General features: G+C 36.6%; 4 protein-coding genes across 5 annotated transcripts in view; 1 reads left to right on the forward strand and 3 right to left on the reverse strand.

Annotated features, from left to right (window-relative positions):
* nim1kb (NIM1 serine/threonine protein kinase) overlaps window positions 1-7,644 on the reverse strand; it is a 9,858-nt gene extending 2,214 nt beyond the window's left edge. Inside the window, 4 exon segments of the mRNA XM_053477997.1 lie at window positions 337-399; window positions 401-606; window positions 1,129-1,394; window positions 7,418-7,644. Of these exon segments, the coding sequence (XP_053333972.1) occupies window positions 337-399; window positions 401-606; window positions 1,129-1,394; window positions 7,418-7,425 (543 nt within the window). The 5' untranslated portion in view covers window positions 7,426-7,644.
* A 19,456-nt stretch (window positions 7,645-27,100) lies between these two features.
* On the reverse strand, window positions 27,101-44,571 carry LOC128507424 (coiled-coil domain-containing protein 152-like). Of its 2 annotated transcripts, XR_008355821.1 has the most exons (9): window positions 44,474-44,571; window positions 44,202-44,307; window positions 33,561-33,629; window positions 33,397-33,461; window positions 32,361-32,463; window positions 30,561-30,688; window positions 28,482-28,577; window positions 27,965-28,054; window positions 27,351-27,422 (listed from the first exon to the last, which is right to left on the reverse strand). XR_008355821.1 is itself a non-coding variant. In XM_053478322.1 (8 exons), exons 1-8 carry the CDS (start codon window positions 44,531-44,533, stop codon window positions 27,297-27,299), a joined length of 753 nt encoding a protein of 250 aa, XP_053334297.1. In that variant the 5' UTR covers window positions 44,534-44,571; the 3' UTR covers window positions 27,101-27,296. The 2 variants fall into 2 exon arrangements, 1 of the variants encoding a protein (XP_053334297.1); XM_053478322.1 differs by lacking the exon at window positions 27,965-28,054 and having other exon boundaries at window positions 27,101-27,422.
* A 1,656-nt stretch (window positions 44,572-46,227) lies between these two features.
* Window positions 46,228-57,956, reverse strand: ghrb (growth hormone receptor b). The gene is made up of 9 exons (XM_053478321.1): window positions 57,632-57,956; window positions 53,126-53,218; window positions 49,994-50,126; window positions 49,548-49,720; window positions 48,610-48,794; window positions 47,943-48,084; window positions 47,756-47,846; window positions 47,550-47,619; window positions 46,228-47,325 (listed from the first exon to the last, which is right to left on the reverse strand). The coding sequence occupies exons 2-9, from the start codon at window positions 53,205-53,207 to the stop codon at window positions 46,504-46,506; spliced, it is 1,698 nt and encodes a 565-aa protein (XP_053334296.1). The 5' UTR covers window positions 53,208-53,218; window positions 57,632-57,956; the 3' UTR covers window positions 46,228-46,503.
* A 7,614-nt stretch (window positions 57,957-65,570) lies between these two features.
* Window positions 65,571-72,089, forward strand: part of c7b (complement component 7b) — a 19,718-nt gene continuing 13,199 nt past the window's right edge. Inside the window, exons 1-6 of the mRNA XM_053478084.1 lie at window positions 65,571-65,613; window positions 68,764-68,828; window positions 69,565-69,640; window positions 69,739-69,880; window positions 70,657-70,801; window positions 71,170-71,308. Coding sequence (XP_053334059.1) covers window positions 65,608-65,613; window positions 68,764-68,828; window positions 69,565-69,640; window positions 69,739-69,880; window positions 70,657-70,801; window positions 71,170-71,308 — 573 coding nt within the window. The 5' untranslated portion in view covers window positions 65,571-65,607. The remainder of the gene's footprint in view (window positions 65,614-68,763; window positions 68,829-69,564; window positions 69,641-69,738; window positions 69,881-70,656; window positions 70,802-71,169; window positions 71,309-72,089) is intronic.

The following is a 72,089-nucleotide window of genomic DNA, read 5'->3' on the forward strand; positions in this document are numbered from 1 at the left end:
ATTTTGTGGAATCAACTAATTAAGATTGTTTTTTAGAGCAAAGAGAATCCCTGCCCTTTATTAATATAGTGTTCCTAATTAAGTGTGTGGTGTATGACTATGTGTCATAGAGTAAAATAAGAATCATTGGTACCAGTTGTTTGGGTTGGAACAAAATTTAGTTAGTCTAATTACAATGTATAACTTTTTGGAAACGTGGCTTCAGAGCCAAACTTAAAAAGCAAACCTCAGACTCTAAACATTTCTTTGCGAGTAAGGTTAGTCATGCATTCTAGTTGTTGATAATAAAATAGCAATAGTACAATTAAATGAATGTTTTAATGCTGCTGAACTGACCATGTACTTTACTGCAGACAGGATTTGGGCAAACACAAGTTTGCTTTCTAGATCGGAAATTTTTTCCTTGAGAGCTGATCCTGGCATGCAGATCTCCTCCTCCAGCATACTCAAGCACCAGGTATAATCGACTCGGTACCTCCATCACCTCATATAGCCGAAGTATGTTTGGATGAAACAAGCTTTCCATTATAGAGATCTCTCTAAAAAGCATCCTCTGGGTCTGAAGGTCCAGTCGCATCTTATCCAAGACTTTGATAGCCACTTTGTCTGAAGAGCAAACATAGTGATATTGTTGTTAGCACATTTAACATGAGATTTATGATTGATAAAAAAAAAATGTAGTCACCTGACCTAGAGATGCCAACATTGAAATCAAGTAAAACTTTGCAAGCAGGGAAAAAAAAATCAGAATTTACCACCAAAAGAGTTTTTTTCATCATGTGTGCCAAATAGCAGAAAGAAAAAAAAAAAGGAAGGCAAAATCTGATAGCAGCTCCTTCATTTTTTAACATTAAAAGAACCAAGAGTTCACCTTTCCTGCTGATATCACAAGATCAACTTGATTTACATACTGTACAGTGTGCTTTCTCCTTGAATGAATCGCCTTTGCCACTGGGTGCATATTATTTGCAATTTATCTGACCAGAGCTTTGAGTGAAAAAGCATAACAGCGTAGTTTCAGGTGTCTACTGTGTCATCATAGCAAAAGGAAAAACATAACTCCTACAGTTAAACAAGAGATGTTGGCATCTCATATTTTATAAGTTATAAGTTATGAATCTTACCTACCCTTGGTAAGGGCATGGAAGGCCAGTTTGACTTTGGAGAAGTTTCCACACCCAATGTCACCACAGACTTTATAGAATCCCACCCTTTTTCCCACATTCAACTCTTTGATGGTTTTCTCGTTATGACACATATCCAGCATTAGTTTCTGCAGAGGTGTGAGGCGCCTGGATGAATCCTCTTCTTCCGCATTATCTGGATCATAGCTCGAGCTGTCTGTCAGGCTGTACAGGCTGTGCAATGGCTCTTGTGCAGCTGTGATTTTTGCTCTAAATGACAAAATTTGAGTATAATCTTATGTTAAAACAACATTCAGTGAGTGGACCATATCAAGCCTAGGGTGAATGCCAATATGCTACAGTATGCTTTTCTCAGCACATAATTTTTTCAACACTGACAAAAAAACATAAACAAGAACAGGTGCAAGGTTTCATTTCAGATACATAAAAAAAGCAAAGCGGGCCCCATATTAAGAATATGATATGGCATAATGCATTGCATGGCAATAGGGCATATTAAGTTATATTTAATAGTATGTGATCACTGGTCAAGCAAAAAATACAAAGCATTAAAAATACATGTTTAAAATCTATTCTTTTAAAATTTGATACTGTGAGGGTAGACCGCTAGAGGGCAATGTTTTGTGTTTGTAGTTTTTGTTTGTAGACAAAGTTTCCCAGAAGGCACCTCGGTTAGTAGTTTGTTTAATTATAGTTGACCTTTTGGTTTCTGGAGCTTTAAGTTAAGTTTATATTTCTCTTAAGTTAGTTTGTCTCTTGTAACCTCTTTGCATGTGTAGTTCTTAGTCTGTATAAATACTAATCAGTGCACTACTAACCTGCTTAGATCTTAGTCTGTCTAGTCTCCTCGTCTGTTTAGGTACTAACCTGCTTAGCCACTAACCTTTAGAGTTCTTAGTCTGTTTCATACCTAGTCTGCTGTGTACCTAGTCTGTTCATCCCTTGGGTCTCTGGCTACTAGCCTGTTTAGCTACTAGCTAGCTTAGCAGCTAATGTGCGTAACAACTAGTAGGCCTAGCCAAGTCTGTCTTGTGCGTTAGCCCCTTGCATGTATTGTCCCTTGTGTTTAGTCCGCTAGGCCGTTTAGTGTGTCTTTGTATGTTTAAGTGTTTTTTGAGTTCTGGGGTCCGTTCTTCGTACGTCGCTTGACACATCCGAGATGAACTGACACATCTAAGATGAGATCATCGTGCTAATTACGATCTGGCTAAGTCGGTTCTTCGAGCACACCTGTTGTTGATGATTAGTATAGCTGTATTGAGTTGTCTAGGATTATTGCGGGTTCGTGCGTTGGTTTAAAAGGCGATATGCATCGACAATAGAAACACTGATCACAAGCCCTCTGATTGGTTGATGAAATGGAAAAAGAGCGGCTAATTTTTTTTTGTAACGTATCATAACGTGTTATGCGCTGAAATGCCCCACTGCCATGGATTGCCCCCCTACGTAATCGCTATCAAATATTATATTAGAACATAAATTCATAAGTTTATGGTTTTCAAATTACAAATTACATGAGACAATAAAATAAAATAAGCAATATGAAAATAAATATGTTGTACATGAAAAAAATAGAAATATTATGTATACTTTTATATTGTTTATTTTATAATAAAATTAGTTTCGTCCAATTTATCATTATAAAATATTTATTTTTAATATATAATATTATATATAGCATATTTTTATGACAAACCCCTGAAAAATAAATGTGTTACAAAATAAACATTATACACGAATTTGTATTAATGGTCTTGACGGCTGTCTCGTGCCTAGGGTTTATTATAATAGTAATATCATTTTTGATAACAATAAACCTATGAACTTATGTTCATATATAATATTTGATAGCGATTATGTGTGTGTGTGTGTGTGTGTTGTCCATGGCAGGGGGCATATACTTTTCTTTTTCCACGTGAGTCAGTCGTGCTCTTTAACCAATCAGATGTGACCTCGCCATTTCAACCAATCATAACCCGCCAGGAGCGCAGGCTAAATCCTGTTTACATGAAATAAACCTGCTCCCGAGCAGGTTCAAGCTTACGGATATGTTGCTATGACAACAAATGCTAGAAGCGCATCGAAGAACGAAACAATCCATAATCAGGACAAATCCACAACAATCAAATCCAGCTAACTGAGTTAGCGACGTACGAAGAACGGACCCCTGGGGTCCGTTCTTCGTACGTCGCTTGACACATCCGAGATGAACTGACACATCTAAGATGAGATCATCGTGCTAATTACGATCCGGCTAATTCGGTTCTTCGAGCTCACCTGTTGTTGATGATTAGTATGGCTGGATTGAGTTGTCTAGGATTATTGCGCGCTCGTGCGTTGGTTTAAAAGGCGATATGCATCGACAGTAGAAACACTGATCACAAGCCCTCTGATTGGCTGAGAAATGGAAAAAGAGCGGCTCAAATTTTTTTATAACACGTGTTATGCGCTGAAATGCCCCCCTGCCATGGATTGCCCCCCCCCCCACATAATCGCTATCAAATATTATATTAGAACATAAATTCATAGGTTAATGCTTTACAAATTACAAATTACATGAGACAATAAAATAAAATAAGCAGTATGAAAATAAATATGTCGTACATGAAAAAATAGAAATATTATGTATACTTTTATATTGTTTATTTTATAATAAAATTAGTTTCGTCCAATTTATCATTATAAAATGTTTATTTTTTATATATATAAATATTTATTCGCATATTTTTATGACAAGCCCCTGAAAAATAAATGTTACAAAATAAACATTATACAAGAATTTGTATTAATGGTCTCGACGGCTGTCTCGTGCCTAGGGTTTATTATAATAGTAATATCATATTTGATAATACTAAACCTATGAATTCATGTTCATATATAATATTTGATAGCGATTATGTGTGTGTGTGTGATTGAGAGTCCATGGCAGGGGGCATATACTTTTCTTTTTCCACGTGAGTCAGTCGTGCTCTTTAACCAATCAGATGTGACCTCGCCATTTCAACCAATCATACCCCGCCAGGAGCGCAGGCTAAATCCTGTTTACATGAAATAAACCTGCTCCCGAGCAGGTTCAAGCTTACGGATATGTTGCTATGACAACAAATGCGAGAAGCGCATCGAAGAACGAAACAATCCAAGATCAGGACAAATCCACAACAATCAAATCCAGCTAACTGAGTTAGCGACGTACGAAGAACGGACCCCTGTTTATAGCCAACTTTGTTTGTTTATTAAAAGACTTTGTTTCACCATCATCCCCCTCTGCGTCTATGCCTAAACACCATGCCCACAGTCCAATAACTAACAGTAACATGACAGATACACACATTACCCACTGAAGTACCAAAGTACTTTATCTTCTGCATATATTAAATATAATCAGATGTATCTAGTTTTTCTTTTAATAATATTTAAATAAACCAAATAAGGTTCATACTCTAGCTCAATTCAAGCTTTTCCTATGAACCTTGATATTGTGTGTGTGTGTATATATATATATATATACACTGCGTGTATATATTATGTGCCAACAGAACAAGAAATTTTAAGCCTAGAATTACAAATAAATAAAAAATAGGTTTTATAACTTTAGATTTTGTTTTTGTCTTAAATTTTATTAATATTTTCTTAAATTTAGGAGAAATACTACTTACCATTGACTATATTTAATGTATTATCAGTTAATATGCTTTTTTTGCAGCAAATAAAGTAGAAAACATAAATTAGAAATAATTAGTTTTGTTTCTTCACTCTGCATTAAACATAAACTACAGTCACCTTAAGGATTATTACTGCGCTAATTTTCTCCATTTGTTCTGTACTTTTTTTACCCATCCCGAGGCATCTAGAGTAGACAAAGGCCAACCCTGCAAGGATCCTGAGGCATCCAGAGAAGGACCAGCTCCTGGACTTCATGTTAATTTAAAGAATTTCTGTTATATTGTACTTTCAGTGTTGAGTCTGGTTCCTCTCAAGGTTTCTTCCTATTGCCATCTCAGGGAGTTTTTCCTTGCCACTGTCGCCGTCACCCTTGGCTTGCTCATCAGAGACATTTCATTCATTCATCTCATTATTATCTAGACACATTTTTCTTACACACACAATTTATTATTATTATTATTATTATTATTATTTCTTTTTTTTTTTTTTTTTTTTTTTTTTTTTTAATGAATTTCTTTCATTTTTGTAAAGCTGCTTTAAGACAATGACCATTGTTAAAAGCGCTATATAAACAAAATTTAATTGAAAAAATTTAATTGAATTGAATATTAGGAACACCATACTAATACAGTGTTTGACCCCCTTTCGCCTTCAGAATTGCCTTAATTCTACGTGGCATTGATTCAACAAGGTGCTAAAAGCATTCTTTAGAAATGTTGGCCCATATTGATAAAATAGCATCTTGCAGTTGATGGAGATTTGTGGGATGCACATCCAGGGCATGAAGCTCCCGTTCCACCGCATCCCAAAGATGCTCTATTGGGTTGAGATCTGGTGACTGTGGGGGCCGTTTTAGTACAGTGAACTCATTGTCATGTTCAAGAAACCAATTTGAAATGACTTGAGCTTTGTGACATGGTGCATTATCCTGCTGAAAGTAGCCATCAAAGGATGGGTACATGGTGGTCATAAAGGGATGGACATGGTCAGAAAGCCCATGGCATTTAAACGATGCCCAATTGGCACTAAGGGGCCTAAAGTGTGCCAAGAAAACATCCCCCACACCATTATACCACCAGCCACAGTCACAGTGGTAACAAGGCATGATGGATCCATGTTCTCATACTGTTTTCGCCAAATTCTGACTCTACCAATTTGAATTTCTCAACAGAAATCGAGACTCATCAGACCAGACAACATTTTTCCAGTCTTCAACTGTCCAATTTTGGTGAGCTTGTGCAAATTGTAGCCTCTTTTTCCTATTTGTAGTGGAGATGAGTGGTACCCGGTGGGGTCTTCTGCTGTTGTAGCCCATCCGCCTCAAGGTTGTGCGTTTTGTGGCTTCACAAATGCTTTGCTGCATATCTCGGTTGTAATGAGTGGTTATTTCAGTCAAAGGTGCTCTTCTATCAGCTTGAAGCAGTCGGCCCATTCTACTCTGACCTCGAGCATCAACAAGGCATTTTTCGCCCACAGGACTGCCGCATACTGGATGTTTTTCCCTTTTCACACCATTCTTTGTAAACCCTAGAAATGGTTGTGCGTGAAAATCCCAGTAACTGAGCAGATTGTGAAATACTCAAACCGGCCCGTCTGGCACCAACAACCATGCCACGCTCATTCGGTTTGGAGTTCAGGAGATTGTCTTGACTAGGACCACACCCCTAAATGCATTGAATTAGATAATTGCATTAATGAGAAATTGAACAGTTTGTTCCTAATAATCCTTTAGGTGAGTGTATATCCAAAATATGTAAATATTGTAAAATGGGCTATTTTCTAATTATTATTATTATGTTTTGCCATCATACCAGTTATAGTAAGTGATGTACTGGTTTATATTCACTTTGTTGACTGGCATCAGTCTATCAGTACATAAGAGGACATTCACCAATGCCACTGATGTTTATATGTTTATGCAGTTTTGTAGCTGTTGCTACAGTACCTGCCATAACATATGCACGTCTACAGGGTGTGTAAAAAGTTTATAGGCAATATAGCTATAGACCATTGGTGACCTTTTCAGGCAGGATGGTGCACCACCTTATTTTGCTTGTGTAATTTTAATTTGAGTGCATGGATAGAGCAGCATTTTCCAGATGTGGAACAATATGGACCTCATGAATGGCCTCCAAGAAGTTTAGATCTCTATGTGATTTTTCACATGAAAAACGAAAAAGATAAAGTGTACAGGACAAAGCCTCGAACACTGGAGGTTCTCAGCAATATATCAGGCAACTTCCTTCAAAAGACTGTGCATTCACCGTGCACGCTATCAGTGCTTTAATTTTCCTATGTAATAAAGTACATGTATAATTTGTTTTAATAAATTTGTATTAGAAATATGGACTTTATTACTAATTCTTAATGGCACTCTGTAATTTGGTTTAAAAAAGGCAGCTTGCAGAAATATTTAGTTTTACAGGAGAAAAAAAAGAGCTATATGCAGTTTGTAAGACATGTTACATTTTCAAGAGGAGTTACTACAAGCAAGGAGTTTCCCTGGCACAAAGAGGGAACAAAAACAAACAAACATGCAAATCACGGAGGTAAGCAGTAAAACGTTAAATTAACAATAGAATTAATTATGATTTGATTTCATGTCTCACCCTTGCATACTGCTTTTCAAACAAGATGAATGCACCTGCTTTACGCATACTCCTATAACTTTTCTGGGATGTCAGAGATTATTGAAGAGATGTTAGAGATTGTTGAAGAATCAAATAATTCTGATAATGTTCCCATAGAGTAATCCACTGGAAGAAAATCACCCAAATCTTTTCAAGAGATATGTTGATCCTGTGGGAGTTCATTTCTTCTCCATGTTAAATTGTTGGTTACTGTTCAGATGAATGATGTCAGCTCTCTTAAGATGATCCTAGACCTCTTACAGTCCTCATTCATTCTCTCAGACTTTACCGGTCTTGCCAACAGTGTAGGAGGGATTAAATTTCTGACAAGCATCTTAACGTTTAAGCTTTATTTAAATCTACTCTAATCTCTCAGTTTACAAAACAAGTAAGTTATCGACCCCATGAAATGACAGACACAAGCTCAAGCATTACTGGAAGCCTTTTAATGTATATATCAGATTTATGATGCATTTGGCATCTTGAGAAAAAATCAGCTAAAAATCAGCTTGGAACCGCTTTATAGGTTGAGCTCTGATTTGTGTTCAGTGTAAGGCTCTGAATGTTATGTAACTTAATAAGATTAGGGCTGTCCCTCTTTGGCACAATGTGATTATCCTTACCTTCAAATTCATTTGGGCCAGTCCTTTTAAACAACATACAATAAAAGGGCATGTTTATATTAACTGAGTAATTTGATTAATGCTAACATTGAGCGTGTTATGGTTTAATAAACAATTTTACATTCAACTGCATTCACTCAGAGGCAGAGGTTAACATTTTAAGTTATAACAGACAATGAAATTAGTTGCTAACCGTGACTACTCCATTAACATGACTATAAGAAAATAAAACGGAATAGATAAATCATAGTTGGACATCACACAACTCGACTGGCCATTATTAAACAATTGCTCAGCAAACATCTAGTTTACACTAAAATTTTGCCCCATCAAAATTTTTTGTATTTTTGGTCAATAGCTATTGTAAACAATTTTCTATGTGGATGTGGCATTATTATTTATAATTTTAAACACATTTGTATTTACTTCGCTATTGCATATAGCTTTTTATTTTGCTTTTTTTACAGGTTAAAATGGTAAGACTGAATTATATGGAAGTATAACAGTGGCAAAATTTCTCAAAGCAAAATAGCAGGTTGAATTACATGAACTGAAATTCTGCATTGCAATTTGATCTGAATTGAAAAAAAAAATCCTTAGAGAAATTTCAATGCTTAAAATTTGGGGCTCTGCAATTTATTTTAAAAACATTTAAACTTAAATGCAAAAATATTCAAGTTACTAAATTGCTTTTCAAAAATATTTTTAAATGTTAAATATTATTTTTCAACCTTATAAATTCAAGTCGACAAAATCATTTCCAAAAGAAACATTTCAGTTTAATATTTAGTATGAAGTCACAAGTCTTTGAACAATTAATACCATTTGCACTGTGACTTTGTCACATATAAAATTGTACATCAATGGCTGCACTGCAATTAACCCAATTTCGCTTTTTTTAATTGTAATTTATATCCTTTTATTCTCGTAGTTTATGTCCAGCATTGCACTAGTAACTCTGGTCGGTTCTCAAATTACCCTGTGTATACTGACCGTATGTACAGTGTGCAATCTATAAGCTGTCTTACTGTTACTGTCTCTATTGCTGCTGGATATCTGGAATTTTCTCCGGATCAATAAAGTGTCTATCTATCTCTCTCTCTCTCTCTCTATATATATATATATATATATATATATATATATATATATATCTACAGTGGAACCTTGGATTACAAGCATAATTCATATTTTAAAACACTCGTAAAATCAAAGCAAATTTTCCCATAAGAAATAATGGAAACTTTAATTATTCGTTTACCAGCGCTAAAAAATAAATACATAAAATAATTAATACAAAATATAAAGTAAAAATAAAACAAATTACCTTGCACTTTACCTTAAAAAAAAGTAAAAATAAATCCTGACAGATAAATGTTTCTTCTTAAGCGCGCAGCCGCTGTGTGTGTGTGTGTCTGTGTTTGTGTGTGTATTTGTGTATGTGTGTGATGCTAAAGTAAGTGGAGAGGAGGAATCAGCCCCTTTTCCTCTCACCATTCTCGTCTTACACAGTAAAACTTACTCGTGTCTTATTTGAGTTTCACACACACACTAACGGAAAGACTGTTTTATCTGTAAAATAATTTGGGAACACCAATCAACCTAACCTACATGAAACCGGAGTACTCAGAGAAAACCAACCAAGCACAGGGAGAACATGCAAATTCAATTCAATTCAATTTTATTTGTATAGCGCTTTTAGCAATTTTCATTGCCGCAAAGCAGCTTTACATAGTCAAAAGAATTATTTAAGTTTGTATGAAATGTGAATTTGTATGAATCAAAATGGTCAGTTTGTCCCTGGTGAGCAAGCCGAGGGCGACAGTGGCAAGGAAAAACTCCCTGAGATGGTAATAGGAAGAAACCTTGAGAGGAACCAGACTCAACAGGGAACCCATCCTCATTTGGGTGAAACAGAAAGCAGTAAATGATCTGCATTTATACAGTGTGTAGGGTGGGAGGCAGTTCAGCTATAATAGCTGATGTTAATTGATGTTAATATGGAGTCCAGGTAGTTATTGAAGACCCAGGTAGACTTGTAAGAAGTTCCAGTCATGAACTATCGAACTATCAAGTCCCCAGAGAAACAGTTGCCAACACCAGTCAAGGCCAGAACCATTTTCTAGGTAGAGAGAATCATTCCCAGACACCAGACGCATCCCAGAGAGACACACGGGGCATCCATGTGACGAGATCTTCAGCCAGAAGCGGGGCACCAGGATGGGTCAGACAGGTCCGGAGGGCAGAGGGAGTCTGGATCACTGGCAGCTCAGGAACGACATGTGTAGCTCGACAGAGAGAGAGAAAGAGTAAAAGGGGGGGACAGGAGGAGAGAGGCAAAAGAAAGAGGGGGGAAAGAGAAGAAGAGGAGAGATGGCAGTTAGGTATGGTCACAGTCACACAATGTATAATGTGAATGTATATTAACTGTAGAGTGCAAGCAGAGACTCCGGCAGGACTAACTATGACAGCATAACTAAAAGGGAGAGCCAGAAGGAAACACAAACATGAGGGCTTCCTGACATGTAAAGCAAACAATCACCTCACCGTCAACAAACCTGAGTGATCAATGAGAGTGAGGAAGACAGCATCCAAACATACCAGTTCACCATAATACTCTACGTCCATGAGTCCCCCAGATCTGCTCCTTTACCTATGGCAAATCTATTTATAAAAATGCTTGGCTAAATAAATAGGTTTTTAGCCTGGACTTAAACACTGAGACTGTGTCTGAGTCCCGAACACTATTTGGAAGACTATTCCATAACTTTGGGGCTTTGTAAGAAAAAGCTCTGCCCCCAGCTGTATTTTTCATAATACGCGGTACTGACAAGCAGCCTGCATCCTTTGATCGAAGTAGGCGTGGCGGATCGTAAGACACTAGCAGTTCGCTCAGGTACTGCGGCGCGAGACCATTTAATGCTTTATATGTCAAGAGTAGTATTTTAAAGTCAATGCGAAATTTCACAGGGAGCCAATGGAGTGAAGATAAGATAGGGGTGATGTGCTCATATCTTCTGGTTCTGGTGAGGACTCTTGCTGCTGCATTCTGGACTAGCTGAAGCTTATTTATGCATCTAGCTGAACAACCAGACAGTAAGGCATTACAATAGTCCAACCTAGAGGTGATAAAAGCATGAACTAGTTTTTCTGCGTCGTTTAGCGACAATAAATTTCTTATTCTGGCAATATTTCTGAGGTGAAAGAATGCTATCCTGGTAATATTATCTACATGTGCTTCAAATGAAAGGCTGGAATCAATAATCACACCAAGGTCTTTCACTGTTGCATTTGATGGAACAGAAAGGCAATCTAAAGTTACGGTGTGATCTAAAATTTTACTTCTAGCTGTATGCGGTCCTATGACTAGAACTTCTGTCTTATCCGGATTTAGCAGAAGGAAGTTAATTAGCATCCAATTTCTTACGTCCTGCACACATTGCTCAATTTTAGTAAGCTGTTTTTTCTCATCAGGTTTTGCTGAGACATATAACTGTGTATCGTCAGCATAACAATGAAAACTAATACCATGCTTACGGATTATGTTGCCCAGAGGAAGCATGTAGAGGGAAAAAAGCAGTGGACCTAAAACTGAACCCTGCGGAACGCCAAACTCCACTAGAGAACATGCAGAATAATCACCATTTAAGTCTACATACTGATAACGATGGGTCAGATAGGATCTGAGCCAGGAGAGGGCTGTACCCTTAATTCCCACTACATTTTCTAATCTGTGAAGAAGAATAGTGTGATCAACAGTGTCAAAAGCTGCACTGAGGTCAAGTAATACAAGTATAGTTACACAACCCTGATCAGAGGCCAATAGAATGTCATTTACTACTTTAACGAGCGCTGTCTCTGTACTGTGATGAGGCCTAAAACCTGACTGATACAGTTCATGTATGCCATTTCTATGTATATATGAGCATAGCTGCTCCGCTCCTATCTTTTCCAGGATCTTAGAGATAAAGGGGAGGTTTGATATTGGTCTGTAACTGGACAGCTGACAGGGGTCGAGGTCAGGTTTCTTAATTATTGGTTTGATAACTGCTAATTTAAAAGATTTTGGAACATATCCAATGCTGAGTGAAGAATTAATTATTCTCAACAGGGGTTCTATTATTGCTGGTACTATCTGTTTAAAAAAATGTGTCGGTACAGGATCTAATATACAGGTTGATGAATTTGAAGAAGAGATGAGTGAAATTAGTTCATTCTCTTCAAGGGGAGTAAAGTATTCTAGGTTCTGGTCTGACATGGCTAGATTAACATCTGCATCAATTACATTGTTCGGTTTCAAAACCTCAATTTTATGCCTAATATTTACAATTTTATTATTAAAAAAGTTCATGAAGTCCTCACTATTGCATGTTGTTGTGGAGATTTCTGCAGTGGTCTTATTTCTGGTTAATTTGGCTACAGCATTAAATAAGAATCTAGGATTATTTTTGTTATTTTCTATAAGAGTGGAGAGATATGTTGATCTAGCTACACTAAGAGCTTTTCTATAGTTCAGGATGCTCTCCTTCCATGCTATTTGAAATACTAGTAATTTAGTTTGACGCCATTTACGTTCTAATTTCCGAGCGGTCTGTTTTAAAGTGTGCGTGTGATCGTTATACCAGGGAGCAAGTTTTTTATCTCTAATAATTTTTTTTTTGACTGGAGCTACATTATCTAGGGTATAGCGAAATGTCGACTCTAAATATTCAGTCGCCTGATCGAGTTCTGTGGGGTCAGACGGTGATCTAATCGAAGTTGGGAACTCTGGGAGATTACTGATAAAACTCTGTTTGGTAGTTGATGTGAATGTACGTTTCATACGGTAGCGCGGCGCTGTGTGTACATTATTATTGTGACACACTTGAATTGAGACAAGATAGTGATCTGAGATAACTTCAGATAGTGGTATTGTGAATAAATTTCTTATACTTAATCCAAATAATATTATTAAATCTAAAGTGTGACCTGCTTTATGAGTGGGTCCTACTACACACTGATTTACTCCTACCGAGTCCAGTATGGACATAAATGCAGTTCTCAGAGGGTCTTCTGGGTTTTCAAAATGAATATTAAAATCTCCAGCAATTAACACTTTGTCTACAGAAACGACTAGGTTTGAGAGGAAATCTGCAAATTCACTAAGAAATTCCGAGTACGGCCCTGGAGGTCTGTAAATGACAATTAGCGGGATCGACTGAGCTGACTTAATGTAGTTAAATACACTTATGTTACTATAAAGAATTTCAAATGAATTAAATTTGTGTCCGTGTTTTTGTACAATAGTCAAATTATCATTGTGAATAACTGCGACGCCTCCTCCTCTACCAGTTAACCGAGGCTGGTGTATGTAGCTGTATCCAGGAGGACTAGCTTCATTTAGAGCTACATACTCGTCCTGTTTAATCCAGGTTTCTGTTAAACAGAGTATATCAAACTCCTGATCTGTGATAATTTCATTAACTATAACTGCTTTAGATGCGAGAGATCTAATATTTAACAGTCCTAGCTTCAGATCAGAGGTGCCGGCTGCGCATTCAGTCTGATCCAAGTTTGTGGTCTTTATGCTAATTAAATTACTAAAACAGACTTTCTGAGTCTTTCTAAATTTGATTTTAGCTCGGGGAACAGACACAGTCTCAATAGAGTGAACCCTGAGTGACGACTCTATGCAGCTAGCAGACGGTTGGGTTAGCAAACTCCATGCTCACAGAGCCAGGAATCAAGCCTGGCCGGGAATCGAACCCAGACCCTGGAGGTGCAAGGCGACAGTGCTAACCACTACACCACCGTGCCGCCCAGTTTTAAATTTTTTAAGGCATATTGCTTTTTATTGTTTTATTTTATTGTCTTCAGCAAGCAAAATGCATGCTCACTTATGCTGACTTGGACAGTGCAGAACATTCCACTTCTTTGCCTTGAAACAAGGGTTGCTTTATAAGTACACTTTGTTTGACTATGTGTGATTTAACAAACTATCCAATAAGGTTTAAAACATTTGACTGAAACCTGGCACACAGTATAGCCTTACACACTACAGAATTCATTCCGCTTGCTTCGTCAATAAATATGTTCCATTGGCACCCATACATGACCATGCTATAATAGAAGGTGGTCTACTTTGGATAGTTCGAAGGAATAGGCCTTTATTCACTTTATTATTCATTTCATACAATGAAATGTTACAATAAAGTGCTATTTTCCCTTTACATGCTGCCTCTGAGCAACATAATTATGACGACTAAACGGCTACTTTGATCAAAGGATGCAGGCTGCTTGTCAGTACCGTATATTATGTAAACTACAGCAGGGGGCTTTTTTTTTTCATACAAAGCCACAAAGTTATGGAATAGCTTTCTGATTACTGTTCAGGACCCAGACACAGTGTAAGTATCAGATTGTCTCTGATAAGAACACCGAGGTATAGACAGTGGCACGGACACATTTCCTGAGATGACAATAAGAAGAAACCGCAACAGAAACCAGACTTTACACGGAACCACTCCTCATTTAGGTGATATCAGATAGCAGGAACTGATTTGAGTTATTCTGTATGATGGAAGGCTGGAAGTTAAAAGAAAGCAAACAACTTTCATTGTTTGAGGGTCAGGTACAAAACTATTGTCAATTTTAGTCTTAAACTATTGAGCAACTGCAGTCACAAGCTATCAGAGAAAAACTGTCTGCACCAGCCTAGTATAAGACCATCTTCATGGCACCACACGCATCCTACAGTAAGTAGACATCCAGCAAGATGTGTCAGACAGGTCCGGAGGGAAAAGGTAGTCTGGATTACTGGAAACTAAGTAGTGTTATGTGTAGAGACAGAGAAAGAGAGAGCGAAGTTAGGAGTCCGCAAAGTCTCATAATAAATAATAGAGGGACTCCAAAAAAACAACATGCAAACATACCAGCTTACCATAAAACTCTATGGGTCCCCAGATTTACCCCTTATGCTAAGACAAGGTTTTCAGCCTAAACTTAAACACTGAGAATGAGTCTGATTCCTGAACTTTGGAAGGCTATTCTATAACTTTGAGGCTTTGTAATAAAAAGCTCTGCTCCTGCTGTAATTTTCATAATACAAGAATTCGACAAGATGTCTGTAACCTTTAATCGAAGTAGGCATTGGATCATACTTGTAAAATCATCACGTGTTACAGCAGGTATAATTAGCAAAATAACACCATACTGTACAGTGTTAGGAAATTTACATGAGAGTACACAGACACACACAAAACCCTTAACCACTACTATACCAGGATTTTGGTGTTGGATTGAGTGTATTGTTCCTACTGTGAGAAACAGGTTGTGTGATTCTTAAAGTGACAGCAGCTTAATAAATCTTTTGCACTCTGTCATTAATTTTAATTAAAACCAAACTTCTGTAGTTTGTCGAAAAAAGCAGAAAGAAGAAAAAGATGAGACATGCTAATTTAATGTAATGCTTTCTTTATGCTTCCAGGTATCAAAACGAAAACAAACTGGCAAAATAAAGAAAACTGAAGAGATGACTGAAAAGGAACATGAAAAGAAAAAAAAACAATGGTGAGAAAAGATCAAAGCATTATAAAAGAAAGAAACAGCTTGAAGTTCAGGTAAATCTTTAAGAAGCTGTCCCAAAAGAACAGCCGTTCTTCTCAGCAGATAAATATTTCCAATTTTGTCAAATACTGTAATTTATAATGTCATCATTATAAATACATTAACTCATACTTCATTTAGTAGGAACAACATATATGTTTAAAATATAAATGTCAGGTTTTATGGTCAGGTCCAACTAATTGATACAGATCATGCTCCTGAAGTGTTCTTATTTCAGTTATGATGACAAACATTTGTTACTATGATTTAACATAGTTTAGCTCTTCAGTGTTTTTATTATTATATTTCATTGTAACAGTTCTGTTTTGTTTTTAAGTCACTATTAGAGTGAATTAGGTTTTCATAAAGTACTGTTTAAATAACTGTATGGTGTTCTGAATTCTTTGTTTGGTCTTTACAAGTTAAAGTAATGGAGTATAATTATAATTTTAATAATTTTAATTGAGTTCAACTAATACAACATACCCTATTCTCAAAAGTTCTAAAGCTTAGCAAGCTTTGTTGTCTTATTTTTTCTTAATTTTCATTTTTTTCCAACTTTTTTTTGTGTTTAATGACATGAGATACAGGGACATCCCAAAAAATGAAATACAGACACCAATACAAATAAATAAATATAACCCCAAAACATCACCCAAAACCAAAAAAAAAATAATCTAACTTAAGGGAAAAGTTGCATGGATAAGAAGCTTCTGGAGAGGACTAAAGAGACTTTTAAAAGTCTCTTAAAAAGACTTGAGAAGAAGGAGAGAAAGCTGGGAGTTCTGAACATGGAAGGCAGAGAGGTCCAAAAAATATATAGAAAGAGAGAGCGCTGGAAAATATTACTCAACAGCAAAATAAAATGAATGAACAGAATTGTTAGCTGGTGAAATTTGAAATTTGGAATTGTAGCCACATCCACTCCAAGGGACATTGTGCAGGCCAGAGTGTGTAGTGACAGTGACATGTCCCGCATGTACAGACATGCAGCAATTGCAAGTATAAGAAATTTCCCACAACACTGGATCCTTCACTGAAAGAAAACGCACTCTTAATATGGGAAGTGTGGGTTACAAAATCTGTACCAAAACAAGGTAGAGTTGGGCCCACTGAAGAGAAGGAAGTGAGAAATGTTTTTCTTGAGAAGAAAACATACCTTCATCGGAAAGCTTGTGGAACTGACACAGGACCACCTCTCTAACTTCTCAAGACACATTTAACATCAAGCATCAGTTTAAAAGACTGAGGAAATTGAAAAAGTTCCTTATCCAGAATGAAGTAGTAGTTCATTTTGACTACAGTGAGAACTACGCTTGTAAATATAGCAGAGAAATTAAAGAAACTCACTTTGGAGGTGGTAACCAGTAGACAACCCTCCATCCTGGAGTTATTTATCTCAGTGGGTGGAAGGTAAAGTCCTTTGCATCCCTTTCGGACTGTCTTCAGCACAATGCCATGGCCACATGGGCTCACCTTGACCCAGCACTGAGGAGCATATGAGTGGAGCATCCAAATGCAGGGAACATCTACTTTATTTCAGATGGGCACACATCACAATACCAGAACAAAACCAACTCTTATCTACTTTAGTTTAATTGTGTAACATGAAACTTCTTTTAAAGCATTCTTTTAGTATGAATACCAGACTAGTATCATTACTGAATTAATTAACCTAATTTCCGAAACCTATATATCATTACCCCAATAGATGTTCATTAGATGTTCATTAAATTAATAGAAAAATAGTATTTTGATTTTAAATGTGCATGTGCAGAATCTACAAATTATGTTCTTTTAGGTTTGTCATGTCATTTTTAAAAAATGTCAGGTTACATCAAAATATATTTTTAAAAAATTTGTAAATTGTGGAAGGTGTTGCGGTAATGAGAGAAATCGATCAAAATTTAACAAATATTTTTTTTTAGAACCTCAGTTAACTGTGCATGACTATTAATAATCCATTTTTAAAAATGACTGAGAATTTTTAGGACTTATTTTGGAACGTATACTCAAAAAGGTGTTGGTAAGTAAAAGTTTTTAAATTAATGTTCACAAATACTTCAGACTTTGTTGCTAATGTCTGAAAAAAGGTGACAAATTTTTTTTCTTCATGCTTGAAATTTTTAAAACCAAGATTTTGTGAAAATCACCCACATATTTATTATCGCTCATGTTTTTTTTTTCTTTTTTGGCTCTTTTTGTTAAATAAATAATGACATGGTGAAAAAAGGTTATACGGGTTTATCTCAATTAATTAGAATATTACCAAAAATTAATTTATTTCAGTAATTCAATAAAAAATTATCTATTATATAGATTCATTACTCACAGGCTGATACAGTATGTTGCAAGTATTTATTTTGATGATTATGGCTTACAACTAATGAAAACCCAAAATTTACTTTCTCAGAAAATTTGTATATAAAAAATAAAAAAATAAAAAGTTATAATTTAAAAAAAAAAATTTTAACACACAAATGTTGGACTACTGAAAAACATGTACAGCCCTTAATACTTGATCAGGACTCCCTTTGCATAAATTACTACGGCAATGCGGCGTGGCATGGAGGCAATCAGTCAGTGGCACTGATGAGGTGTTATGGAAGCCTATGATGCTCTAAAAGCGGCCTTCAGCTCTTCTGCAGTGTTGAGTCTGGTGTTATGCATCTTCCTCTTTATAATACCCCATAGATTCTCTATGGGTGTTTAGGTTGGGCGAGTTTGTGGCCAATCGAGCACAGAGATACCATGATCCTTAAACCTGGTATCAGTACTTTAGGCAGTGTGGGCAGGTGCCAAGTCCTGCTGGAAAAGCAGAAAGAAGCATGAATGCTCTAAAACTTCCTAGTAGACAGCTGCGCTGACCTTGGACCTAATAAAACACAGTGGACCAACACCACCAGATGACATGGAATGTGCCAACTGTACACTGGATCCTTTTGTGCATGGTGGCTCTTTTGCTACCACATCTTTTCCTTTAATTCAACTTTTTGTGTCTTACCCCCCATGTGCTGGGTGTAAATTATGGTCTTCCGGACAACTGTCAGCAGTCTTTCCCATGATCGAGTAGCCTACTTAACCAGACAGAGAGACCATATAAAGGCTCAGGAAACCATTGCAGGTGTTTTGAGTTAATTAACTGATTAGAGTGTGCCACCATGAGTCTCCAATATTGAACCTTTTCACAATATTCTATTTTTTATGGATAAGAGATTTTAGGTTTTCAGCCTAAATGAAAATAAAGGGGGGGTGAGGGGCGCAATCCAGTGTCTTCTTGTGCCAGTCCAAAGTGTGGATAAATGCAGAGGGTTATGTCAGGAAGGTCATCCAACGCAAAACGTTTGCCAAATCAATCATGCGAATCACTAATATAATTCCTATATCGGATCGTGTGCCGGGTTAACAACGACCGCCACTGGTGCTGTTGACCTACAGGGTGCTGGTGGAAATTGGGCTACTGTTGGTCGAAAAAGGAAAGGAGGAACCATGACAGGGAAGGGAAGAGAGTTGGTTGATATGATGCAGAGAAGGAAGGTGGATACACTGTGTGTCCAGGAGACCAGGTGGAAAGGTAGCAAGGCTAGAAGCTTAGGAGCAGTGTTCAAATTGTTTTACCATGGTGTGGATAGGAAAAGAAATGGAGTAGGAGTTATCCTGAAAGAGGAGTTTGTAAGGAATGTTTTAGAGGTAAAGAGAGTATCAGATAGGGTGACGAGTCTAAAGCTGGAAATTAAAGGGATAATGTTCAATGTTGTTAGTGGTTATGCCCCACAGGTAGGATGTGAGCTGGAAGAGAAGGAGAAATTCTGGGGTGAGTTAGATAAAGTGATGCAGAGCATCCCCAGTGGTGAGAGAGTGGTGATTGGTGCAGACATGTTGGGGAAGGAAACAGAGGTGATGAAAATTTGGGCAGGTTTGGTCTTCAGGACAGGAATGTAGAAGGACAGATGGTGGTGGACTTTGCAAAGAGGATGGAAATGTCGGTATTAGATACTTTCTTCCAGAAGAGGCAGGAACATAGGGTGACCTATAAGAGTGGAGGAAGAAGCACCCAGGTGGACTACATCTTGTGTCTACGTTGTAATCTGAAAGAGATCAGTGACTGCAAAGTGTTGGTAGGGGAGAGGGGAGCTAATGTAGCCAGACAACAAAGAATGGTGGTGTGTAAAATAACCCTGGTGGTCAGGAAGGTAAAGAGGACAAAGGCAGAGCAGAGGACAAGGTGGTGGAAGCCGAGAAAGGAAGAATGTTGTGTAGTCCTTAGGGAGGAGTTGAGACAGGCTATGAGTGGTCAGGAGGTGCTTTCAGTCGACTGGACAACTACAGCCAATGTGATCAGGAAAACAGGTAGGAGGGTACTTGGTGTATCATCAGGTAAGTGGACAAGGAGACTTGGTGGTGGAATGAGGAAGTCCAGAAGTGTATACAGGGAAAGAGGCTAGCTAAGAAAAAGTGGGACACTGAGAGGACTGATGAGAGTAGACAGGAGTACAGGGAGATGCAGCATAAGTTGAAGGTAGAGGTGGCAAAGCTGTGGCAATTACAGAGGTATAAAGCGGATGCAGTATTTGCTTTGAGGATGCTGGTGAAGAAGTACAGAGAAGGTAATAAAGAGTTACATTGTGTCTTTGTAGATTTATATATCCTCCTGGATATAGCTACATACACCAGCCTCAGTTAACTGGTAGAGGAGGAGGCGTCGCAATTATTTACAATGAGAATCTGACTATCGTACAAAAACACGGACACAAATTAAACTCATTTAAAGTTCTCTATACTGTAGTAACATAACAAGTGTAGCTACAAATATGAAGTCAGCTCAGTCGATCCCGATAATCATCATTTACAGACCTCCAGGGCCGTATTCTGAATTTCTTTGTAAATTTGCAGATTTCCTCTCAAACCTAGTCGTTTCTGTAGACAGAGCTTTAATTGCTGGAGATTTTAATATTCATTTTGAGAATCCAGAAGACCCTCTGCGTAGAGCATTTATGTCCATACTAGACTCAGTAGGAGTAAATAAGTGTATAGTAGGACCCACTCATAAGGCAGGTCACACTTTAGATTTAATAATATTAAGCATAAGAAATTTATTTACAATTCCACTGTCTGAAGTTATATCAGATAACTATCTTGTCTCAATTAAAGTGTGTTATAGTGATATGTGCAGCACCATGCTACCGTACTAAACGTACATTCACATCAACTACCACACAGAGTTTTATTAGTATTCTCCCAGAGTTAACAACTTTGATTGGATTACCGTCTGACCCCACAGAACGTGATCGGGCGACTAAATATTTAGAGTCGACGTTCCATTATACCTTAGATAATGTAGCTCCAGTTAAAAAAAAAAATATTAGAGATAAGTAACTTGCTCCCTGGTATAACCACCACACACATACTTTAAAACAGACAGCTCGGGAATTAGAATGTAAATGGCGTCAAACTAAATTGTTAGTATTTCAAATAGCATGGAAGGAGAGCATTCTGAACTATAGAAAAGCTCTTAGTGTAGCTAGATCAACGTATCTCTCCACTCTTATAGAAAATAACAAAAATAATCCTAGATTTTTTATTTAATACCATAGCCAAATTAACTGGAAATAAGACCACTTCAGAAATCTCCACAACAACATTGTGCAAGAGTGAGGACTTTATGAACTTTTTTAATAATAAAATTGAGGTTTTGAAACCGGACAATGCAATTGATGCAGATATTAAACTAACCATGTCAGATCGGAACCTAGAATACTTTACTCCCCTTGAAGGGAATGAACTAATTTCACTCATCTCTTCTGTGAATTCATCAACTTGTATATTAGATCCTGTACCGACACATTTTCTTAAACAGATAGTACCAGCAATAACAGAACCCCTGTTGAGAATAATTAATTCTTCACTCAGCATTGGGTATGTTCCAAAATCTTTTAAATTAGCAGTTATTAAACCGATTATTAAGAAACCTGACCTCGACCCCTGTCAGCTGTCCAGTTACAGGCCAATACCAAACCTTCCGTTCATCTCTAAGATTCTCGAAAAGATAGTAGCGGAGCAGCTATGCTCATATCTACATAGAAATAGCATACGTAAACTGTATTTGTCAGGATTTACTGTAGGCCTCATCACAGTACAGAGACAGCACTCGTTAAAGTAGTAAATGACCTCCTATTGGCCTCTGATCAGGGTTGTGTAACTATGCTTGTTACTCGACCTCAGTGCAGCATTTGACACCATTGATCATGGGATTCTTCTTCACAGATTAGAAAATGTAGTAGCAATTAAGGGTACAGCCCTCTCCTGGCTCAGATCCTATTTGACCAATCGTTATCAGTATGTAGACTTAAATGGTAATTATTCTGCATGCTCTCTAGTGGAGTTCCACAAGGCCCACTGCTTTTTTCCCTACACATGCTTCCTCTAGGCAACATAATCCGTAAACATGGTATTAGTTTTCATTGTTACAGTATGCTGACGACACACAGTTATATGTCTCAGCAAAACCAGATTAGAAAAACCAGCTTACTAAAGTTGAGCAATGTGTGCAGGAGATTGGATGCTAATTAACTTCCTTCTGCTTAATCCTGATAACATAGAAGTTCTAGTCATGGGACCACATTCAGCTAGAAGTAAGATTTTAGATCACACTGTAACTTTAGATTGCCTTTCTGTTCCATCAAGTGCAACAGTAAAAGACCTCGGTGTGATTATAGATTCCAGCCTTTCATTTGAAGCTCATGTAGATAAAATTACCAGGATAGCATTCTTTCACCTCAGAAATATTGCCAAGATAAGAAATATATTGTCGCTAAACGATGCAGAAAAACTAGTTCATGCTTTTATCACCTCTAGGTTGAACTATTGCAATGCCCTACTGTCTGGTTGCTCAACTAGATGCATAAACAAGCATCAGCTAGTCCAGAATGCAGCAGCGGGAGTTCTCACTAGAACCAGAAGATACGAGCACATCACACCTACCTTATCTTCACTTCATTGGCTTCCCTTGAAATTTCGCATTGATTTTAAAATTCTACTCTTGACATATAAAGCATTAAATGGTCTCTCGCCGCAATATCTGAGCAAACTGCTAGTGTCTTACGATCCGCCACGCCTACTTCGATCAAAGGTTGCAGGCTGCTTGTCAGTACCGCGTATTACGAAAACTACAGCTGGGGGCAAAGCTTTTTCTTACAAAGCCCCAAAGTTATGGAATAGCCTTCCAAATAGTGTTTGGGACTCAGACACAGTCTCAGTTTTTAAGTCCAGGCTAAAAACCTATTTATTTAATCAAGCATTTTTATAAATAGATTTGTTTTGGGTAAAGGGGCAGATCTAGGGGACTCATGGACGTAGAGTATTATGGTGAACTGGTATGTTTAGATGCTGTCTTCTCCATTCTCATTGATCACTCAGGTTTGTTGACGGTGAGGTAATTGTTTGCTTTACATTTCAGGGAGCCCTCATGTCTGTTTCCTTTTGGCTCTCCCTTTTAGTTATGCTGTTTTAGTTAGTCCTGTCGGGTCTCTCCTTGCACTCTACACTAAATATACATTCACATTATACATTATGTGACTGCAACCATGCCTAACTGTTATGTCTCCTCTTCTGCTCTCCCCTCTTCTGTTTTCTCTCCCCCTCTCTCTCTTCCCTCTCTCTGTCGAGCTACACATGTCGTTCCTGAGCTGCCAGTGATCCAGACTCCCACTGCCCTCCGGACCTGTCTGACCCATCCTGGTGCCCCGCTTCTAATTGGAGATCTCGTCGCATGGATGCCTTGTGTGTCTCTTTGGAATGTGTCAGGTGTCTGGGAATGGTTTCACTTTACCATAAAAACGGTTCTGGCCTCGACTGGTGTTGACAGCTGTTTCTCTGAGGACTTGACTTGGACTTGGCTGCAGTTGCTCGATAGTTCAAGATTACAATTGTTTCCAATAACTACCTGGACTCCATATTTACATCAATTAACATCAACTGTTATAGCTGAACCGCCTGCCACCTAACACACTGTATAATTGCGGATCAATTCCTGCTTTCTGTTTCACCCAAATGAGGATGGGTTCCCTGTTGAGTCTGGTTCCTCTCAAGGTTTCTTCCTATTACCATCTCAGGGAGTTTTTCCTTGCCACTGTCGCCCACGGCTTGCTCACCAGGGACAATCTGCTCATCTTGATTCATGCACACTTACATTCCATACAGACTTAAATAATTATTTTGGTTGTGTAAAGCTGCTTCGCGACAATGACAATTGTTAAAAGCGTTATACAAATAAAATTTAATTTAGAGAAAGTGTACTTCAGGGTGGAGCGAGAAAGGAGCTGTGGTGTTGTATGAGGAAGTCTGGAGTGGCGGAGAAGTCTGTTAGAGTGGTGCAGTACATGTATGATAGCACTAAAACAGTGGTAAGATGTGCTGTAGTGGTGATGTGGTGTGACAGAAGAGTTTAAGGTTAAGGTGGGTCTGCATCAAGGATCGGCTCTAAGCCCCCTTTTGTTTGCTCTGGTGATGGACAAGATGACAGATGAGGTAAGACAGGAGTCTCCATGGACTATGATGTTTGCAAATGACATTGTTCTTTGTAGCGAGAGCAAGGAACAGGTGGAGGAAAATTTGGAGAGGGGAGGTATGCTCTGGAAAGCAGAGGAATGAAAGACGGAATACAGCAAGACGGAATACATGTGTGTGAATGAGAGGGATCCAAGAAGAACGGCAAGGCTACAGGGAGCAGAGGTAAAGAAGGTGCATGATTTTAAGTACTTAGTCTCAATGGTCCAGAGCAACGGAGAGTGTTTAAAAGAGGTGAAGAGGCGGGTACAGGCAGGTTGGAATGGGTGGAGAAAAGTGTCAGGTGTGTTGTGCGATAAAAGAGTACCAGCGAGAATGAAAGGAAAAGTGTACAGGACAGTGGTGAGACCACGATGCTCTTAGAGACAGTGGCAATGAAGAAAAGACAGGAGGCAGAGCTAGAGGTAGCAGAGCTGAAGATGTTGAGGTTCTCTTTGGGAGTGACAAGGATGGATAGGATCAAGAATGAGTTCATCAGAGGGACAACCCACGTTAGATGTTTTGGAGATAAAATCAGAGAGGCCAGATTGAGGTGGTTTGGACATGTTCAGAGGAGAGATTGTGAATATATCGGTAGAAGGATGCTGAGGTTGGTTTGGTCTAGAGGAAGACCAAAGAGGAGATTTATGGGTGCAGTGAGAGAGGACATGAAGTTAGCTTGAGTGAGAGAAGAGGATGCAAAGGATAGGGTTAGATAGAGGCAGATGATTCGCTGTGGCGACTCCTGAAAGGGAACAGCCGAAATACAAAGAAGAAGATTGAGATGCACCTGTATGTTGTTATTTTACACAAAAACACATACGGTAGAATTAAAAGAGGAAGTACTAACCTTATAACATGACTGTATACCACTTACTCTGAAAATGTCATGAGAGGCATGAAGCCTATCCCCAGGGACTCAAAATAGCACACCCGACGCAAAGTGCCAATCGATCTTAGGGCATGGGCAAATACATTACTAAGCCATCAGTTTGCTCCTCAAGCATAATATTTTAAAAAAAAAGTTTAACTTTTCTCGCATAAACATCATAGCAATAACTTTACTTTATTATCCTGATTAGTTAAATATCAATTGCATAGTTTTAGCTGCTGTAAAGACAATAAGAAAGGTGTACGGATTGTCGCACACGCTCTCCAGTCAAACAGTTTCACACAGTGAATGTGATGATCTTTTTTTTAAAAAAAACGCAAGAACGGGACGATTACCACTTAAATTAAAACAACCCAGATCCGTGCAGACCTATAGCACTGGACTGACCACGGGTACATAAGTCACGCCGGAGTGTGTGGATGGAAACTTCAGTCATCAAACTGTGCATTTGGGCTTTCTGATATGCCATGTAGAAACAAAGTCATCATTGTGTTTAAAAATGTAAATTGTACTTCTATGGAAGTTGCGTCACAAAAATGCACAATTAAAAATGTGCATACTATTATTATCATAATTATTAGTCACAGAAACATCCAAAAACAACCATAAAAATACTTGATATTATGAATCTGTGCTATCTGTTAAACAGTTTTTAAACAGGCTGTTCATCAGCTGATCAAACGTTGAAGACTATAGCCTTTAAAATTTAAAATCTGCAAAAATATGTCTTTAATGTCATTGTTTTTTATGCAGTCACACTGTCATGATCTCCTGGTGGCAAAAGCCGAAAGTCTTTCTGTTTTTGAATGTGGCACAATTGCTAAGCTGCACAAGCAAGGGCTCGCAACGTGCTTGAGGTCGGACCCAGTAGGACAGTCATTTAAAATTTCTTAGAAAAATCCTGAGCATTATGGGACAAAAAAAATCAAGTGGTAGACCAGAAAGGATTTTCATTGAAAAAAAAAAATCATTGGAAAATGTATCTAGATGGCCCTGATCGCTTCCAACAATACTAGCATGACAAGGAGATCCCTCTGGTGATGTTTTCTACATGGCACAGTGGAGAAGGCTCTTTTATGATGTGGCATGCTTTTTCCTTAAATGGGAAAATGGAGCTTCAGGTTGTGCAGGGGCGTCAAACGGCGGCTGGCTATGTGGACATGTTGCAGCAGACATCCCTCTTGACTGAAGGTTCTCATCTGTGTTCTAATGACTGGGTCTTTTAACAGAACAATGCTGCAGTTCACAACTGTTTGAGGATGGATGGCAAGGGAAGTACAAAAATGGACGTCAATTCCAGACTGTGGATGCCCTTCATGCCCTTTGTGAAGCCATCTTCACCACATGGAGCAACGTTCCTACCAGCCTCCTGAAAACAGCTGCATCAAGCATGCCAAAAAGAGTGTTTTGAAGTTATCAACAAGAACGGTGGCGCTACTCACCAATCTCTTGTCTTTTTGTCTCTTGCTCCTTTTTCTTCTTTTGGCATTTTAAAGCAGTTCTTACAACCTGGGTATGATCCACCTGTGAATACTTGTAATTTTTTCCCAGGTCTTAAGATTCTATAAACACTACACTTTTATTATTGTTATTTTTTTTTATATCATATTTATTTTCTATGAACAGGCCTACAAAATTCTAGAATTATAAATTCTTTTTTTTTAAGCAATTCAGGACATCTGATGATTTTTCCTTCATTTCTACATGTCACAATATACATCACAGAAAAAGATATATTGCAATGTCAGTTTGTTCCAATATTCTGCAACATAGCAGATGGCATCCTGGACGGATTTTTTTTTTAAAGGGTCTGCAAATACACTTCATATGGCATCAATATACCTGTAATGTATGTATGTGTGGGAAACACTCAATTATACTTCAGTATACCATAGTAAAATCTAACAAAAAGATCTGAAAACACTGGAGCAAACTTTGTGAAAATTAATATTTGTGTCATTCTTAAAATGTTTGACTATGGATGTGTGTACAATAATGAAATAATGAAGAGATTATAGGCTTTGACATGCACTGAGCATTTGTTTATTAGACTCTGCAATACAACTTTTCATATACTGCCATTAATTAAATGCAAAACCAGACAAACAATTTTAAAATGTCAAAATAAATCATGTAGCATTGTGTTAAGGAACATTGCGCTGTATACATGAAATGCTTGGTGCCACACTGGCTACGTTACAGTAGGTAAAACAGCTGGTCAGATTTTCCTCCTTTTTAAGCGAGGCTCGAAGAAGTTGCGCAGGCTTTGCTGCTCCAGCTCTTTAACTCTTTGACGCAGAGTCTCAATTTCTTTGTTCTTCTCCTCCTGCAGAAACTGCAGCTTCTGAAGATGAACAGAATTGCATATAGTCACTGACACTGAAATAGCTTAAAATAAGATTTACCATAACACAAACTTCATTTTCTGGACTATGACTTGCATCCTGTACAAGATAAAAGGCTGCGCATAACGGGTATCAAAACATACAGCTCCTGTGGGCCAGGGCCAGCTCGGGACAACCAAATTAATTTGGAATAATTGAATAGTATAACAGTATCATAATTAAACAATAAAGGAGTCACAGACCATTAGAAATTATTTATAAATAGTTTTGCAAGCTATAATGACCCCAGACACCCCTTCAATATTATATGCTACTTAGTTGAGATTCATGATATACAATAATGCTCCTTTCTAAAAATGAACTGCCTTGTGAAACAGAAATATGTATTTTAAGTTCATCTGTTGGTGCATTAAGAATGTCTACATAATTTTTGTATGACTAAGATAGCACTTCTGCACCTCTACTGGCACAATACAAATTTGTTTGCTGCAATCTTTAGGTCTCATACTGCATATTCCTTGCAAGCTAATAGCTTACTTACGGTATACAGTAAGTGCTTATGTAGTATATACTGTTCCCATGCAGGAATAATATGCAGGAAAGGCTAGATATGATGGCACAGCTCCAAGAACTAGGGAGAATAGAAGGCAATGTTAAAACTCTTTTAGAATGGTGAGTCACTGATCAGGGAAAGAGGAACTTAATGTTTTTTTGTTTTTTTCTGAGAAAGACAGGACTGGAAAGTCAGCTTTACAGGGCAGTGAAGCTGAGGAGAGGGAGATCTATGGGGGTGGTTATATACTCCAGCTAAAGGCGCAGAGTGGTACTGAGAGGAAACCTTGAAAAGAGTGTTAGATGTACCAAATAAGCAAAAATCAAAACACAGAATAAGACAAAACAAGAACAGAGAAGTATTAGATGTTTTTAAAGAGGACTGGATTATAAAATCAGCTTCAAGAGGCTGGGAAGATGAGGGAGAATGAAGTCTACAGTTGGTGGTAACTTAACCTACTGGATTTTAACCGCTGTTAAACAAAAAAGAAAAAGAAAGAACTTACTCTTTTAAAGATGTGTTGAGGTATGACTCCAGATGCTTGTGGCTGTAGCTGGCTCTTTAGTGTCATAGACTGAGCCCTTGCAAGCTTAGCACTGAACTACAGTACAAAAAACAACAACAACAAAAAAAAACTAATATTATTTGCAGATAGAGATCATTTTAACCAGTCAAAACACCAAAGCTACACCCTCCCCCTTCATGAACGTTTTGGTTAATATTTTAAGATAATTATACTGAGAGAAAATCTGAATGCCATTAATTTCCATTTTTATAAATAAAAGAGTGATATAACTGTCTTTATGCTAATTAAGAAATAGATTATTATCGTGTTACTGTATGAAAATTATGAATGATGAGGTGGTGTGATTGAACAGATTCACCAGTCTGAGGTTGACAATATTCTTAAAACAGCACATCCTTAACTTTAAGAATAAAAAATGCAGCTTGTCATAGGAAAAAACACAAAAAAATTCTGTCATAAAGACCTCCACTTTAGCAAAAAACTTAAATTACAGTTTTACCTCAAAGCACTCTTACTGACTAAAGTCTTCTTTCACATATATTACAGTAAATATCATTTTTAGGTTTATCAAAGTAAAGGTTATATTTTTCATAAGCTAAACACTTTAAAATACCCATTTATTATTAGCTTTAGTTTATGTGACATGTCCACCATATACACCTATTAGCCACAATATTAAAACCACTTAACTAATGTTGTGTAGGTATATCCCATAATGCCACCAAAACAGCTCTGATTCATCAGGGCATGGACTCCACAAAACTGCTGAAGGTGTGCTGTGGGATCTGGCACTAAGAGCAGCAGATCCTTTAAGTCCTGTAGGTTTTGGGGTTGGGCCTTCATGGATTGTACGTGTTTGTCAAGGACCTCCCATAATGCACAATCAAATTCAGACCTGTGCAATTCAGAGGCCAAGTCAACATCATGAACTTTCATGTTCCTCCGCCTACTGTGTAAACGTTTTTGTAGCAGGGAGCATTATCCTGCTGAAAGAGGCTACTGCTTTCAGGTGAAACGCCAGTGCCCAGGGTTTTACACTGGGACTTTGCCTCTTTCAGCTTGGCTCCTTCCCACAGCAATTCCTGGTGCCATCTCTTCCACAAGTAAGCAACACACAAATGCCTGGCCATTTACATGATGTAAAAGAAATCATGATGCATCAGACCATTAGATTTTTTCACTGCTTTATAAATAATTGGACAATGTGCTCACATGCCCATTGTAGGTGACTTCGGCAGTCGACAAGTGTCAGCATGGGCACTCTGACTTGTCTGAGCAAGCTGTGACGCAGTATATGCTCTGACGCCTTTCTATTGTTACTGTACACACTTCACCCGTCACCTGGGTAAGTCACCGTTAAGCATCTGGTACTACAGAAATAAAGATATATTATGAGTGCATTATATATTACTATAAAGCTATGATTTGCTGCTGCACTACTGTCAGAGCTGTAGTCATAGAAAATTAATACCCACCTTCTGATCAATCACATTCAAGAATTCATTTAAAACTGTGGAATAAAAATGAACAAACAAAGTATAAAAACATACAACTGCTTGACCAGACTTGCTGAACCAGATTTTGCCACACTGCAACTGTTATTTTGCTGTCTTTTGAATTTACAAGATGTGGTTGAATTTCCAAGTGGGCGCGTACCTCAGCTATTGACTTTTTACACAAATCCATACTAAACAAATTTATAACAGAAATATTATTCAGTTACTCAGCTCCATTTCCCCTACTTTTAAACCTCAAAGGAATAAAGCTGGATCTATGTCTTATTAAGTTACATTAAGTTTGAATGTAATGTGTCCATTTCCTTTCCCACTGAAATGTGAGTGTGCAAAAGGGTAAACCCTAAACTGATTTAGAGAAATGGTATTAGTGTTATATCCACTTCTTCGGATAAAAATTAAGCTTCACTTGGGATGCATGGTTTTCTAAATCAAATAAGCCTAAATGTTACAGATGGCACAGAGCTGTGCAATTAGCAGATTAGCTTATTCATGTAGGAATAAAAGTATTATTTTGTAAAGAAGAAGCATCTGATTTACATACCTCCATTTGCAGCTTTAAACCTTCACTTTGCTTTTCTTTCTCCTGGTCCTTCATTTTCTGTCTCATCGCTTCTATTACACACTCCTTTTTGTCCAGAATTGCTTTCATTTCAACATTCTTAGACTCCACTTTTAAGTGAACACAGTATGGAAAAATCATTATTAATTACCAACCATGCATCCCTTCATACTAAGGCTGCAAATGCTGACTATAACTGACATTTATATAAAGAACTGAACTATTTCATGTGTAACAATATGAAATTATACTCTGTAACCATCCATTTAGTATACATTAAATATTTTTGAGATAATGGATTTTTTTTACTTTCATGATCTGTAAGCCATAATCATATTAATGTAATATAATTAATTAATGTGTAATATTGATATGATATATATCTAAAAATATTGCAATATTTTTGAGGATACTGTACTTTATAAAGAGAATAATATTGTTTATCTTGTTACAGTGGCATCTGGAAGAGTGTGGGATATATTAGGAAGCAAGTGAACATTTTGTCCCTGAAGTTATGTTGTGTGACATTGACAAGGGCCAAATCGTGAAGTCTAGACAACTGTGTCAAAGCAACTCCAAAACAGCAGCTCTTGTGGTACTGTTCCTGCAGCAGAAAGGACCTACCAAAAGTGACCCAAAAGAGGAAAACTGGTAAATCGGCAAAAAGGATCTTTTGCGGCCAAGGCACACTGATACACATGAGGAGTGAAAGCTGGCCGATGTAAATTCATCCGATAGAAGAGCTACTGTAGCTTAAATTGCTGATAAAGTTCATGCTGGCTCTGACAAAAATGTGTCAGAACACAAAGTGCATCGCAGCCACATACTGTAGGTGCAGACTGGTCAGGATGCCCTTTTTAACCCAATGGGCATCAGCATATTGTTTAATTATTCATAAAGCAATAAAAAGCTGGTGGCCTAATGAATCATATTTTTTCTTTAACATCATGTGGTAGGCCAGGTGGATGTGAACTCCATAATGCACTATGGGAAGAATGTGTGTGTTATGCGTTGGGCAATCTTCTTCTGGGAAATCTTGGGGAGACCTTTCTTTGTTGCATACCACCTACTTAAACACTGCTGTATACAAAGTACCCCTTTTATGGAAACAATGGCAATGGCTTCTTTCTGCATGATAATGCACCTTGCAATGCTGCAAAAACAGGAAGAAGAATGATGAGTATTATCCCAATAATACCATACCTACTGTACAGTGAAGGATGGGGCTGGAAGCATCATGCTATGGGGGTGTTTTTATGCACAGGGGACAGGACGACTGCACTGTATTAAGGAAAGGATGAACGGGGCCATGTATTGTGACATATTGGGCAAAAACCTCCTTCCCTCAGTCAGAGCATTGAAGATGGGTTGGGCTGGGTCTTCTAACATGACAATGAACCAAAGCACACAGCCAGGAAAACCAAGTAGTGGCTCCGTAAGAAGGATATGGACTATTTAAAAGCAAAATAACTGGTCTTTAAGGATCAGAAATCTGGCTGATAAGCAAGTGATCAAATTGTTATTTTTCTTTTTAGATTCTGTCTCTCACAGTGGAAATGCACCTATGCTGAAAATTATAGACACCTCCATGATTTCTAAGTAAGTGAACTTGCAAAATCACAGGGTGATCAAATATTTATTGACCTCACTGTATATATATATACTGTACACACACACACACAAACACAAAATGTTCACCAGCCACTTCCCTTTTGCCTTCAAAATTGTCTTGTGAGCATATAAATGCTAAGGGTAATAGATTAAGTGTGTGCTTGCTCTTACGTTTCCTTTTTGTATCTGCAGCACAGTCCTCCAGCTCCCTCTGGTGTCGCTCTTGCAACGCTCCCATTTCACACTGCAGTGATTGAACACAAGCTTTGCTCTCCTATATGTACAATCGAGAAAGTTTTAAAATGTTATCAATTATTAAGAAAAATTGTGACCCCACAATGGGCATGAACTTCAACTTGGTTGTATTCTGTTCCAGAAAAACAAAGTTTAGCAAAGTTGCTTAATTAATTGATTAAATAATTTGACAAATCATTAATTGCCATACTGTAACAATTATAATAAGTAAAATTTTAATATTACTTATTACTTATTTAACTTTTAAATAAATATTTTAATACAACATAAATTAAATAAAAACTGTGTATTATTATTAATAACATAATTAACAATTAACAATATGTTCAATAAAATAATAAATGCATAAGTAACTATTTGAAATGAACTGTGTGGCCATAAGAAAACCACTTGTTAGTGAAACTAATAAAAAAAAAAAGGCTTTAGTTTGCTAGGGAGCATAAAGATTGGACTTTGGAGCAATAGAAAAGGATCATGTGGTCTAATGAGTTTGACCCTATTCCAGAGCGATACATGGTGTCCACTGGACAAGTCTCTGAAGGCAGTGTTATGATCTGGGGTTGCTTTGGTTGGTCAGGGCTAGGCTCAGCAATGTTACATGGCAAGAAAATTAAGTCATCAAGTAATATGAATGTACTGAATGACCAAGTTATTATATCAATTGAGTTTTTCTTCCTTGATGGCACAGTCATATTCCAGGACTCAAATTGCGCAAGAGTGGTTTTCGGAGCATGAGGAATCATTTTCACACATGAACTGGTTACCACGTTGTGTGATGTAATCAAAGCTAAAAGTGATTGAATGAAATTTAGTGTGGCCACTGTTGTTTTAATGATAAAATTTTAGATAAAATTACCATTTGTATTTATTTTATTATAAGGAAGCCCTGTAAAATATAATCGTTCTACCTCTTCCTTTAACAGAGGTTTTTAAAAAAGATTAAAAGCATTACCTCAACTTGTTTATCATTTTGCTTCTTCAACTGAACTATTACAGTTTTCAGATTTTCATTTTCACCTGGATTAAAAGAAGGATGTCATCCAAAAACTACTACAATCTTTTTTTTCAGTCACTATTTGAATACAAAAATAAAATTATAGCTAGCAGATATCCTACCTCGAAGGTTACACTGTTGTTCTAAGCTGTGCTGAAGACATTTAATGCTTCCCAACAATCCGTTTTTCTCTACAGACAGGTTTAATTAGAACATTACAATTATACTGTAGCAATAAGCAATGTATGCAGTAACAGGTATTAATTACATTGTCTGCCAATAGAGGGTAACAAAGTCGATCAATAGTGAATATTACACTGTTAATCCATTGAGACATGAAAGGTGTTTATATCAGTTACATCTCTATGCATTATAGACAGTACTTTTTGTATTCCCATTCTGTGAATTCTTTTTTTAACAACTAATTAAAACAAGTAAAATTATACACTCCCTATCCACTTTAATAGGAACACCCATACATTTCCACAGATACTGTTGGATGGTTTTAAGAATTTTAGAAAATGCTGATTTCATAAGTATTTCATAAACAACAGGTTTTGGAGTTTACACATAACTGTACAAAATACAAACAAAAAACATTTTAAGGTAAGGGTCTGCAAACTGAAATTAGATCAGAGGAAGATAAGATGTGTACCAGCGGAAAGAACATCTATATTAAACAAAATAAGCACTCTACAATCATGGTGATCAGAAAAGAATTCCAGACAAATCACACTTCAAACATTGAGCTGAATGTGCTAAACCAGCAGAAGACCAGATCAGGTTCTACTTCAGAATAGGAATCTGACTCACTTAAATTGGCCAGTGCTTTTCCCCCTTAATTATCTTTATCTGTCCATTTTCAGTAAGGCTCTGTCCATGATAGCCTCGCATCCTTGCTTCTGGTTGACAGGAGTACAATCTACTATGGTCTTCTGCTGTTATTGCTTATCCACTGTAGGTTTTATTTTAAACTATAAAAATTATCTTTTGTGCAGTAAATTTGAGGATATTGATAACTCTACAAATTTAGGGATAAGCTGTCATAAATTACATTCAGAGGACTAAAGATACAAAAAGCCATCTACTCCAAAAGAATTAAGATTTTATCAAATGCGCAACAATTGTATAGAAGATAAAAAACTTATTAGAATGGCCAAAATACAGTCATCTTTAAAATTACTGTAAATGAGCCATAAAAAAAACAGTCAGAAATCTGCACTTTGTGCTCGTGCAGCAGCTGTTTTTTTTTGTCCCATCAGTCACTTATACCCATGCGTACTTCGCATGCACATACAGTACCAAAAATACGTCATGTTTCACTACTTTAGAGCCCTGCCCATAAATTCATGACACTACTTGTACATGAAACATTGACTTGAGTTTTTATTTTTGCACATTTTTTTTTTGCGTGGTTAGTTTCACAATCAGCTATTAGACTGACATAACATTAAATCAATGTGACAAAAAGAGTCATTTCTCACAAAAAGAAGTTGCATTAGGCGGCACAGTGGCGTAGTGGTTAGCACCTCCAGGCATAGTGGTTAGCACCTCCAGCACCAGCACTCCAGGTGATTCCTACCTTGGGTATGTTTTACATTCATGTGCATGGAGTTTGCATGTTCTCCCTGTGCTTGGTTGGGTTTCCTCCAGGTGCTCTGGTTTCCTCCCATAGTCCAAAGACATGCAAATGAGGCTTATTGGCATTCCCAAATTGCCTGTAGCATGTGAGTGTGTGTATGTGTGTGCCCTGCAATGGATTGGCACTCAGTCCAGCGCGGGATAAAGCGGTAAAGACACTTAGCGAGTGATTGAGGAAGTTACTTTATTAAAGAACTTTAGTAAAGTCAGACGGTTTTTATTCTCTTTATTTTTTATAGTGTATTTACAAACAACAATATATTCACTCACAACTGACAATGATAAAAGCAACATTACTTAGCTGATAATTAGCTAAATTACATGTGCATATTAATTGCACTGCTTATGATGGTAATGTCTATTTGCTACACAAAATTTGTCCACTAGATGTCAGTACAACTAGCTTGTAAATTAAGGTTCATGAAATGAACCTTTTGGTGAAACTATTGACTTGGAAGTCTTGAACCTAAATTAGGCTTAATCTCGTCATCACTATATTATACCTATACTTTTTTGCTACTCGTGGGAAATTCTGGCACGGCAGGAAGATATGATAGAACATCAAAACTCACGTAAAAATTGCATGCATGGAACTCCGTAAGGTCCCATAAAATATAGTCCCTGCTGTCTGAAATACTCAAACTAGCCCATTTGTTAATAATATCTGTGCCACGGTTAATACAGAGATCACATTTCACATGAGCAGCTCACCACTCATATCTTCTTCTTTTGAATGGTCTCTTTCAGGAGTGACCACATCAAATTAACTGCCTTCAACTAACCCTATCCTCTGCATCCTCTTCTCTTACACCAACTAACTTCATGTCCTCTCTCACTGCATCCATAAATCTCCTCTCTGATCTTCCCCTAGACCTCCTGCCTGGCAGTTTCAACCTCAGCATGCTACTGAAATGCTTACATTCTCTCCTCTGAACATGTCTAAACCACCTCAATCTGGCCTCTCTGACTTTACCTCCAAAACATCTAACATGGGTTGTTCCTCTGATGGACTTATTCTTGATTCTATCTATCCTTGTCACTCTCAAAGAAAACCTCAACATCATCAGCTCTGCCATCTCCAACTCTGCTTTCTGTCTTTTCTTCAGTGCCACTGTTTCTAAGCGCATCGCTGGTCTCATCACTATCTTGTACACCTTTCCTTTCATTCTTTATCTTACACAACACACCTGGCACTATTCTCCACCTGTTTTAACCTGCCTATACAGAACTCTTCACCTCCGTTCCACACTTTCCGTTGCTCTGGACCGCTGACCCCAAATACTTAAAGTTCTGCACCTTCTTTACCTCTGCTCCCTGTAGCCTCACCAGTCCTTCTTATTTACACACATGCATTTTGTTTTGCTACATCTAAACTTCATTCAGCAGCTTTCCAGAGCATTTCTTCACCTTTCTAGATTTTCCTCAACCCTGCTCTCACTACAATCTCATCTGCAAATATCATCTGCAAATATCATAGTCCATGGAGACTTCTGTCTAACCTCATCTGTCATCCTGTCCATCACCATAGCTAACAAGAAGGGGCTACAGCCCATCTCACCACTGTCTTACAGCTTACATACATGTCATGCACTACTCTAACATACTTCTCTGCCACTCCAGACTTCCTCATACAATACCAAAGCTCCTCTCTTGGCACCCTGTCAAACTCTATCTCTAAATTTACAGACACAATGCAACTCCCTATTACCTTCTCTGTACTTCTCCGCCAGCATCCTGAAAGCAAATACTGTATCTGTTGTACTCTTTCTAGACGTGAAACCATATGGCTGCTCACCTCTCATATCTGCTGGTTCGTTCGTTCTTTTGTCACGTGACTCTCATAGATGCTAACGCAGTTTTGTCAGTCACATGACAAAAGAACGTCCGAATCGGAAGAAGAGACTTGAGAGGCGCAGCTATATATATTATTTCACAAGTTTTTTCTATAATATCAGAGTCTCCTTCATTATCCAGTTAAAATAAATGTTTATCCCTATAAAAGGAATGGAAAATGGCTGAATTTAGAAAAAAAAGATAAAATATACAAATAATTATACTTAAACAATTAACTCTATGTATATAATTGATGTATAGAATATGAAAACTACAAATATAGGACATACAGATGTGGCCATTAAGACTGCGCGTGTTTTCCCGCGGGATGCCTCAATTTAGCGCGCCGCGACTTGCCGTAAGCAACATTCGGGTATTTAAATAAATGTGTTGTGCTTCACTGAATATCCGCCAGATGGCGCATGGAAGGACTTTATTTAAACGCCGGACCAAGTACTGTACAACGAAGAATTGTGTATAATTACTTAGTCTAAAACAATATTGTTCCCAATGCTGAAGCAAACATGAATTTTATTTTGCTTTACAACAGATCTTTCATGATAAATGTGTGTATATGTGCTTCATATTTTTTTCATAATGATGGAATGAGATGCCCAAATTCGTGCTTTAGAATTTCCTATAAAGTTTCCTATATATTTTTTGTAATGTTTTAACAGGGACAAAACAGTGAAAGACATGGCAATGTCTCGGTTTACATGGTGTTGAAATTAATTTAATTTCCTGATAGTAGGCTATCTGGTAGTCTTAACTATGCGAATGTCCTGATTCGTGAATATGCCAACATATCTTATTTAAAACGTAAAGAATGTGTCGACATCATCAGAAGACATGAATGAACTATATATATATATATATTATATTATTAAGTAAATATTATTTTATGACCACGAACTTCTTCGGCCTTTTTATAATAATCATCATATTTGCTGTTTGTGTCCAGCATTTAATAATTATTTCATACATTATTTAACCACGGCTGGAAATAATAGCTAGAATGTGATGTGATTGTGAATTCATGACTAAAATAAAGCAGTTTGTCTTTTGTAAAGTACTTTCACTTTACAAAAGGTAGCGTTTTTATAAAGCGTTTTTTAAAGGCAGCGTTTTTATGTAGGTTGATAAACGTGTGTTGTACAGTATATACACCGCGACAGCGCGCGCAGTTACTCACTTCTCACCTTTTATGTAGGTCTGCTCGGACTAATTCGTTTTAAACCCCTCAAAAATGCGTGTGTATACAGCCCAAAACCTCCATCAGTTATTAACGATAGCATCTATTTAGAAAAAATGCCCCGGTGATTTTGGAGCCTCAGGAAATCTCCCGGCGCTCTGAGCATAACACCGGGCCAACTCATGTCGGAAAGAATTTATAAACGGTTTCTAAACGTGGGTTATTGTTTTTTTTTGCTTATAGTATTTGTTAATTTAATTTAAATGAGGTTTGGGCTCAGGACTTTGATTCGGCATCGTGATTCTCCTCTTTAATTTACTCCATAGTTTTAATCAGCGCTCAGCCGCATGCATGAAGTTTTCCAGAGCGCACCGGCAGAAGTAGACTAAAGATTATGAACGCGTCGGGAAAACAGCAAGCAGACTGACTCTGACCATTTAAAAAAACGCTTGCGTTCATTTTCTGACGCGCTCAAGTTCACCAAAAACAATACAGAACAGCGCAGCTTATTTGCTTTCAAACTAAATATATATAATATAAAATCACGTTTTTTCGTTATTGTGAGTGCGCTTAAATTAAAGTTGAGTCTTATAAAGGCATGTAGTCTTATATAGTTTTATTATGTAGTTTTTGCACATTAATCAGAGTCCTCATCTGTTACATTTTTGAGGACAATATTTTTTTTTCAGCCCGTCACGGCGTGCGCCCAAATCAATATCGCTCCTCGCTCACTAGTTAGGCGGCCTTTCCTTCAGATATGCGAAGAAGCGGGGCTGCGGATTTAGGCACGAATAGTGAAGAAGAGCTCTTCTTGCTAATATTCCCGGGCTTCCAATCCGCGCTATAAAATACTCGGGGTTTGTTGGTTTACAGTGGATTTTACTACGCGGTGTGAGTGAGACGCGCGCACACAACGCGGAAGTGCGGCATGCAAACGGGGCAAATGGAACGCGCCCCAGGGACTTCAAAGAAGAGCCAGCGCGAGCGGACGGAGGAAGGAGCTGCTGTCCGCGGATGGCCGTCGTACTCGTATTTTATAGCGCGGGGTGCAAACCCGGGATCATTGGCATGGATGAGCTATGTCCAGCTCTGTACCAGCATGTCATGTGGGCATTATAAGACTAAAAAGTGGCAGCTGGCACGCCTAAAAATAGACGCAGGTTAATTTTTTTATAGTCTAAATTAAAAAACCTCCTCTTTAGTGCCTCCTATTCCTATTAATCCTATTGTTCTTTTAGTGTCACTGCGTGTGCTTACAATGCCAGACAACATTCAAATGCAAATTATTCACTCTCCCCAAGTGTGAATCAGCTGTTCTCACCTATACATATTAACCTATAGTTCTCACTTAAGGTTTAGGTGAAATTCCACCTATACAAGTGTGACAAATATGCAAAGAAAAAAAATAGGAAGGGGCAAATACTTTTTCATGGCACTTCACATGTAGTCAGATTATTCCACTGGGCTGAAACTGTAGCAGGTGGAGTTATAGCACTTTTCAAATCACACTTACTATACACTGATATGAATAACTTTGAATGATAAATGCTACGTTAATATGATCTCGGGCTTGCTCCACATTATAAAAGCAAAGCGCGGACTTTAGTCCGAGATCAGGGAAGTACGTGATGTGGTGGAAAATAGGCAGTGGCGGTTCTACACTGAATTGCTCCGCGGGCGAGACTCCCTCCGGCCCCCCCGTCAGCGCCACTTCTAACCAACCAAACCCCCTGTCTGAAGTCTGCTCGGTCTTGTTAATTTGTTTTAAAACCCCCAATTCTGTGAATTCCCCCAGCAGCGAAACCGGTTCACACCTGTTGTAAAGGTGAGATGGGGGATTACAGTAACTGTGGGTGCGCTTCACCTCGGAGCGCGCTGTCGCGTTGTATTCAATGAATAGACTAAAACAAAATCATGTTTGCTTCAGCATTGAAAACAAAATTGTATTAGATTAACTTTATTAAAGATTATACACTTTTGTATTCTTTGTCCACACACGTGGGCAATTTTTAGATATTGATCCTTTCTCGATGCAGCGAATTTTCTGAGCAAATTAATAATAATTTCCATGAATGAAAAGGAGAAAGAAGAAAAGGTTACGCGAAAATAAGAAAAAGCTTTAAAGGTAAATGCTGTGAAATGCTTCAAATGAACAGATTCTGCCTATAACAGGTCAGGGACAGTGAGGCTGGATTCAGCAGCGCACCACATCCCACATCATAATACATGCTGATGATGACCAACACGTCTCCCCTCATCTACCAGAGCCAAGTAAAAAGAATGGCAATCAAACAGAATAAAATTAGTAGCAGCATTAACTTGTGCTAGTTATTATTATGGTGGTCAATATTAATTGAAATAATGTTTCTCAGCATTATTTCGTGTTAATATTGACTACCATAATAATTAAAATAAGTAACTAGTTTACTAGCGTGAGCTACTGCTGCTACTGATTTTATTTCAGCTTACCTGTTCAGTTTTATTGCCATTCCTTTTAAAATATTGTCTTTATAGATTTATATGTTGTTTGTCTTGATGTTCTTTTTTTTCGTTTCTTTGACCCAATATATGTTCAGTGATACTTAAAATAACATGTTTAAATAGCATTGATTTCTGTATTGTGTTATATTTTTATACTAGTAACTGGTGTTAAAAATGTATCTCTACATTAATGAGCCAATGTATTATGGTGTGGGCTGCTGTGAGCCAGGAAGTCCAGGGCCACTTTTTGGTACCAGTCCGCCCCTGTAATAACGAATGGAGAAAGCGCAGTCAAAGCCCGGGGATTCTGCGTTCCGCGGGGGCCAGTCGTGAATAGCTGACACTCAGTGACAGCCAATGAAATTAAACCATTTTTGCCGCTTTCCACGTGGTGTGGCGTTGCTTAAATAATATCCGTATAATATCCGTATATCCTATAAAATCGTCCAGACCCTGGTTCGAATCCCGCTCTGGGTGAAAATGTAATAAATGTGAATCCTTTGTTTTACACTTTTTGCTTATGATAATCATTAAATTATAGCAACTGTGAGGTGAGTGCTAATGTGTTTCATAGCTTAAGCAAAAAAAAATTCAATAATACAATAATAATAATAATAATAAATTCGGAGAACTACTACTACTTATAATAATAATTCTGAATGAAAATGTTGAATAAATACATAACAGCTTGAGCTTGACACGTTTATGAGCTCTGTCGCTTGCTGTCAATGGGCGCCTAAGAGACATAACAATTTCGGCTTTAGTAAACACAATACTTTAGACTGAAACACGACTGCCCCCTACAGGTATTGAAGGGCATTTTCACAGCTTGCCGCGCGCAGCCGCAGCAAGTCGTGGGATCCCTTTTCCGAAAACGTGCGTTTTTAAAGGCCAGATCTGTATATCTATCATTTAAAACATTTAGCAGTGGTCGCCCCACATGATACTCGGTCTCCCCATATGATGTTTTCAAGTTTACTCAAGTATAACAGGCTAACGGTTAGCCTCAGAAACCAAACCAGCTTCTTCTAGTGACAAAGCACTATCAAATTTATTATCAAAATATAGATTTGTGGAAAAAAATTATAATTCACAGTTTTGGGGTGGTCGCCCCACATGATGACCAAAAGTGACTACGACATCACAGCCGTTAAAAAACAGCTTTTTCTTACTATATGAGAGAGACTGATTTACTATACAGTTGTTTCCAGGGGGTCTTCACTTGTGTCTGGCTGATGCAGTATCCCATCCTTGAGATGTTTTTTAAAATAAAGGTCCCAAAATTGTGGTTTGTTGATGGTCGCCCCGGATAAAATGGATATAATCAACATAATTCGGACAACATTCGTTTGTATATCATGATAAAAATATATGAGCAAATGTTTTATAGTTTTGTCAATGGATCTAAAACACGTGCCAACTAGGAAAAGAGATATATTTAAGTTGATTTAAAGTGTTTTTAAATCAGTTGTCCTAACTAAAGTCAAGGCCGGACGGTCGCCCCATATGGTGTTTTGGCACTTCGGATAGCAGAAAAATGATGAAAAACTTAAAAATTTGGAGAAGTTAGAGTGGTTTAGTAGGTAAAGAAGGTATAACAAGTAGATGAGAAATTTTTATGTATTTTTTAGTTTTTTCTGCAAAATAAAATTAACCCGGACAGAAAAAGGGGGCGTCACGTCATTGACCCATATGTATACACACTGACTAAATGTCGCCTCTGACGCTGCTGTCCATAGAAACGATGCGTCTACTCTGCATGAGTTAACATTGGCAGAGAACTATCAACGATTAAATTCACCTTAATTTGCTTAATTTTCAACCGATTTTTAAGCCGTTTGGTTTGCCAGACATATTTATGATAGAACAGATTAATTAATTATTTTACTAATATGATAAGTAAAATAATTAATTAAGCTATGTTTGATCATAAATATGTGATATATCATATACAATACAATAGTTAGACACACCTACATAACTAATTAATTTGTTCTACAATGCACAAAACAATTACAAGGATGCTGATAGTGATATGAAAAAAAACATGAATAATATAAAATAAAGTATATATAAAATATAAATAAATAGATAAATAATAGAGCAAAATTTAAATTAATAAAGGCATGAGTTAAACAAACAAAGCGGGCAAAAAAAACAATTATGGACTTCCTGACCAACAGACCTCAGAATGTTAGGATGGAGAACCGAACATCTGCATTTAGGCAGAAATGAAATCATCATAAATCGTCCAAATCTCAAATGGTTTTTTTAGCTTTTGATATTAATCTACTTCAAAACTAGGTGTAAGTTTATTATTCTTCCACTTCAGTGAACTTAAAATAACTATTGTTACTTACCTTAGCCTAGTATACTGCACACAAAATGGCTATAATGGTATGATATCCATGCTTAAAAATACAGGTTATTTAAAACATTTGAATTGTACTGGTTTATTTTGTACATTAGCAAGCCTGCAATACTATGACCCAGCGTAAAAAAAAAGAAAAAAAAAAAACATAACGTGCGTCCGTAGTGTGAAAACATCTTCCAGTAATTACAACAGCTTATTAAATGATTAGGCTACAGTATATAACACAGGTTAACCATTCTTTGAAAACATCCAGTTCATGAAAATATCTACTACAGCTTCTTAAATGATTACAGTGTATAAGACAGGTCAAGCATTCTAAAAACTAAGTGTTTAGTATACCTGTGTTATGCGCTAAAATGCCCCTCTGCCATGGATTGCCCCCCCATACATAATCACTATCAAATATTATAGTAGAACATAAATTCATTGGTTTATTATTATCAAATATGATATTAATATTATAATAAACCCTAGTTATGTGACAGCCGTCAAGACCATGAATACAAATTCTTGTATAATGTTTATTTTGTGGCACATTTATTTTTAAGGGCTTTTTCATGAATATACAAATAAGCATTTATATACAATAAAAATAAATATTGTTCATGATGAAAAATTAGAGTAAACTATTTTTATTATAAAATAAACAATCCAAAAGTATACATGTTGTACAGTATATGAAAAAAAAATCTATTTTTTCATATACAACATATTTATTTTCATATTGCTTATTTTATTTTATTGTCTCATGTAATTTGTAAACCATTAACCTATGAATTTATATTCTAATACAATATTTGATAGCGATTATGTAGGGGGGGCAATCCATGGCAGGGGGGCATTTTAGCGCATAACACCTGCAACAACACTACCTTTTACAGTTAACTTTGGCGCTTCCTTCAGATCCCCGACCCAAGATGGCGGCGATGTTGACGTATGCTTAGAGGCCCAAGGCGCCATCTAGTCAGTATATAGATCTATGAGGCGCAGCAACTTCTCATTTCTGTTTTCTTTACATAACCAATGGCGGCTTTGCGATGTTTGCGCATGCGCGTCCAGGAGACCATGAACGAATCCCTGAGACTACTGGTTCTTTTGAGTTACGTTAAAGACTCGTTAAAAAAAAAAAGGACGAATCATTCATAAACGAGCCCGAGCCATTACTAGTGAAATAAACTGACATGCAAGAAATGAGCCCCCAGCCCAAAAACACCTTCTCGAATAATCATGACCTGTACTTACCTTCAGTTAAATTTTTTTCCTTATTTTGTGACAGTTTTAGAAGTATGTTGGCTTCGTCCAGTTTTATTTGAAGAATGTTATTCTTCCCTCGCAGTTCTGTTATTTTCTTATGAACATAAACAGAGCAACCTGCGTCAGGTAAATGAATCAAATATGGCCTACTCAGATAACGCAGCTCGCCAAACATAATATTTGCTGGGACTACCTTAAACTGTCTCAGGAAATAAGTAAGTAAATAAATAAATAAAGTATTATTGTGTTTAGTCACATACTTGCTCCAGTAGACTAAAATCTTGAATGAATTTATCGAGGTTGACGACCGTTTTCTTCATTTTAACCTGCAAGGTCTAGGTTGAATCGCAGCTTGCGGATGAATCATAAAAGAGTCAATTATTTGATTCATATGTATTCGGAATGAAGTAAGCTTCGATTCTCAAATAGCAAATTTCTTGAATCGACTCTATAAAACTGGGGAGTTCTTTTTTTTTCTCAGAAAGCGAATCACAATAAAACATGGGGCATCAAAAATAAAACAAATTTACATTTCTTACATTTTTTTATTAAAAAATATATTACATTTATTATGTACATTTTAATAAGCCACACAGAGAGTCATATATATTTAAACTTCCTTTGTCTTAGCAATTGTTTGTTTAGAAGGAACAGAACAGCAAAAAAAAAAAAATTACAACAGAATTGTTGTAATTTAGCTTTATTTGAGGGTTTTCTAGCATGAACCACCTTTTTAAGGTCATGCCACAACATCTCAATAGGATTCAGGTCAGGACTTTGACTAGGCCACTCCAAAGTCTTAATTTTGTTTTTCTTCAGCCATTTAGAGATGGATTTGCTGGTGTGTTTTGGGTCATTGTCCTGCTGCAGCACCCAAGATCGCTTCAGCTTGAGTTGACGAACAGATGGCCGGACATTCTCCTTCAGGATTTTTTGGTAGACAGTAGAATTCATGGTTCCATCTATCACAGCAAGCCTTCCAGGTCCTGAAGCAGCAAAACAACCCCAGACCATCACACTACCACCACCATATTTTACTGTTGGTATGATGTTCTTTTTCTGAAATGCTGTGTTACTTTTACGCCAGATGTAATGGGACACGCACCTTCCAAAAAGTTCAACTTTTCTCTCGTCGGTCCACAAGGTATTTTCCCAAAAGTCTTGGCAATCATTGAGATTTTTTTTTAGCAAAATTGAGACGAGCTTTAATGTTCCTTTTGCTTAAAAGTGGTTTGGGCTTGAAAATCTGCCATGCAGGCCATTTTTGCCCAGTCTCTTTCTTATGGTGGAGTCGTGAACACTGACCTTAATTGAGGCAAGTGAGGCCTGCAGTTCTTTAGATGTTGTCCTGGGGTCTTTTGTGGCCTCTCGGATGAGTTGTCTCTGCGCTCTTGGGGTAATTTTGGTCGGCCGGCCACTTCTGGGAAGGTTCACCACTGTTCCCTGTTTTTGCCATTTGTGGATAATGGCTCTCACTGTGGTTCGCTGGAGTCCCAAGGCTTTAGAAATGGCTTTATAACCTTTACCAGACTGATAGATCTCAATTACTTTTGTTCTCATTTGTTCCTGAATTTCTTTGGATCTTGGCATGATGTCTAGCTTTTGAGGTGCTTTTGGTCTACTTCTCTGTGTCAGGTAGCTCCTATTTAAGTGATTTCTTGATTGAAACAGGTGTGGCAGTAATCAGGCCTGGGGGTGACTATAGAAATTGAACCCCGGTGTGATAAACCACAGTTAAGTTATTTTTTAACAAGGGGGCAATCACTTTTTCACACAGGGCCATGTAGATTTGGAGTTTTTTTTCTCCCTTAATAACGTAAACCTTCATTTAAAAACTGCATTTTGTGTTCAATTATTTTATCTTTGACTAATAGTTAACGGTTTTTAATGAGCAGAAACATTTAAGTGTGACAAACATGCAAAAGAATAAGAAATCAGGAAGGGGGCAAATAGTTTTTCACACCACTGTATATATATATATATATATATATATATATACACACATACACACATACATATACATACACACACACATCCAGCTAGCTAGAAAAATTCCATCAGCGTATGATTTGCATTATCTATAAATCTCAGAAAATAGGTCATTGTTATTTTATCCAATCCAGTTCATGTCCATCATGCTAAAATGTCTCAGTTATAAAATACAGACCAGTCAAAGGAAAATTTGCATGGTTTCCAAATGTTTAGCCCACTCTTTTTGTTGTTGGCTAAAAATGTCTAAAGTGTTTTACCTCTGATTCATACAAAATTCCAATTCAGAACGTTTTTGGGACTATTTAGTTGGGGTAATGCTATGTAAAAGATCAGGAGTCAAATACCCCTCATTTGTGGGGCCAGATTTTGGTGGTGCAAGTGTAGAATCTGTTTTGCTGCTTGTCTTCAAAAGAAGGCTATCTTTCCAGCCCACCCCGTCCACCATGGTGTATTCTGGAGGTGTCGGCATTGTTAGGATAGGAAAGGGTGATACTGTAGGTGTCTCTGGTTTTGCCATGGAGTCCTGACACTGTTTTTGTGTATTGTTGCTTTCTGACCCATAGTTTGCTGTGGATGAGCTTGGCTCATTAACACTGTAACCTCTTTCATTGAGGGTCATCATCACACATGTTTTTTTCTCTTTATGCTCAGTAGCTTTATCTTGAATATTGCAGTCATCAGTCGCATTCTGCTCTGGGCAAAGCAGTGTCTCACCACAAGGCATGACTTCAGTCACTTGAGAGTAAATCTGCCATGCAGATTCCTGAGCAGGAGGAACAACGGGTTGCAGAGCTCCCAACTTAGCAGGACGTATCAAAGCGTGAAAGCTTTGTTCACTGGTTGAAGGTTGATGAGCATCATGGTGATCATGATCAGAGAGATCTGGATCGCAGCAGCTGGACCGACCTGAGTCATCATCTTGGAACCCACTGGACATTGGAGGGGAATCAGAGACACAAGGTTCGCTGAAAAGGAGTGGTGTGTCCAAGCATTCCATCTGCTCAATTGGTTCATCAATGTCCACCTGTATAAACTCGACCCATGGGTCGTTACTGTACAGGTCTGGACGTAGATCTGGGTGAGCACCCAGGACTGAAGTGAACTCGGTTAGCTGACCCTTCTACAAACAAAATGTTTTTATTTATTATTATTATTTTTTAATTAAAATCTCAGGAAATGTTACAATTATGGGTAAATACATAATAATGATTACTGTACATGTTTGCTTTAGTGTAATATTTTTAAGGTTATTTTATTAAGAATTATATTTTTTATTATAATAAATAGTTTATCATTTTATCTCCTAGTCTGTACATCATTACATAGTCAACACAGATTTAATACCTGTAGGTGGACTGGATCAATTCCTTTTATTTTTGGTCCAGGAACAGGTGGCAAAAGAATCACCATAAGCCTGAAAAAACATTTAATTACATTTTTCCATTTGACTAGTGTAATGTTTTTCTGTACATTACTGCATTTTCAATGAACGCAAGCATACATTTTTTTGATAAACAGTCAGTCAGCGGTTCAACATGTTAGTCACTTACTTTTGTTTACGTGAAACCACAATAAGGATCAACATGATTCCAATAGTAGTAGCCATCAGGATGCACACCGCAGTTATGGGTATTCTTGAGCCTAAATCAAATACAGATATATAATTTATTCAGATAACACTTAAATTGAACATGAGGTTATTTCAGTATGTACAATTATTTTAGCCTTAATTTGCACCTTTGCTAGAAACAACTATGAAGATAGAGTCACCAAAATCCCCAAACTGGTAGCCCCTCATTTTGGTCCTAACCCTGACTTCATACTCTGTGTTGGTGTGAAGGCCATAGATGTTCACCTGCGGATCCTTGCCACTCTCAAGCTGAAGAACAAGAAAAAAAAAGCTTTAGAAGTTTAATTAAAACTAAGTTTATAATGCACTGACACATTAAGCATGGTAAGGATCATAGTAGGGAATCACACTAAAACTGACTACCTGGTTGTATTTTAATCAAGAAATCCATATTCTTTACATATTTTTTATTTTTTGTGAAGAATTCCAAACAACCTTATACACAAATTTTCCCTCCCCATAAAAAATTTTAGTGTACACTGGAACATTCATCTCTTCAAAGGTAATCTGACTTCAGGTTTAGATATCTATGGAGGTAATCTCAAATACCCACTGTTGGACAGTACTTGCTTAGCTACTTTAAGTGCTAAATATTATATATGAACAATTATATATATTTCTATGATTTTGAATATGACAAGATATTTAGGTTTCCTAAGAGACTCAGCAAAACAGTAGGTGTTGCATTAGAATAAACAACCCATGTAAACAGAGGATATTTTTATTTTAAATGTGCAGTCGAGATTCATTATAATAGTACTTTCACAAACTTACAGATTTCCACTGCTCTAAGCCAGTTTCTCTGTACTGGGTCTCATACCAAAGCGTCAACCATCCTATCTTTACACTGTCTGCTGCTGAGGGTGGTGTGTCCCACCTCACCACCACATCGCAGTACAATCCAGTTGGGCCCAAACTCAACAAAGTCCAGTTCAGTGCTTCAGGTGGGTCTGGAAAAACTACAAACACAAGCAAGTTATTATAATCTGCGAGGTTGTTTGGTTTACACCAGAATAGAGCTGCACAATTAATCATTATTTGTAACTGCTAAGTTTTGGCATGTCATTTAGCAAGATATTCCCGTCTCAGTACCAGTATCTCTCTGCTGTAGTAGTCAATGTACGTCTCTGTCTGAAAATACATGATGTTTACTTTTTAAAGCAACGGTGTCGAGTAAAACTAGCAAATTTAAATGAAGTAGAGTACTGTATATGTATTTTTATTTTATTCTATGCCCAGCTGGATAAAGGACTTTGTACCAAATATTGCATTAAATATATTATTCTTATTATTTTGATTATAATTTTTTATGAAAACATCACCATTGGATGACATCATTGAAAATTTCATCTATGCTAACATTAAGGCTCAAAAGGAACAGTTAGTCATTCAACCTTTAATTAGCCATTTGCAGATTACCAGCCCTTCTGTACAAGGCTGTAGGCTTACCTCAAAGGGTTACACTAACGTCTGCATATAATTTTGTATATGTGGGCATGTTATCTTTATCTTCTCTAGCTTTAATGCAAGCGGTTTTATGCAAAAACAAAGGATTTTTAAGAAGATTGTATACTAGTATTGTACAGTTTGCTTAAAATTATATATAAAAAAACTCATTAAAAACTAATAAAAAATAGATTTTTTAAAAATGTAGATAGCTGTGTGTCAGTTGTACAGAGTCAACCAAATCCACATTTACAAGGTTGACCTACCAATTTCTTCCACTGAAAAGAACATTTCATCATAAACATCATTGTTCCTTGAACGCAGCTGGATGGCATATTGTAACCAGATAATTGTATGGTTGGCGTCAAAGAAGCACTCATTTTCCACTGTGGTGCTGTAACGTGGGCACTCATGCCATTTGTTATCACTCTTTGGATCCCTGTGGATCACAAAATAGAAGTAAGTCATGTTATGCCCAGAGAAATCAAGTTATCAGCAAAATCACTACCCATCTGATCAAACGTGGCAGTAATGAAATACATGAAGTATAATGTGTGAACCCTTTCAGAGTATTCATATGTATTAATAGTAAAACTTTTCTGTAAAAAATTGGGGTTTGGAGCAAGGAAACATAAAATGCAAATAAATAAAACACAAAAATATTACAATGTAGTTAAGAAATAAATGCATTTTAGTATAAGATTGTCAGTACTTAAGCATGTAGAACAGTCCTAGGCTGCCTGACTCTGTCGGATTCCAGAAGGGTCCAACATCCCATTGACAGCGGAACGTCAAGAGTTCCTGAGAATAGCAGCGAATCAGATGAGGCAGAGATTTGTTCTGAGCTGGAAAATAAAGAAATTGTTACTATATTTACTAGATATATTTGTTCTACATCAAAAAATATGATTAATGATTGGCTACATACTTAAGGTCAAGGTGGGTAAAAATTAGGCAGAGGGAATTAGTTTTGGTTAAATAGGAGTTTCAATGGTGGGTGATTGTCCATTTCTCAAACTTATTCTTTCACTTTATACAACTTGAACACCACAGCCAGGTGAATTGAATAATATTGATTATCAAGTATGTACCAGCAAACTGGTGACAGGATGATGGACGCCCAAGGCTTACCCTTGTCCATAGGGAGCAAAGACCACCCAGCATAAAGCACAAACCACTGAAAAAAGCCAATGCTTGCCACGATAGTAAGGCACTAGAACACCCAGTGCTCCACAGCCTGCTGCTCATGGGGCCCAGCAAACAAAGGCAAGGCCTCAGTCCTGGCCCTCTAACTCCAAAGATCCCAATTTGATTGAGCAAAAAGTTGGGCTTAATATTTTGGGTGTTAATATTATGGCCGATCACTGTATATATCACAAAGATCTTACGAGTGCAGCTGATACACTGGTATAGCTAATTAAATAAATTATACCAAATACATTATTAATATTTGCTTTGTGTTTATTTGGTATAATTGTGTGATGTTTACATTTTATTAATAAATAAAAAAAATAACCATGCACCATCTATAAAGTGAAGAACTTAAAGTGTAGTGTGTCCACTTCTAGTCTATTTGTGGACATGTTGACACATAGTTCATGGTGTTCTGAGAAAACAGAAGCGCTCCTGCACTCGTATACCCACTGCAGGAGCAACAGGATGCAACATAATTCCCAGCTGTAGAGGCAGGCGGTGGCTCTTTCCTGGAAGTGCTAGCTAGCATTTTTTGTTGGTTAAAATGTTGGTGTGTCAACACAGGGATTTGGCTTCCAGAATACCCATCTTCCTTTAGCCCTGAGAGTTAGATGTGTTTTTAAAATATATACGTATTACATTGTTGTATATTTTATGTTCACATCTTTGAAATATACACTATATTAATAATAATATAGTGAACGATTACAGTGTCCAAAAAGAGAAATGTGAATTTTAACATGTTTAAAGAGACCTTTACTTTTCTTTCATGGACAAAGTATTAATATCCTGTTTATTAAGTGCTGCCAGGTCTGAAGTGCTCTTTTTGTCCTACAGGGGCAGATCAAGCAAGAAGCAAACAGCAACAGTAACTAGTACTAAACAAGCCAATGCTAACAATAAGCTAAGCTATCAAGGTGTAATCGGCTAATGCTAAATAAATTAATGAGCAAAGACACATACAATCATGCTCCCTCTCACACACCCATACACACAACAAAAGCCCAACAGTACAGAGCACCAGGGTATTCAGGGTGAGGCCAACAAAGAACCTGGATTGATAACATTTACAATTAACATTGTAATCCTTGTAACCGCATTCCAATAAAAGACCAACAGCATAGCCCTGCTCCAAGCAAAGCTTCTTGTGGAGGTTAACTTGGTGGCACTCCCTGCTCAGCACACTATGGTTGTTAAACCCAGCGATTACTAAAGCACCATATGAAGGTTGACAAGGTGGTAAGGCTAGCACTCCTACTGTAGCTTCGAAGATGTCCTGGCTTTGAGGACAAGATTTGTTTTGTTTTGGTAAAGATGTGCTTACTCCACTTCATGGCCTTAAGAAATATTCTTTTTCTGAGACCTTGTCTAATTAAATAAATGTACATGTCTAATTTTCATTTAACTTGAAGCAGCCCACCATATAATGTACAGTTTCTGAGCTAAGCTAAGGAGGGAGTACACTTTAAAACTACAAGTGTGTTGTTTCCAAGTACCAAGAATGTGAATATTGGATTTGCATTCCTGAGAAATATGTGACACGTAACGTATATTCTTGCCAAGCGGGCGAAAACTCCTGGAATGGACTTTTAGCTTCAAATATTATATTTATTTATACCGCTTAAAAAGTTTGACCAATGCATCCTCAATATTTAGATAAATTCCAGACCCCTTCAAGGCATACCTTCCCTTATGTTCTAGTTTTGGAATTAAACTTGGCTTAAGAATGATGATGTTGAGCAAAAACACATTTACATTTAGGCATTTGGCAGACGCTCTTATGCAGAGCGACTTACAAGAAGTGCTTTGAAGTTTACATCACAACAACATAAACACAGCAATCCACCTTTTAATTATGCTAACCACCACCTAGCTAGCCAGCTAGTTACCACAGGAGGCTGCATACAAGGGGAAAACTTACATCTATATATGAATGCTTGTAAGGCTACTTTTTGACAATTTTGAGTGTTAAAGGTACTCTACAAATATAAAGTACTCTGTAAAATTGAAATTAATTTACTATAATCCTAAATGTCTTTCTTTCTCCCCAGGCAAAATACGCAGACAGAGAAAAAAAATAAAGTTAGGCATACAGGAAAAAAATAAAAAGACATTACATTCTTCCTGAAGCAGTGACTCCTTTACTCTCTCTCTCTCTTTTTTAATATCCCACAATTAGCAGCATTGCAAATGCTAACAAGAACACAGAGAAAAGAAAGGTATCTTTAAGGAGAAGTGAATTCCTAAAGAGACCTTATGCTTTCAGAAAGAGTAGGGTCTCTCTGTTTGGAGCAACAGTTCCTCTGATATTAAAAGTAGTTTTCTGATAATAACATCCTGTTTCTGGTGCAGGTTCACCAATAAAGCACATGTGTTATGAATTGTAAAGGAGCAAGGTCCCATGCCAAGACCATTCTATGCTTTATTTATTATACAGGAATATACCAATGGGTTATTTAACTGAGCTCACTTTGACAGTTTTTACTTTTGAATATGGATTTGTGTTCATCCAGAAGACTCACATGATTAGACACACAAACTGTCTTGCCAGGACTGAGCTTTGGCAAGACAGTTTGCGTGTTTAATAATCTGAGTTTGCAAGTCAACAGATGCTGTAATATCATTACAATAAAAAAAATAAAAAAAATACCTTGCATTGAGGCTTGTACATGTTCTGCTGCAATAACAGAAACAACCAAGAGGCAGATGAAAAAGCATCGATGTGTCCCCATGGCACAGCGTCCTATATAGAGTAGTAGGTTAATAACTCAGACTTTTAATAATAAAATCAATACAACCTAATGCAAAACACCTAAGAGAGGTCAGATTGATACAACATAAGTTAGCATGATATCTATAGTATATTTTTTCATTTAAGGGTCAAGCGTTGTCACTCAATTTTTTAAATGTTTGTTTTACATATAGTGTTGGCCAAAACACACTATTGGTGCTGATTTTATTTTTTATGTCATATATATAATACAGGAAATGTGCGTGCATAAATGTGTATGCATATTTACAAAAAATGAAGCATGGATCGGGAAATAAGAAGCAATTATGAAAAATGGTGATATATGATCCTATCTAAAAAGTTTACTTTTTCATCTAGGTGAGACACTTTAGCACCAACACCATGTTTTGGCTGTATAGCATTCAACAACAAATTCAATCATAAATTAATGTTAATAAAATGAATTATTCCTGTGATGAGGGTGTAGCTGTATAGCTGATCAAGGTAATCATGTAATAACACATTGTGCAGGCTTACTAATCATACTTTCCAAATAAATTCTTAACTCAGATATTGTATGCTAATGCTAGCCATAACAGGTAGTACAAATAACTGAAGTCTAGTACATTTAGAACAAGTCAATTTAAACGGAACAAGCTTAAATAATAAACCATTTATATAACAGTTTATTGTAAATACAAATGATAGTAAAACTTGTAGGGGAAAATGCAAAAAAACCTTATTTAATTTCTATGCTGGAGACTGGATGATACCACATAATTTTATACCTGTGCTGAAATCTTGAGCATCTGACATGTTTTTATCCAATAAGCTTTAAAATAATAATAAAAAACACCAAATACAACCATATAAAGCTACCCTGCTTAAAGGGCCTTCTTAACCGACTGCAGATTTAATTTTATACTAAAGTTTATTTATATTATGTAACAAATTACAAGAAATGCCAGTAATATTGGTAATAAAAAGGGCAAAGAAAATCCTTATCTAACATGAAAATCAATAACATTATAAAATTGCCTATTACTGTGATACAAAATTTAATCATAATAGATCGTTTTAATAGACATCAAAACAGTGCCATCTTTTATTCTGTCCACTGTCTGTATTATTTGAATTATCTGAACTTTGAAAACTCTACCATACCCATTACTCAGAATATTTAACCAATCGCCATATACCGCCCTTTTGGTCCATGCAATAATGGTAGACATAGTTTCACACAGCGTGACATAATTGTATGAACTTTGTACCAGATGTTGCTAAGAAATGTGGAGGGGCTTGTTAAGGGAAAGGTTTATCTGGCAGTTAAGACACAGTTCACAGTGAGAACAGAGAACATGCACAATGTGATTGAACCCAAATGACAATATATATTTACATAAGCTAAAATAAATATGTGCTCTTAACCAGGAAGTATATTACGTGGGAAGCTGAGCTTACTGGTAAATTAAAAACATGTGATTCAATATATTTTCACACAGCAGGAAAAAACAACTGATTTATTTCCCAAAATGGTTTAAAAACTGTAATTTTTTTTTTTTTATGGCCCATTTCATAATTAGGGATTCATAGCTTTAAATATATAAGTAAAAAAAAACTCTCAGGGTTTTATAAGGTTTTAAATAGCTACTGTAGAAACTTGTAAGACTTGCTCGTAGAGACACGCCAGTTATTATAGTCATTACATAATATTTAGACAAACAACGTGCATAAATTGGCACTTCTCTGACCTGCATTTATGCATTTATTCCCTTCTTTTTGTCATAAATAATTACTATCCAGAAGTGCAGTACAACCACTCATTCATTTTCACTAACTGGTCTAAGCGTCATGGGCCTTTTCTGGGAATGTGGGTGTAAAGTCCAAGTACTCCCTAGATGGGACAGCAGTAGAGGTCAACCAACTATTTGGTCCGCAGATATATCGGGCCAATTTTTGCCATTTTTAAATAACCAGTATCAGTCAATAGCTCAGCATATTAAGCTGATTAAAACCGCAGTGTTGTTGCTATGGAACCACAGACAGTAAAGAAGTTTAGAATCTGGCTGTTACTTTTCTACTTTACTTTTCCAAAAGAACATATATGTAATTAAAAGTGATATTACTTGTAATACTTCTCAATACGTATTTTTAAACTGCTCACTTTATCTTGTAGTGAATATAAAACTGTACAATTCTAATTTTTCTAGCATGTTTATGGGGTTTGCAAGGTTATGTTGGCATGGTGCTAATTGCTAGCTAAAATGCACCAAATGCTACTTTTGCTGCTAGCAATGCAAATGCACTTGTTAGGTTATATTTTTTTATTAGATGTGCCAATCTCTACCCCTCCAATGTCCTCAAAATTTATAAACTAAATTATCAACATTCCAAGTACAGCCACCTGTAATGGTGTTAATAGGACAATGAAACTGAATATAGTGATCACGTCAGCATGGAATATAACACGTGTTAAACGCCTGAGCCATGTGTGGAGCTTGTGAAATGTTTGTGCTCCACTCTGTCCTCTCCTGCTACTGGAAAGTGGATTCTCAGAAACAGCAGCTTGGAGTCACAGCTATTCCCTTTGCACAAATAAGGAGCAGCCTTTAAGTCACACCCACTAAGTGAAGAATGGGGGTTTTCTCTACAGATAACACCAAGCAAGAAAAATCTCTCATGTTTGGAAGTTGTGGGCCATGTACTATTTAACTCTTTTCAGTTACCTCTTAACACCTGCACTACATTACACTAATCTATATTTTATTCTATAGTATTACTGCAATGACAATTAGTTCTTGAACTGTGCCTGGTAATATCTTTAATAAAATAATCCAAGTAATAATATAAATTTTAAACTGCAAACACAGACACAATCTAAAGAGATTATTAGCAGTGACAATAGTCTTTCTCTCTCTCTGATTTTTATTTTAATTTTCAATTCAAATAAGTGGGTGTGGGGGTGATGGCAAAAAATGACTGGAAAATACAGTCAAACTTTAGGGAAATGGTAAAGGAAAATACAATGATTAGAAATCTTAACCTCACTGAGCTTTATTATTTTATTTGTATAAAAAAATACATATTTAAATATTAACATCTCCACAATGCTTGGCAATAATCCAAATCTACCCATTATAATCTATAGTTAATGTTAACATTTGCAGCACACTGCATGCACTGTGCTGCTATGAAAGAATCCATCAGATTTGAGAGTATAGAAATTCATTAATTATAGAAATTCATTCATTATAGATATAATTCATTCAATATAAATATTTAAAGATTTTTAAATCTTTAAATAATATACTGTTTGGCCTATCAGTCCAATATAAGATGTGTGTAGTTGTCGGTATAGTTAGAAATCTTTACATTTTTGTTTACAATTAAATTGGGAATTTTAAATGTAGATTTCAATCTAGATGTATATACTTTTTAAAACATACAAAATAAAATGTAACTGTATAAGTGCAGTACTTAACATATTGTTGTATTACTCTGTGTAGATGTGCAAATGTCTGTCTAAATCCATTAGGATTTTAACCTGTGACCATTTTAATTACCTGGGTATAGTTAGGAGCAACTTGGTGAATTAAAACTAATCTAACACTTTTTCAAATTTAAAATTTCAATATTGAAAATTAAACTATTCCCTTATTCTCTCTTTCAGTCTCTGAACCACAGGCAAATGATTCTTGGGGCAATATCACATATTAAATATGCTTAGTCTGTAAGCCCTTGACTTATTATCTGGAGTTCTATGTACCTACTTAATGACCTGTATAGATAAAAGTGGAAAGCCTGCAAATCAACAATCAAATTACACATTTTATTGTCAATCTGTTTCCCAGCATGTGGCCTGAACCAATGTCCCAGCATATTACGCAATAATACATAGTGTTGACACTGCTGAAGGTTGTACCTTTTGACATAACGAACAACAGAAAAGCAGAGTCCTTGTAACTTTCCTTTGGGGAAAAAAACACTTTCTATTGTTTGTATGCTCAATATAAATCAAGTAAAGATTGTGACAGTGAGGCTTTAATTGTGTACAAAACAATGGTTAAACCACCTTGTTTTTTTTTTTTCCTTCCTACTGTTTACATACATACATACACACACACACACACACACACACACACATACATACATATGTGTATGTAAAGATGAAAAGCAGCAACAACACAATGACCTTATTAGATAAAAAAAAAAAACACTTGTCAGAATTTGCACAGTTTTCCAAAACATTTGTGTTCTTAACTTCCATATGTTCCCAGATGTTTCTGCGCAACAAACCTGACCAGAGAAACAAAATTCCACAACGGGGATGTCCCAGTATTCCCAAGACCCATGGGAAAATAGGTCGTTGGGAGTCCTGTTTTTAAATTCCATGTTTTCGAAACGCTACAACAGTTAAACACTCACCGTTCCAGACTGTAAGCAAGCCTTCAAACTGCACAGGAGCGGGTTTACGATTCCCAGGGAACTATGGGAAATCCAATCGCCAGGAGCTGCATGTAAACTGATTTAGCAGAGTGCGTATCGGATTCCTCGACAGATTTTTGCGTGAGTTTAGAAACTTGGATCAGATTCCGCGTGTTGCCCTCGTCTATCCCGTATCCGTTTGCCGTTCGTCGAAACAGGGGGCCTCCAAATACCCAATTACACAAACTAGAACCCAATCAGCCGAAGTTGTTCCGAGCTCCTACCGCGAGCTGAGACGTGTTTTCGCATTCGTTTCCTAAATAAGGCGGGGACTCCGCCCTCAGCGCGCGCGCTTCGTCCTCGCCTGCTTTCTAGGGATTAATTTAATACTTAGTAGAAGACTTGATTACTGAAGATTAGCTGAGTAAACAGACATGCACTCTCTGAAGTCTGCAAAATAAATCGATTTTTATTATCGTTAGTGTGACACTGACGTGTTCTGCTTCAGTACTACTTTAGAGGGGAACAAATATGTCAAAAACAAATTAGCATGTCTGAACATGAAAAACCAGCTCTTCTAACCCACCTGCACTTTACGCAAACGTGGCACATATTCCTGAAGACAAAACGCTGGTGCACTAAACTGCTTTGAGGAACAGGAATTCAAACATATGCGGAGGTACAAGAATATTTCTTTCTAAAATGAGCCAAAAAATATAGAACACATTATTCAAATGTTGGTGTAACACTGATTGTTTTCACGGAATCTTAACTCACATCATTATTTTAAGAACAATTAATTTGCATTGGTTTTGATGATGCAAAAACCAATGCAAATTAATTTACCCCCCCCCTCCCAAAAAAAAGACCTTTAACCCCAGACTATGCGTGTGTGTGTGTGTGAGAGAGAGAGAGAGAGAGAGAGAGAGAGTGAGTGAAGCAAACAAGTGACCTGCTATACTTTGCTCTTATCATAAGCAATTACACAGGTATATTAGCTGGAAGCACTGCACCGTATGTCCTGTGCCTGTGTGCGAATTAATGCCACCTCAGTGCACAAACACACTAAAGTACCTTTAGCCCAGTTGCTCACTCAGTTATTCACTTGAATTGCAGCAACTAGAAATGTAGTTCTTTTAAATAAAAACATACTCTACAAAGTGTTTTGTCTTTCTTTTAGTTAAATGTTTGACATGTACCTAACTCAACATTTTTTTGGTATTAGGTTAAAAAGAGCTCCTATATATATATATATATATATATATATATATATATATTTTTTTTTTTTTTTTTTTTTTTTTTTGCAGAAGTCAACTTATGAAATTGGTGTATAAGCAACAGGTGTGGTTTAATAATATGACAGTTGCCTGACCTGATTGTAAGCTGGACTTGCATGATGAGCAAACTATCAATGTCCTCTCAATATGTATCATTTAATACATACAAGGCTTATGCTGTACAGGTTAACGGAAAGCCTTGAGTTTATCTCAGGGGACTTGGGACATGAGCCAGGGAATGCCCTGGCAGGGTGCCATTCCATTGCAGGGACACACAAGCACACAGACACACACACACACACACACACACTATTCTTTAGCCACATCTTATACACTATACTGCCAAACATATGTGCAATACAAGACCATCACACTAATAAGAAGTTTCTCCCCAAAGTACTACCACAGCTTGAAATCAGACAATTGTATGGAATACCCAAATACACAAACTAGAACCCAACTTTGTGTGTTCATTATAGCAGTACAAGTCCCCTACATCAAGGGGACTATCCCAAAAAGGCTCAGGCATGACATTACCACTATGCACAAAGTGAGCTTCATGAATACACTTGGAGTTGGGGTCCTCAGCAGAAACTTGTTATTGGTAAAACCTGTGCTGTGTGCATTTTTTCTATTACATTTAGTTTTAATGTTTGATCCTCAACAATGTGGGACAAAACTAGATTTGGATGGTTTTGCACAGGTAGCTTTATCTCCATGTTTTGTTGATTGCTTCAAGCATATTGCCGTGTAAATATGTTCTGGTAGTGGAGGACCTTGTAGATAATACTGATATGTGAACTGTAGAGAATGGTAATGAATGAAAAACCGAATAATTTTTAAAAGCCAGGAAAGTCAGGTCTCACAAAAAAAAAAAAAAACTCAACAGTCAGTTTATTTATTTATTATTTATTTATTTATTAAATGCATCTAAAACACAAGATGACATGAAAGGAATACAAAATACCTCAAATTTACTCTAATTTAGTGACTTATTTAATTTACTTTAATTTCTTTTCAACTTCTACCTTTATAAAGATAAAACAAATATTGCAGTATCTTTTAATGAAGTAGTTATTTGGGATGAATAAAAAAAAAAGCTGCAAGTTCTTTGCAAGTTTTTTTTTTTTGCTGTTTTTGTAACATGTAAGTCAAAGTCAGTGTTGTTTTAAATTTTCCAAAGACATTGCTTTTTAAATACATTTATGGGTTAGGAAAACAAAAATTACAGATGTTCTCTTTATCTCTTCTTTACTCTCTTTCTTTCTCCATCACTTTCTTTCTCTCTCTTCCTCACACCCCCCCCTCTCTCTCTCTTTCTCTCTCTCTCACACACTCTCTCTTGCTCTCTCTCTTTCTCACACTCTCTCTCTCTCTCTTTCTCACACTCTTTCTCTCCCTCACTCTCTTGCTCTCTCACACAGACGCACATTTTTTAATATCTAGTAAAAGGCAGTTCTGTAAGTGTTAATGTCTTTTTGATGAGTAGGATAACACTGCATCCACAGTAACTCAATTAAACTCTCCATACATCCATAAATAGCTAAATAACATGGATGAACAAAATGCTGAACCTAGAGACAGGCTGCAACAGTAGAAGAAGACATCAGTTTCCATTACTTACAGCCAAGAACAGACGTGTGAGATGTGTGAATGATGTTGGACTGTATAGTTTTGGGGAGTATGTGCCCACTGTAGTTTCAGATTCCTGTTCTTGGCTGACAGAAGTGGAAACTGATGTGATTTAGCCTACCTGCCTCATGGTTCTTAATGTTGTGCAGTTAAAAAACATACATGTAAATAACCTCCAAATGACTACAGACTATTACTATTTTCTAAAAGTTAGTAAAATTTGTCCTTAATATGGTGCCGAGAGTCATCGAGGTCAGATGCATTTCTTAGAAGCATATCTAGTTCAGTTTAAGCCAACGGCAGTAGCTCTTATCTGTGTGATAAGGGAAGCAAAGCATGACTTTTGGTTTCAGTCAACGTTTGATTTTCCAAATATAAAAGTACATTTACTGTAAAGTAAATAACTGTTTTAATATATTTGTTTCTTTTTGATCACACTATTAAATCCTAATTGACCTAATTGATTTAAACTCTTGTAAACTAAAGTCAGAGCGTGAAGCCATTTTTTACTTTATTTGCACATGTGAAAGTTCCATCTACATTTCCACATCAGGTATCTGACATGAACCTTTACCATTATACTGTTATACTCATTGCATTTTATCAAGCATGATTTTGAAAAGAGCACATAAAATTGAAAAAGGCCTTTCAGTTTTGACTTAAACCAACAAAACAAGAGATTACACTATTCACACAGCCATCTCTGAATGTGTGTATTGTTTTGTGGATTTGTATCATGTGTCTGTGTGTTTTGTAGGAATGCAGCAGCTGCTGGTTCTCCACCTCCCTCTATAAAAGCCAGACAGAAGCCATGACAGAAACTCCATACAGTTTCATTCCTCTGGTACATAGTGCGTAGTAAAAAAATGTTTCCTATATTCACTTTAAGCCATCCAAATTTAGTTTTTTACATATCATTGTATGAATATTTCCTTAACAATATAATAATTAAAAGTGAATCCCTTTAGCCTTTACATTTATTTCACAAAAAAAATCCATCACTAATGTTATATTAACTTCTATATTAACTTGTCACTAACTTTTCACCCAAAACACCAGGAGTCAATGCATACATAAAAATAACTACTTCGCTCCTTTTTGGTTATTATTTTGCAAGCCAGTTATCAGGTGAATTTTACATGTTTTCATTTTGTGCATTTAATGCTTCCATGTCATCGGAATAAAACAAAAATGCTAAGAAATATACAGGAGCTACAAGTTTCACAACTTTCACCCTTTCGGTAACTGCTCATGTTGGTGAGAGTTTCAGTGGATCAAATGTCTATCCCAAGAACACCGGGTAAGGAATAGAATGTAAGCCCATCTCACATATCATGGACATGCACACACACACACACACACACACACACACACACACACACACACACACACACACACACACACACACAAGCTAAATAAATGAATAGATAAATAAATAAAACAATTTATTTATCTATTTTTACTGTGCAACATAATTCTTATGACTTGCAAGGATAATGCTGAACCATAATCTGGTATCATTTAAATACTTTATATTATATTATTTATATATATTATATTATATTTATTTGTGAGAGTAAAAGCATTTCATCAGGAACTCACAAAATTGTAACTAAACACCTGTGTGGCCAAAAAAAAAAAAAAAACAGTTGTTACTTATACTAATCAGAAAAAAGATTTAAAAAAAAAAAAAAAAAAAAAAAAGCTTGAACTTTAGAGTAATGGACAAAGGTCACATGGACTAATGAGTCTAGATTGCCCCTGTTCCAGAGCAATGACTGTGTCAGGGTTGCTTTAGTTTGTCTAGGCTCAGCTACATTATGTGGCAATATAATGGGGTCATCTGAGCACCTGAATGTACTGAATGACCAGGGTACCACTTCAAAATATTGCAGGACTTAAATTGTGAAAGAGCTTTCCAGAAAGAATGAGGAATCATTTTCACACATGAATTGGCCACCCCATTGCACAGCGTAAAGATGGTCCAACAAATGTTAAAGCATGAGATCGTATTTTAATGGCCAGGCAGTGTACATTTACATACAATCACCCCTACAGGCAACTTATAGTAGCTAATCCAGAGCCCACAGAGGAACCCTAATGTTGTAAGGCACCAATGGAATTACCATGTCATGCTCGATAAATCTATATGTACTGTATGAATGTGCAAATTGAGTGAACTACACCACACAACATGTCCCCTACCCCCCTTCTCTGGGAAAAAAATTCAATCCTGCACCACAGTAACAGTATATACTGTAGACTAAATATTGTTTACAATATTGTATATAAAACTTTGGCACTGATGATTTTTCACCAGATACCTCATCACACTTCAAGAATGATAAAATATTGTAATGCAAAACATGCAACAAGAAAAAAACCTTTAATTATTGTTAATTATAACAAAACATACCAAATGATTTACTGTGATAAAAGATAGGATTTCTTAATACCCAGAACAGAGAGTCTGTTATGATATGAATACATTGCAATACTACTAGTGTTGATACTAAATTAATACAGTAGATACAGTAATACAGTACATACATATTTTATTTTCCTTGACATTTTACTGTTAACATGGTTTTGTTGCTGTTAGTTTAGAGTAAAACTTATTAATACTGTGATTTAAAGTAATCACACCAACTGTAATATTTTTTTATGTGATTAATGTCCTATATATAGATTCATATGATTGGATCCATTCTTATCTGATCTTGTTGGTTTACTTTAATTTCCTCTTTCAATGTTCCCACACAAATCATACATGTAGGTCTATTTTCATCATTTTAGTCAGGCTTATGTTTGTTCTGTATTCCAGAGAATCTCATCAATGATCTGCTAAAAACAGGAGGGAAACACAGCCATCGGTAACAATGCAGAGCAAGTAATGTATCTCCATTATCTTAATGATGGAGGAAACACTGTATTATTACAGGATGACTTCAGGATGCCTCCCAGTCATGCTGGACAATGTGAGAGGGAAATCACTTGGTCTGTTTTAAACATGGGGAAAAAGAGAATTAAAGGTGTAGGGGAGTAGCGGTCAGACTGAAATGCACTGCAAGTTCATGTAGAGGACAGGGGATAATTTAATGTTGTGTATTCTGAAAATAAAAACAAAAAGCTGGCTTAGCAAGTGAAAATATCCTTAGTCAAATTTTTGTATTTTAATAATTCATTAATCATTTAGTATTATTTACTATTTTTTTATTATATTACAATAAACCAAATATAATATTTAATATAAAACAAATTCTATGCATTTTTACAAATTTCAAGCTAAATTAAAAAAAAAAAAACCTAATTTTCTGCCAGTCTAAAAATAGTTGGTAGAAATTGGTTTAACCAATCATATCATACCATATAGGCAAGGCAAGGCAAGGCAAGTTTATTTGTATAGCACATTTCATACACAATGCTAATTCAAAGTGCTTTACATAAAAGAGAAGAAAAGAAAAAAAAGACATGTGGTGGGTAATGATGTTTGATTAGATGATGATTAGTTTTCTACAGTATAATGATCTCTCTGACAGTAGAGAATCTGCAAATCATTGATTTACTGTATATTAATGCACTTTTTCTGAAATCACCTTTTTTTTTTATAATAACAGCTTATTCACTGGAACTATTCACAGGACATATGATGTAGGTTCCATATGATCAGGTAGAAAATGTACTGTTAAATGTCAAAATGTACCCTCTGTTGGGAAACTTCTTTTTAATTTAAATTAAATTTAAATTAGAATGTTATTATGAAAAAAACTGACATTGCCACCGTCCAATAGGTGGCAGTGTGTTCAAAATTTGGTTCACGTCACCAAAGTAAAATGCAGGAAAGCAGAAACAAGTAACAGCAGTAAGGACTTTTGATTGTCCACGAAGTCCAGGACTTTTGACTGTGCAGAATAACAGAACACGGGTATGGGGAAAAAAACTAAAACTTTATTACCACCTTTATTTCTCCTGCTTCTGTGAAAATGCTTTTATCATCATTTCATCATCGGAGTTCCTGGGAGACCAGTAAGGCAGACAATCTTGGTCATTTTGCTGTTGTTTTTTGTTTTGTACTGCAAACCAAAAACGTTACTCTGGTGACTTTAGTGGTGTTAGCCTTTAAATTTATTTGTAAGTTTAGCAGGCATGTAGGCAAATGAAAATAATAACCATCTACCGAAACATCCAGAATAAACAGAAGTTCTAAACCCATCCACATACAGTATGAGAAACATCTTCAGGTTTTAGAAAGCTTCTCTACAGAAATCCTTTACATTACTGTATGTTAGGTTTTTGCTTAAAAGACATTAGCATGAGGTTTAAAAGATGAAGGCCACATTTGTTAACATGGTATGGATAGACACTGTGTTCTGGGTTTATATATACCGTAAATTATATATATATATATATATATATATATATATATATATATATATATATGTGTGTGTGTGTGTGTGTGTGTTTGATAGTTCTCTCCAGATAAATGCTGCCTACTCCATAACAAAAACATCTTTTTGCATAAACTGACCAGAATTTATAAAGAAACATTTATATGTAGTTACAGACATTTTTACCAACTTAATTAAATTAATTAACTTGATTTTTTTATGCATTGGAGTTGCATTTCTTGAGTTTACCAAACTTTAGTTTGAACTTTAATTTTAGACTTTGGTTTTAACTTCTGACTCCATCAGCATTTTGATGGAATTTTGGGACTTCTCATCCAACAAAAACAATAGTTGCACAAGTCTCTGTAGCTCATGGACCTGGCAGTTCCAGATGGTTTATAAAAAACAAGAGCCATATTTTGTCCCACTCTTTATTTGGCTACATCTGTGTACTACTTACAAAATACAGCTTTTGCACGAGGTCAGATTGTGAAAATATACCGGTGCCAGTCCAAAACCAAATAAAAGAAAAGCACATAGAAATTGTTTGTGTACAAAAACAGCCCTACAGTTGAGTAAGTGCAGGGAATCACTGGGTTGAGTAATCTCTCTGCATGCACTATTATATGAGCGCAGGCTTGCTTTAGCTGGATATCAGAGTCACTCAGGCCTCCACAGCATGAAGGTAAGCACTAAACACAAACCACTACACTGGGTAAAATACTGCACTACAATTATTATACCATATTGTCCTAAAACAGCAGCTCTAACAGTAATTAGTCAACTTTAATTCAGATCACATTTTTTAATCAATGCACCTATTCTAAAACATATTGTTTATATGTTATATAGTTATGTCTCTTTACATGGACATTTAGAGTACATGCATCACATTATCTAAACCAGACTAAAAAGTACATGAAAATGTTTACTTATAGCAGAAAAATGGTGAAATCTTAATATAGTGACGTTTTTCTCAGTGGAAGTGTTTTTCTTTATGAAAGAGTTATTGTAATAGTCAGCTTTGTACAAAAGTAAAGCTGTAACTTTACTGACATATGAGGTCATGAGGACAAAAGCATCTACACTTAGACTGAGGCCACACTACATAACTTAAGACAAGATTTTGTGCCAGTTTGCAGCAGTCAGGACACGTTGCAGCCAGTTGATGTGACAAACAGCCACAGAAATCTGTAAGTGTGTGAGGGGTACAGACTCGAATTAGTAAGTGTGTAAGCGGAACAGACTGAGGACGGTCTCCTCCCGATATGAGGTGCAGTATATCAAACGTAAGGTTTTTCAGAGCCAACATTGCATAGTGTACACTGATCACAGACCCGACCATCAGTAGCCAATGAACATACAGTACAAGAGGCGGGATCATTCAATTCCCCATGCTTGGGTCTTCATTCATTATTTTATACATTCATGTATTCCTTCATTCATGCATTTATTTATTTAGTCCACCGTGGTAACGAATTAAAGCCAAGTCATACACACAAAGATGGTGCCAATTGTCTGCGCGCAATTTGTTGATTTCCTTCTTCTTTGTCTTGAAAGTTTGTTCTTGCTTTCAAGTTGTAGTGAAAGTTTGGAGTAACGAGTTGTATAATCCCTCATATGTTGCAGTCTTAAGTGTGGGATCCACCATTTCTGAGTTGTCATATAAAAAAGTCTGCCGATATCAGTGTTACTCATACTGATATACTCACTGATATCATGTGTACTCATAATCTCCCAGAAAGTCGTGCAGTCTGGCTGCAGTCTAGGGTGAATTAAACCTTTGTACTGTGTAGTGTCTGTTTAAATGCTGTCATCATCCAAGGAACTTTTCCAGAGCAATAACAAGCCACTTTATGGAATTGTTTGACCATTTTGTAATACTGAGGAACTATCTTGATAAAACATTTATTTTTCTTAGCAGAAAAACACTTTTGGAACTCTAAAACTCTAATTTATATCAACAGCTCAACACTGATATTAGTGTTGAGCAATGCATTATATCACAGTTTCTCATCGATTAAGTGATAAGAATGATGTGGGGCTATTACTCACAGGCGCGCACACACATACAAATACACACACAAATACACACACAAACACACAGTAAAATAGTCACAAAGGACATGCAATCCAGGGGTTGCTTCATTCTGTGTAATTGACCGTTATTTATCAGCTTCATTAATCTACAATCTCGATTAAAAGGAAATTAGTCCCAGTTTGTTATTCTTATTCTTTATTTGATTTCATGTCGTTTTGCTCATTTCTTGAACAAGAAATCTATTTAAGGCATTTGTTAGTAGCACATAATCTGGTATTTAGGATAAAAAATGCCTATTTATTAAATCACATATACCTAGCTAGTCAATTGAGGTTATTTTGCTCATTTTATAATATTTTTCTTTTTGCAGGTATTATAAAGTTTGTGTTTATTCACAATTGCATTTTCATACAAAAAAACATACTCTTTTAATGCATTTAATTTCTATTAAATCATTCATATTTTTAAAATACTATTTAATTCAATTCAATTTTATTTGTATAGCGCTTTTAACAATTGCCGTTGTCGCAAAGCAGCTTTACACAATCAAAATAATTATGTAAGTTTGTATGGAATATAAATGGAGAGAGCAGAAGAGGAGAGATACAGTCACATAATGTATAATGTGAATGTATATTTACTGTACAGACTCTGGCAGGACTAACTATGACAGCATAACTAAAAGGGAGAGCCAGAAGGAAACACAGACATGAGGGCTCCCTGGAATGTAAAGCAAACAATCAACTCACCGTCAACAAACCTGACTAATCAATGAGAGGGGAGGACAGCATCCAAACATACCAGTTCACCATAATACTCTATGTCCATGAGTCCCCCAGATCTGCTCCTTTACCTAAGGCAAATCTATTTATAAAAATGCTTGATTAAATGAATAGGTTTTTAGCCTGGACTTAAACACTGAGACTGTGTCAGAGTCCCGAACACTATTTGGAAGACTATTCCATAATTTTGGGGCTTTGTAAGAAAAAGCTCTGCCCCCTGCTGTAGTTTTCATAATACGCGGTACTGACAAGTAGCCTGCATCCTTTGATCGAAGTAGGCGTGGATCAGAAAACACTAGCAGTTTACTCAGATACTGCAGCGCGAGACCATTTAATGCTTTATATGTCAAGAGTAGTATTTTAAAATCAATGCGAAATTTTACAGGGAGCCAATGGAGTGAAGATAAGATAGGTGTGATGTGCTCGTATCTTCTGGTTCTAGTGAGGACTCTCGCTGCTGCATTCTGGACTAGCTGAAGCTTGTTTATGCACCTAGTTGAACAACCAGACAGTAGGGCATTACAATAGTCCAACCTAGAGGTAATAAAAGCATGAACTAGTTTTTCTGCATCGTTTAGCGACAATTTATTTCTTATCTTGGCAATATTTCGGAGGTGAAAGAATGCTATCCTGGTAATATTATCGACGTGAGCTTCAAATGAAAGGCTGGAATCTATAATCACACCGAGGTCTTTTACTGTTGCACTTGATGGAACAGAAAGGGCATCTAAAGTTACAGTGTGATCTAAACTTTTATCTTAATCTTTATTTTAATCTATTAAGATGTATTAATTTTAAAACATCCAATTGATTTCATTCTTGAGTATTAATTTCATTCCAGTACATAATTACAAAGTTACAGGTCAAGTCACAGGTGTTTAAGTGTTCAAGTCACGTTGTGCAGCTTATATAAGAAAGTTTTAGGTGGTATTGGGTGGAAAAAAACATGTATTTGTGACTTCTGATTTTTGACTTCTGACTGATGTATGGTATATCTGGTATGTGTTTCCAGAAATCTCTGCTAACTGTCAGTTCATCCTCCCTGTTAATCCTGTTCTTGTCTTTGTCACATATAAGGTAGGTTAAAACAGGGGTTTTATACAGTATATCAGCATAAAATAACACTTTTTGAAAACCTGGTTATATCACATATCTTTGGGTTAGCTTGTCCAAAAAAACAAACTCGTTTCCTTAAAAACATAGTTGATCAGTCAAAATAAATGGCTTTGTAGAGTTGTGTCTCAAAGATAAAAATTCTTTAAGGTCAATCACTTTATGTGCTGAACACACCGATGTGTAATTTACAAATGAGTTAGTTTTAGGTTAACAGATCAACAAGTTTAGGTGAATGAGTCAGCTCTTCTAAGCAAATGAGTCAATTCTTTTTCAGAAATATTTTGGCTCTTAAGAATGAATGTTATCGATGAACTACCCAAGTATTGATTTGAATCTTGAGTCATTCTATTATGTCATGTGGCTATTGAAGCTGGCAGCTGTAATCTTCCATAACTTTTTAACTACATTATTCTTGCAGCATCACCAAAACTAAAATATCTTCCTAATTAACTACATTTGGAGGTCAGTTTTAGACACTGAACAATTTTACAGAGTCATTTGAGGCACAACGCTTTGGTGCTTAATATTATCCTTAGAGAACCAGTGCAAAATAAAACCATTTTAGACAGGAAAAATGTGTTGCCTGACAAATATCTTGATGTGTTTTGCATTATTTTATATTCATGACTGGTTAGCAGTTTATGAGTAGAAATAATCAGATCATGTTTAATGCGTATTTTTGCGTTTGCTCTGACAGATGTGAGCAGCCAGTAAACTGCATATGGGGCATGTACGGAGAGTGGTCGGAGTGTGATGGCTGTAGCAAATTACAGGTGGACAAAAACAAAGAAGTGTAAATTAAATTGACTGAAATAAAACTTTAATCCTATTTAATCATATTCTTTAAATCATTTTTGTTTCGTTATCTTAGGTTAGAACTCGCTCTATACAAGTTTTCCCTCAGTTCGGTGGCAGTGTTTGCACAGGAGAGGCCGTTCAAAAACAAGCATGTGTCCCTACCAAAAGCTGTCCCCTGGAAGCAGGATGTGGAAATCGTTTTCGATGCACTTCTGGTACCCAGCCTTAAAAAAAAAATATATACTAAATATATTAATATATATATATATATATATATACACACTACCGTTCAAAAGTTTTAAAACACTTTCTAACTCCATGATGGTTCCTGATTTTTATTTCTTTCTACATTGTAAAAGAATGCTGAAGGCGTCCAAAAAATGCATTAATCTCTTTTGAACAGTTGATATTGAGATGTTTTTGCTACTTATGCTCTGTAAAGACTTTATAACGCCTCTAATCTGAGGTGCTGTTAATTGGTGATTTTTCAGATTGATAACTCTAAATAAACTTCTCGTCTGCGGCAGAAGGAGGTTTTGGTCTCGCCCTCTTGGGATGGCCTTCATGAGAGCCAGTTTCATTATGGTGAAATTGACGGATTTTGCAAATGCACTTGACAATACTGTTCTCGCAAGAACTATTACAGAAAGGCTGACCTCTGTGTCTTAAAATAACAATTAAGTGTTGTTTTTGTTGTTTTTACGTAATTACCTAATCCCATATGTGTTATTTTATAGTTTTAAAATCCCCAGTATTGTTGTAGAATGTAGGAAATAAATCACTAAACAAAAAAAAAAGAAATTTGCAAGTGTTCTAAAACTTTTGAACGGTAGTGTGTATATATTGTATATATATATATATATATATATATATATATATATATATATATAGAGAGAGAGAGAGAGAGAGAGAGAGAGACTATTTTAGATGATTGTTTACATTTAGCATAAAGAGGCAAGGCAGAACTTTTAAAAACTATGTGCATGTCCAGGTCAGTGTATCAGCTCCACTCTGGTGTGTAATGGTGATCATGACTGCCAGGAGGATGGTTTAGATGAACAGCGTTGTGACCAGTTTAGCACAGCTGTGTGTAACTTGCATAAGACTCCACCCAATTCTGATCTCACTGGAAAAGGGTAAGAAACATTGCTTATTAAGGGAATAGCCTTTGTTTTCCAACCCGATTTATACTGTATCTAGAGGTTATGTGCCATCTGGATAAGCCTTCAATACATTTTCCTGTACTGAGGGGGAAAAAAAACAAAAACCCAAAACTCCAAACTCCTAACTTTAGACTTTACCATGTGAATATGGAGTACACAAGGTTTCTGTTTTTTTCTCAAAGCTTTTCTCAAAGCAGCTTGTCCATGCTAATCACTGTTGAGTGAAAGATGTGTTGGGCAGGGATTAGGTTGGAAAATGCAGATGTGTTTTTTAAGGGTGGCATGTCGTAGCTTACAAGACAATTATATTTACCATGTTTATTCGCTGCTGTATTTCACAGGTTTGACGCGCTGACAGGCAAGCTAAAGGCTGGTGTTATTAACACGCTCAGCTTTGGTGGCCAGTGCAGAAAAGTGTTTAGTGGGGACCATCAAGACTTTTATAGACTACCACAAAGTATACTTAGATACAGCTTTCAGGTGAGTAAAAAAAGTGATAAATTGATTCTTCCTATAAAGAACCAATCATATTATATTGATTGTGAATGTAACTAGTGCAAGCAGCAAGCTGATATGAACATTAACACATACAGTAATACTCATTCATTCGGCATGTGGCGTTTATTCCTTTTCTTTTACTAACTGCCTAATCAGGGTTAGGGTGCAATTTTGGGAAATCAAATTAAAGTTATTAAAAAAAAAAATCAACATTATGTCATAAATCCAACCCAATTACATTGTGTGTAGTGTGCAACAGTACAGCTTATCCTTTTACATTTTTAAACATGACATATACGTTATTTAGACATTTAAAAAGCTTTAGTAGTACAAATTTAATAAAATCCTAATTTGTTTGTGTTTAAAGCATAAAACACAGTTATAACTTTTGCCTCTCTTATTTTTACCTTTTTTTATATAACGCTAGATTTTACCTACATAAGCATTTATGACAACTGCTTAATATACAGTATGACAGATATTTGTTGACCTAAGATTGTTATGACATTGTCAGTGAACTAACCTGAAGTGACCAGAAGACTTAGCTTTAGCGGTTAGCCCTTTGTAGCGTGATTTGTAAACCCAAACGTGGAAGCAAGCGAGTAGGCAGGATAACCACGCGAGTTGGTTTAAGGACTCTCACAAAATGGGAGCAATGGAAAAACACAAATTTAACCCGCGTCCTATAACACACACTTAAATCAGAAAGCAAAACCCAAAAAGGTGAGTACTCACGAATTGGTAGACGAACAGCCTGAACCGA

Source organism: Clarias gariepinus, chromosome 19, assembly GCF_024256425.1.
Source record: "Clarias gariepinus isolate MV-2021 ecotype Netherlands chromosome 19, CGAR_prim_01v2, whole genome shotgun sequence".
Taxonomy (NCBI): Eukaryota; Metazoa; Chordata; class Actinopteri; order Siluriformes; family Clariidae; genus Clarias; species Clarias gariepinus.

Coding starts and splice junctions, on each gene's coding strand:
- LOC128507424 (XM_053478322.1), bottom strand. CDS start 44,533: ATGAAGAAAACGGTCGTCAACCTCGATAAATTCATTCAAGATTTTAGT. Junction 33,462..33,560: donor ACAACAGTGTAACCTTCGAG/GTAGGATATCTG, acceptor CTTTTAATCCAG/GTGAAAATGAAAATCTGAAA. Junction 30,689..32,360: donor TGCAGATACAAAAAGGAAAC/GTAAGAGCAAGC, acceptor TTCACTTAAAAG/TGGAGTCTAAGAATGTTGAA.
- ghrb (XM_053478321.1), bottom strand. CDS start 53,207: ATGGGGACACATCGATGCTTTTTCATCTGCCTCTTGGTTGTTTCTGTT. Junction 48,795..49,547: donor CTTTTCAGTGGAAGAAATTG/GTAGGTCAACCT, acceptor TTGTGTTTGTAG/TTTTTCCAGACCCACCTGAA. Junction 47,326..47,549: donor TTGATCCAGTCCACCTACAG/GTATTAAATCTG, acceptor TTTTGTTTGTAG/AAGGGTCAGCTAACCGAGTT.